This window comes from Symphalangus syndactylus, chromosome 8, assembly GCF_028878055.3.
Source record: "Symphalangus syndactylus isolate Jambi chromosome 8, NHGRI_mSymSyn1-v2.1_pri, whole genome shotgun sequence".
Lineage (NCBI taxonomy): Eukaryota > Metazoa > Chordata > Mammalia > Primates > Hylobatidae > Symphalangus > Symphalangus syndactylus.
Window position 1 is genome coordinate 52,586,523 of NC_072430.2, and position 60,948 is coordinate 52,647,470.

The 60,948-nt window shown below is 42.9% G+C and overlaps 2 protein-coding genes across 4 annotated transcripts; both read right to left on the bottom strand.

Moving 5' to 3' along the window:
- Positions 1–7,179: 7,179 nt before the first annotated feature.
- PPP1R36 (protein phosphatase 1 regulatory subunit 36) lies at positions 7,180–44,699 on the bottom strand. Of its 3 annotated transcripts, none has more exons than XM_055289109.2 (12): positions 44,565–44,699; positions 43,628–43,692; positions 41,441–41,488; positions 34,244–34,330; positions 33,627–33,724; positions 33,379–33,445; positions 30,639–30,737; positions 23,981–24,115; positions 9,737–9,779; positions 9,244–9,422; positions 8,327–8,518; positions 7,180–7,478 (listed from the first exon to the last, which is right to left on the bottom strand). In XM_055289109.2, the coding sequence occupies exons 1-12, from the start codon at positions 44,631–44,633 to the stop codon at positions 7,292–7,294; spliced, it is 1,269 nt and encodes a 422-aa protein (XP_055145084.1). In that variant the 5' UTR covers positions 44,634–44,699; the 3' UTR covers positions 7,180–7,291. The 3 variants fall into 3 exon arrangements, with proteins under 3 accessions (XP_055145084.1, XP_063500600.1, XP_063500601.1); XM_063644530.1 differs by lacking the exon at positions 44,565–44,699 and adding an exon at positions 44,325–44,435; XM_063644531.1 differs by lacking the exons at positions 33,379–33,445; positions 33,627–33,724; positions 34,244–34,330.
- Positions 44,700–51,392: 6,693 nt separating this feature from the next.
- Positions 51,393–55,122, bottom strand: HSPA2 (heat shock protein family A (Hsp70) member 2). Its single transcript, XM_055289110.2, has one exon. The coding sequence runs from the start codon at positions 53,789–53,791 to the stop codon at positions 51,872–51,874; it is 1,920 nt and encodes a 639-aa protein (XP_055145085.1). The 5' UTR covers positions 53,792–55,122; the 3' UTR covers positions 51,393–51,871.
- Positions 55,123–60,948: the final 5,826 nt, after the last annotated feature.

The window sequence follows — 60,948 nt, forward strand, 5'->3', positions numbered from 1 at the left end:
TTCACAAAAGGAGAGGCACAAATGGCCAATGTGAGGAGGTATTCAGCCTTACTGTTAATTGGAAACGTAAATTAAAACAAACATATGATTCCATTTTTTACTATTATAGACTTGGCAAGGATTCCAAGAAATCATAATGCCCAGAGTTTGCAAGTGGCGAGAAAGTGAGCATTCTCATACACAGATGCAGGTAATATGCTTTGGAGCTAGCATTTTGGGAGAAAATTTGACACTAGCAAGTCCTTGAGAATGAATCTGCCCTTTGATGCAGCAGTATCACTTGCAGGAGCTCATCCTAAGGAAATGACCAGTAATTTGAGCAGCAACGTGTGTATAAAAGAAAGTAGGGGATTGAAAGCCAGGTGCAGTGGTGCACACTGCAGTCCCAGCTACTCAGGAGGCTTAGGCCAGGGCATCTCCTGAGCCCAAGAGTTCAAGTCCGGCTTGAGAAACATAGCGAGATCCAGTCTCTTTAAAAAACAAAAACAAAAAAAGTAGAGGAGTGGGCAAGTACACTGTGGCATATCATACCATAGAACACTGTGGGGGCAATTAAAATCATGTTTTAAAAGAATATTGGCTGATGTAGGAGAATGTTCACGACGTATTACCATGTGAAAGAGGGAGGTTGCCAAAAGGGTACATGGTATGACCCCATTTTGCTTGTACATATATGCACACAAATGACTGAAAATATTAACAATAAGTTTTTCTGGGTCATGAGATTATGAGTGTTTAATTTTTCTTTGTGCTTTTCTAAGGTTTTTGTGTTTTCTAAGGTTTTTTACACTGAACAAGTATCACTTGTGGGAAGTAGTGGAGAAGATGTCATTAAAAATGGTTTCCAAGAGAAGTACTGGTTGATATGGGGCAACCACAAATAGACTGAAGAATTTGATTCTAAATAGAGCCAATATTCTGACACTGGCCAGTGGAAGTGGGAGAAGTGACATCCCCCAACCAAGGTCTTAGGCTTGGGTTACCACTATTGTACCAGGTTTCAGTGTGACCTGACCTGTCAGGGTGAGGGCCCAGGCCCTCAGCCCTAGAGCATTTTCTTTGTGTTCTGTGTAAGCCTCTGGGTTAGAGGTGGGAGAGGTAAAGGAAATGAGAACAAATTATTCTGCACAAGGAGGAGGGAGACCAAGGTGCAAAGGAAGTGGTCCCAGACACCAAGCCTCTTGGCATGGCTCACCTAGACTGCCTGAGGCATCACCTCACAGGAACAGCCACCAGCATGTCCCCAAACTCAGACACAGAACAACTTTATGAACCTGCTGCCAGGCACAGACTGCTCTAGAGATGAAAGCAGAGAGATGTGCAAATAAAACAAGGAGTGGGAGTCCATCCCATGCTTTCGGTTCCCTGAAACTTCTTTCTGCAACCTGAAACTTGTTCAGAGGGAGGAGAGATGAATGGTAATGGGGCCTGGAGGAGTCCAATTTACTTTTCTTTCTTAATATAGTAAAATAATTACCTAAGAGATCAGAATGCTATATGTCAAGTCTTAAATAGGATGATTTGTATCTGTGATGATATTGAAGCCCCAAACAGATGTGAAGATGGAAATGCTGACATAGTGGGGTAGGCTGAATCTCAGAAGAGGGTGATGGTTCAAGTGTGATAGGAGCCTGGAGTAGACGGCCTTAAAACAAAGAGACTTCTGCAGCCACTGGCAAAAGGTTAAGCAGTAAGACCCTATCTTTCCTATTTAAGGGAGAAGTCCTCACTACCTTCTAACCAACCCCACAGTCCAGCTCCAAAGAACATGGCCACCTGGTTTCAAACCCTGTAAGGACCTCATGAAGCATTCCCTGATCCCCACCCCAACTCTGCCTAGCCAGGCCCCACACATCTTCAAGAGCCAACCTTATGCCCATCCTTCCATCCCCCCTGATAGGCTCTCTCCTTTAAGCCCTAGGCATTGTGTCTCTTTATTTCTGATTTTTGGCCTCCTTTTTGAGTATGTATTTGTCTTATCCTCACCCTTCTGCCCAGAGAGCAACTTGAGTAAAGGACTGCACGTTGTCCTCTACATCCACATACCAGGTGTTATGTAAATATTTGCTGAACATTTTTTAAAGTTAACGTTTTCTTTTAGAATAGTTTTGGATTTACAGAAAAATTGGGAAGATAGTATAGAGAGTTCCTGTATACCCCACATCCAGTTTCCCCTATTCTTAACATCTTATATGAGTACAGTACATCTGCCCAGTTAATGAACCAATATTGAACATTATTATAAACTAAAATTGGCCAGGTGTGGTGGCTCATGCCTATAATCTCAACACTTCGAGAAGCTGAGGCAGGAGGATCACTTGAGCCCAGGAGTTCGAGAATAGCCTGGGCAACATAGGGAGATCTTGTCTCTAAAAATTAAAAAAGTAATAATAACAATAAGTATTATTAACTAAAATCTATACTTTATTAGAATTTTCTTAATTTCTACCTGCCTTTTTCAGAAGCCCATCCAGGATACTGTATTACATTTAGTAATCATTTTGCAGTTTCTCAGACTTTGCTTGTTTGAGATAGAATTCACATACCATAAAATCCACCCTTTTAAAGTGTACAACTCTGTGATTTTTTACTATATTCACGAAGTTGTACAACCAGTAGCATTATCTAATTCTAGGACATTTTCATCTCCCCTAAAAGTAACTCCACCTGTTAGCAGTCACTCCCCATTCCCTCCTCCCAGCAGCTTCTGGCACCACTAATAATACCTTGTCTTTATGGATTTGCCTATGCTGGACATTTCATACAATTGGAATCATACATTATGTGTCCTTTTGTGTCTGGCTTCTTTCACTTAGCATAATATTTTCAAATTTCATTTACCTTGTAGCATGAATTAGTACTTCATTCCTTTTTACAGCTGCATAATGTTTCACTAGATGGATAAACTGCATTTTGTTTATCCATTCATTAACTGAAGGACATTTAGGTTGTTCCATTTTGGGGCTGTTATGAATAATACTGGTATGACATTTGTGGGCAAGTTTTTGCATGAACATAATGTTTTCATTTCTCTTGGACATACTTAAGAGTGGAATTGTTGGGTCATATGGTAACTCTATGCTTAACTTTTGGAGGAAATGCTAGTTTTCCAAGTGGCTGCATCATTTTACATTCCCACCAGCAATGTTAGGAGGGTTCCAATTTTTCCACATCCTCACTGACACTTGCTCTTGTTATTTTGCTTACAGCCATCCTAGTAGGTGTGAAGTGGTATCTCCTTGTAGTTTTGATTTGCACTTTTTAAATGACTACTGATGTTAAGGCATTTTCTCATGAGCTTATTGGTTAGCTATACAACTTCTTTGGATAGATGTCTGTTCAAATCCTTTGCCCATTTAAATATTGTGTCTTTTTTATTGTGAAATCAAAGTTCTTTTTATATTCTGAATACTAGACTCTTCACATATGTGATTTGCAAACATTTTCTCTCATTTTGGGGTTGTGTTTGTACTTTCTTATTTTTCTTTATAATGGCTTTACTGAAATATAATCCACATGCCATGCAATTCACTCATTAAAATGTAACAATTTGGTTGTTTTTAGTATTTTCAGAGTTATACAACCATCACCATCATTTTCTTGATAGTGTCCTTTGAAGCACAGAAGTTATTAATTTTGATGAGGTCCAAGTTACCAATTTTTCTCTGGTTCCTTGTGCTTTTGGTGTTGTATTCAAGAAACTAGTGCCTAACCCAACAACATAAGGATTTACTCCTATGTTTTTTTCTAATAGTGTTCTAGTTTTACCTCTTATATTTAGGTCTATGATCCATGTTGAGTTCAATTTTGCATACGGTGTGAGGTATGGATCCAACTTCATTCTTTTGCTTGTGAATATCTAGTTGTCTCAGAACCATTTGTTGAAAATATTATTTTCCCCATTGAATTGTCTTGGCACCCTTATCAAAAATCAATGGCCCATAATACATGCATTTATTTCTAGACTTTTGATTCTATTTCATTTACCTAAATATTTGTCCTTACGCCAGTACCACATGGTCTTGATTTCTAAAGCTTATAGTAAGTTTGAAATCAGAAAGTGTTAGTCCTCCAACTTGGTTCTTCTTTTTCAAGATTATTTGGGCTATTCTGAATCCCTTAAAATTTCATATGAATGTTAGAATCATCTTGCCAATTTCCGCAAAAGAGTGAGCTAGGGTTTTGGTAGGGATTGCACAGAATATGTAGATTAATGTAGGGATTACTGCCATCATAACAATATTGTCTTCTAATCCACCGACATGTCTTCATATTTATTTAGGTATTTTGCAGTCTTCAGTGAGGTAAATCCCCAACTGAGCCTTTAAATGACTTCACTTTAGCCCTGGTTGCCACTTTAAAGCCTTTTGAGAGACCCTGAGTGAAAGTAGTCAGCTAACTGCCACCATATTCCTGACCTACCAAAACTATGAGACAATAAATGTTGCTGTTTCAAGCCACCATGTTTTGAGGTAATGTTATACAGCAGTAGATAATGAAGACAACCAGGAATATTCCCCTCCTAACTTCCCACCTCTCCAACTCCTATGAGTCATCAGTTCTTAGATTTAAATGTCGATTCCTCAGGGACGACTTTCCCTTTCCCTGACAATCTCCCCCATACCAGCAGGCCTCTGATGATACATTCTAACAGCATCCTCTTCTTCTCTTTTGCAGCACTCATCACCATGGCAATTTGTTCATAATCTGAGTGTTTGTTTCATGCCTGTCTTCCCTCAAGACTGTCAGTTCCATAACTGAGCAGGCTATATTTATTTCATCCACACTGAATTCCCAGCACCTAATGTGGTGCCCAGCAGAGTGGGGATATAGTAATTGTAGAATAAAAAATGTAAACTTAAGAATGAATTAATAAATGAAATACATCTAAGCCTCATAGTTCAGAAAGGGAGAGAAAAGCCTAGTAAAGATAGTTACAAAAGTCTCATAATTCCAAGGTTTTCTTTTTAAAAAATACTTATTAAGCAGGCCAGGTGCAGTGGCTCACGCCTGTAATCCCAGCACTTTGGGAGGCTGAGGCAGGCAGATCACGAGGTCAGGAGATCGAGACCATCTTGGCTAACACGGTGAAACCCCGTCTCTACTAAAAATACAAAAAATTAGCCAGGCATGGTGGCAGGCACCTGTAGTCCCAGCTGCTCGGGAGGCTGAGGCAGAAGAATGGCATAAACCCGGGAGGCGGAGCTTGCAGTGAGCCAAGATGGCGCCACTGCACTCCAGCCTGGGCGACAGAGCGAGACTCCATCTCAAAAAAAAAAAAAAAAAAAAACTTTTTAAACAAAGCAGCCAGGTGCAGTGGCTCACACCTATAATCCCAGCACTTTGGGAGGCTGAGGCAGGCAGATTGCTTGAGCTCAGGAGTTCGAGACCAGCCTGGGAAACGTGGTGAGACTGTCTCTGCAAAAAATACAAAAATTAGCTGGGCGTGGTGGCATGTGCCTGTGGTCCCAGCTACTTGGGGGGCTGAGGTGGGAGGGTCACCTGAGTCCAGGAGGTGGAGGCTACAGGGAGCCATGAATGTGCCACTGTACTCGAGTCTGGGAGCCTGGTTGACAGAGCGAGACCCTGTCTCAAAAAACAAACAAACAAAAAACCATGTCAACATATTCTAGTTAAAAGTTTGTTATAACAGAGTGCATTATAATCTGATTCTCTACTTTAAAAAAAAAGGCCAACCAGGGTTAGCTGATAGTCCAGGAGTTGACGTGGGTAATAAAGGATGAAAAGGTGAAGACAGAGTGCGTGTTTAAAAAGCTGCCCCAATATCAATAGGCTGGAATTGATGTTCCCCGGCCCTGGATATTGAATCTGGGAAAGGTGTCCAGTTTTTCTATGAAGCTGAATGCCAAAAGGAGGATGTTGAAGTCTGAGGATAAACCTGTGGCCTGGCAAATTTAGTCCAGTTGTTTTAGGTGACTAAACTCTATACCCTTACAGGACTTTTAAAATGATAATATTATATAATTAACAGCTCTGTATTCCAGCTAGTGAATTGGTTTTATTAGCGATTCTTTATCTTCACTGCCTATCAGATAATATCCAACTCACTCCTTAGCTGGATGTCCAGGACTCAGCTGACCTTTCAGGCCTGCCCTTCTCTGGCTGCCTGCTGCAGACACCATGCTCTTGGCATTCCGCAGTCACAGGGTCCACTTTCCCATCTCTGTGCCTTTGCAAGCGCTCTTCCGCTGACTGCAAGTTCCCTTTCAGTACCACTGAATCCCTCCAAAGCTAAGTTCAAATCAGAACTCTCCTGCTGCCCTCAGAACTGACTGCTCCATGGCTCTGTCCTCTTAAGGCACTTTGTGTGTTTATCGCTTCTGTGGCCAATAACATATTTAATATTATATAGTGATGATGTATTTTATTTATCTTCTCTGCTACACAGACCTGGAGGATATTGTCTTTGTCTTCATCTTTTTTTCTACATAACCTAGTACACGGCTCTGGATGGAATAGGGGCTTAATATATATTTGTTGTTAAACGAATAAATGAAAGAATGAATGTTAAAAGGCTTCTAAATGAATCTGATCTACTTTATATCCCAATGCCAGTAATAACAATAATAATATAGTCATAGAAAGAGATTAAAGTTAAAAAGTCTTAATTTGCCTTTTTGATTATGAAGTTCTGTTTTCACATGTACCAAAGAAGACATCTAATAAGGCAAAAATGAACTTAGAAATGAATAAACAAGGCTGGGTGCAGTGGCTCACGCCTGTAACCCCAGCACTTTGGGAGGCTGAGGTAGGCGGAACATTTGAGGTCGGGAGTTGGAGACCAGCCTGGCCAACATGGTGAAACCCCATCTCTACTAAAAATACAAAAAAATTAGCCGGGCATGGTGGCGCACGCCTGTAATCACAGCTACTCAGGCTAAAGCAGGAGAATCACTTGACCAAGGTGGAGGTTGTAGTGAGCCAAGATCACATCACTGCTCTCCAGCCTGGGCTACAGAGTAAGACTGTGTCTCCAAATAAAAAAAAATTTGAGAAATGAGTAAACAGAATGTTTCTTCACTAGTACGCTAGAACACTGACTAAATGTTCTAATACATTACTCTTAGTAGTCACATAGAGCTCAAATAAATAAATAAAGCAAACTACTAAAAATAGGAAAATGAGCTTTTCAAGAGCTTTCAGGAATTCTTTGTCTGCTGTTCAACTTTTAACCGGATAATTTGAAAAATTTTAAAAGCTTAATAATAATAACGAATAACCATCTTCTATAAAGTCAAAGTAGTTTACTTGAGATATGGAATGTACCAGGTTACTTAGGGCATGATGTTTGAGAGGACAGTGTTTTCATGACCAAGTCCAGTGTATCCTGAATCCTCATGTTATTTTTTTCCATCAAGGAAGGATGTCTCCCAAATGATTTTGTGTTTTCTTCTGGATCAAGGGGATGAAGCGTATGCGGGTTGAATAGACATCGAGGCTCCCCCAAGATGCCAACTCTGTTAAAAGAATTATTGGGGTAGCTGAAGTGGTGAGGCCAAAGACTGACGTGCAGGGTTGCGACTGTGATTGTGGTTGTGTGTATGTATGTGTGTGTGTATGTACACTAAAGCTAAGATATACTCTCTCCCTCGTTTTAAAAACTTTCCGTTTCCATGAACTACCACTGTAGTCTTATATATGAGTCCAAAAGTAAATCCTTAGCAAGATTTTGTACTAGCACTTCCCACATTTCTCAAAAGTGATTCTACTAATAGAAAAACCTCAGCCTTAAAAAAATTCAGTTACAGGCTGGGCACGGTGGCTCACGCCTGTAATCCCAGCACTTTGGGCGGCTGAGGCAGGCAGATCACCTGAGGTCGGGAGTTCGAGACCAGCCTGACCAACACGGAGAAACCCCGTCTCTACTAAAAATACAAAACTAGCCGGGTGTGGTGGCTCAGGCCTATAATCCCAGCTACTCAGGAGGGTGAGGCAGGAGAATCACTTGAACTCGGGAGGCAGAGGTTGAAGTGAGCCGAGGTTGTGCCATTGCACTCCAGCATGGGCAACAAGAGAGGGACTCCGTCTCAAAAAAAAAAAAAAAATCAGTTACTCATTCCTCCAAACTAGAACTATTTGGAGTCTAGCACCACTTTCTAGCAATTGTTTTTCTGGTCTAGATGGGTGTACCTCAAGATTATCTAGAAAGGAAACTAGGAGGGGAGCAGGGCAGAAGTAAGAAAATGGGGGCTGTCATCATGGCTCGATTCCCTGGCAGAGGCTTGGTGCCTGGGCCCCTGCCCCTTCCAGCCCCATCTGGGATGCCACCTCAAGGCACTCATGCTTCTCTTGCCAAGCCACTTACACTGGCATGGGCACAGAGTCCAGAGTTCCCACATGCTTTTGCTTCTTGGCTGGGAATCTGACGTCTACTTGATGATACTTTTTCTCAAAGACGTTTTGAGCTTTTTCTCTGAGAGATGGCAGCAGAGTAGACATGACTGGAGAACGCATGTTGATAGCTTTTTTAATTGCTGGGCGTTTTGCCATCATTCTCCTGTCGGGGAGGAAGGTGACATTTAGGTCATATCATCCTGTTTTCTAGAAATGTTCTTGAGGCCAGATGCAGTGGCTCATGCCTGTAATCCCAACCCTTTAGGAGATCAAGGCGGGAGGATCACTTGAGCCCAAGAGTTCAAGACCAGCCTGGGCAACATAGCAAGACCCCTGTCTCTACAAAAAATTTTAAAAAGTAGCCAGGCGAGACAGCATGCCTGCAGTCCCAGCTACAGAAGGATCACTTGAGCCTGGGAGGTTGAGGCTGCAGTGAGCTGTGATCATGCCACTGCCTTTCAGCCTGGGTGACGGAATGAGATCCTGTCTGAAAAAAAAAAGAGGAGGCCAGGCGCGGTGGCTCACGCCTGTAATCCTAGCACTTTGGGAGGCTGAGGCGTGTGAATCACCTGAGGTTAGGAGTTCGAGACCAGCTTGACCAACATGGTGAAATTCCGTCTCTACTAAAAATACAAAAGATTAGCCAGGCGTGGTGGCCACTCCATGTCTGTAATCCCAGCTACTTGGTAGGCTGAGACAGGAGAATTGCTTGAACCCAGGAGTTGGACGTTGCAGTGAGCCAAGCTCGTGCCACTGTACTCCAGCCTCAGCAACAGAGCAAGACTCTGTCTCAAAAAAAAAAAAAAAAAAAAAAAAAGGAGAAAAAAGAAAAGAAAGGAAAGGAAGAAAAAAAATATCCCTGAGCATAGGAAAGTCAAAAGGTCATACCTGAACTGAACAAAAGTCATGCGTTTCTTTTCCCCTCCTGATTCCTCATCTTCACGCCTCCTGCGAGGAATGTTGAACATATTGGTACGAAAGAGTCTCCCTACTTCTTCTTCAATCTCTGTCAAGTGTTGACGTCGGAAGACAATCCAAGCCACATATGTACAGAAAGTGTAAAAGGACTACAACAAAAAATAGACAAGAATCACAATCCTTAGCTGTGAAATGGAAAACTCCCACCTGTCTGTATAACACAGCTAAGCAGACACAAACCCAGATGACCCAATTGCCCAATATTCCTGAAACAATGAAAAATTATACACATACTCACTTTTGCATGAGGAAAATCAGACCAACAATTTAAGGTACAGCATATAGCTTGTTAGCACCGTTTTTTAGAAAGGATATTCGCTAAAAATAAGTGCCTGACAAATGGCCATTGGTTGTTGGTATACATTGTTTCATATCAAAAAGCACCAAAACATAAGTGACTCACCTCAAAGAACTTCCAGTCTTTCTGTGTATCTGATATTTTCTCCCTGTAATATAACAAGTCACAACTATAGGTTGAGAGGGAAGTTCAATCTTTCAGGGACCTAGTCCTTATCTTTCTCTAAAGTTAGGTCATTATCTTGGCCCCAAGATTATTTTCAGCTACACAAATGCTATCAAAAGGCATTGATAAAGAGTCTCAATACTTTCTTCTTCAACTTCCTACGTTACCCAGATCAAAACTCCTAGAATGGTAAAAAGTTAATCAATATAAATTTGGGGTAAACAAACCAGTGAGGAAATGTATTCTTCCAAAGGCTTCTGGTAATTTGAGTGTTGGGGAGGTAAGGAGAGTGGAAAGGTGGTAAAGAGGAAGCAGAGAACTAGAAGGTAAGTCTGCAATAAAGAAAAGGAAAAGAATTAGCAAACAATAGTTATGGCTATTGGGTACAAAAAGAAACAGAAACAAAATCCACAAAGATCTATGCCAAAACAACCAATAGACTGAGAACAGCACTGTGCTCCTCCTTCTGATGGGCATGGGCAAACCTGAGTCTTCTCTCTTCCCAGGAGTCCTTGCAACACAAATTCAATGTTAAGAATACTATACTTGGCCAGGCGCAGTGGCTCACGCCTATAATCTCAGCACTTTGGGAGGCCGAGGTGCGCCGATCACTTGCAGCCAGGAGTTTCAGACCAGCCTGGCCAACATGGTGACGCCTTGTCTCTACTAAAAATACAAAAATTAGTTGGGTGTGGTGGCGGGCGCCTCTAATCCCAGCTACTCGGGAGGCTGGGGCAGGAGAATTGCTTGAACCCGGGAGGCAGAAGTTGCAGTAAGCCGAGATTGTGCCACTGCACTCCAGCCTAGGCAACAGAGCAAGACTCCATCTCAAAAAGAAAAAAAAAAGAATACTATACTGGCATGGGCACAATTAGTGAACACAGCCTCCCCTCCTAACAATTCTGATTCTGACTCCCAGCCTTAGGAAACCAGGTCTGGTCTGGGGAGCCCTTGAGAGTTGACTGAGGGGGCTATGCACCTGCAGTCACTTGATCAGTCACAGCGGCCAAGGCCAGACCCTGGACACTTCAAGGCTGATCCTGGTTTTGCTTCTTTTTTAAGACAGAGCTGGAGTGCAGTAGTGTGATCATAGCTCACTACAGCCTCAACCTTCCGGGCTCAAGCAATCCTCCCACCAGACTGTGGGAGTTCAGGATGGTTCTGGAGAGCCTGGTACCCACCTCAGCCTCACGAGAAGCTGGGGCCGCAACTATACACCACCACACTGGCTAATTTTTTTTTTTTTTTTTTTGAGGCAGGGTCTCACTCTGTCACCCAGGCTGGAGCACAGTAGCATGATCATGGCTCACTGCAGCCCTGACCTCCCCAGGCTTAGGTGATCCTCCCACCTCAGCCTCCCAAGTAGCTGGGACTTCAGGCACACGCCACCATGACCAGCTAATTTTTGTATTTTTTGTAGAGATGGAGTTTCACCATGTTGGCCAGGCTGGTCTCGAACTCCTGAGCTCAAGTGATCCGCCCACCTCACCCTCCCAAAGTGCTGGGATGACAGGTGTGAGCCAAGGTCCCCAGCCTGCTTCTGCTTTTGTTGGGGACTTCCTTGGAGGAACTGTGACTCTGAGGATTGGCCTTGGTACCAAGCTCTCCAGAACCATCCTGAGCTCCCACAGTCTGGGAAAGATGACCCAAACCTCACAGGACCTTCGGCCTTCTCACAGGGACTTCCTGGTCTGAATGGGCCCAAACTAGCCCTCCATTTGGGGGATGAGGCCGAAGAGGTGGTTACTGGGGCCTGCCCCTCCCCTCCTACAGACTCTCTTCATTATATATTGGTTTCTTCATGTGCAAGTCTTCAATAAAGAACTACAGCAATAACAATTACAGTGAACATGGACTAAGTATGGACTATGTGCCAGGTACCACGCTAAGCCCTTTACATGTATTATCATATCTAGTCTTCATAACATCCCGCACCATGCTAAGCCCTTTACATGTATTATCATATCTGGTCTTCATAACATCCCTATGGTATAGTCAACATTATTATTCCCACTTCTCAACTGAGGAAATTGAAGTTGAGACTTAAGTCCAAAGACATGCATCTAATTAGGGGCAGATCCTGTACTAAAACTCAGGCCGGTCAGATACCCACATCTGTCCTCATAACTGGACTGTGAGGAGAATAAGCTTTTTTCTTTAAAATAGTTTGCAGATAAACGTATTGAACCACAGAGCTCAGCGGAAACTTTTCGGAGCAAGCCTCGGCATTTCTTCTTTGTGCCACCTGAGGCCTCCACCTGAGGGGTGTGCTGATGTGAGATTTCCACCATTTCAAAGCTCCTCTTCTGTAACCAACTGTAAATCTTCTGCTAGCTGAAACCAGAGACCACGAACACCTGCCAAGCTGAAGCAAGAAAACTAGCCAAAGTCTGTTTTGGGAATAAAGTCAGCTTGTATTCTGGGAGATCTAGAGTAGAGCTCACATCAGCACAAGGCAAACCAGCACCATCTTAGCATGGTTTTGAAATGAGAGTGATTGCCCAGGAAACACACTTTCTTTCCTTTTCTTTCTGGATTCTTTTTTTAGACATTAGAAGAGAAGGTAAGGCTGGGCGCAGTGGCTCACACCTGTAATCCCAGCACTTTGGGAGGCTAAGGCAGGCAGATCACCTGAGGTCAGGAGTTCGAGACCAGCCTGGCCAACGTGGCGAAACCCCATCTCTACTAAAAATACAAAAATTAGCCGGGCATGGTGGCAGGTGCTTGTAATCCCAGCTACTCAGGAGGCTGAGTCAGGGAGAATTGCTTGAACCCAGGAGGCGGAGGTTGCAGTGAGCCAAGATCACGTCACTGCACTCCAGCCTGGGTGACAGAGCAAGATTCCATCTCAAAAAAAAAAAAAAAAAAAAAAGAGGAGGTAACATGAACCTCTTTCCACTTTCCCTCAAGTTGCCATACACACTGGAACTCTTTCTCTCTTTTTTTTTTTTTTTTTTTGAGATGGAGTTTCACTCTTGTTGTCCAGGCTGGAGTGCAATGGCACGATCTTAGCTCACTGCAACCTCCGCCTCCCAGGTTCAAACGATTCTCCTGCCTCAGCCTCCCGAGTAGCTGGATTACAGACGTGCCACCACGCCCGGCTAATTTTGTATTTTTAGTAGAGATGGGGTTTCTCCATGTTGGTCATGGCTGGTCTCAAACTCCTGACCTCAAGTGATCCGCCTGTCTCAGCCTCCTAAAGTGCTGGGGTTACAGGCATGAGCCACAGTGCCCGGCCTAACTCTTTCTCTCTTAATGCCCAAAGCAAACTGATGTAACCCATACTGCAAAAATTAAGTACAGAATGTCGTGGGTTTCTTCTTGCCATTCTGATTTAGCCCTGCATATGAAATAGAAATGCGTCCAGGAAATGGGTGCATACAATGAATACACTTGAGCACTTCATAGTTAAAAGCTCTACAAATTTATTTCTGACTGGTATATTTTGAGTCGTTTTCCTGTCTATTTTGGTATTTTATAATTTTTATATTAAGTACATATACTTAAATTGATTATAAATTTAAAAATTTATTGATTATAAAATAACAAAATTGGCCTGGCGTGGTGGCTTACACCTGTAATTCTAGCGCTTTGGGGGGCCAAGGCAGGCAGATCGCTTGAGCTCAGGAGTTCAAGACCAGCCTGGGCAAGATGGCAAAACCCAATCTCTACAAAAAATACAAAAAAAAAAAAAAAATAGCTGGGAGTGGTGGCACATGCCTTGTAGTCCCATCTACTTATGGGGCCAGGTGGGAGGATCGTTTGAGAACAGGAAGTTGAGGCTGCAGTGAGACAAGATAGTGCCACTGCACTCTAGTCCGGGTGACAAAGTGAGACCCTATCTCAAAAAAACAAAAAATAAAAATAAATTAAATTTTAAAAAATTAAAATAACAAAATTTAAGCCTCCCAAAATCGTCTGCAAATAGAAATGGGGTTTAAACAATACAATCCGTGGACATATAATGCAAGCCATAAATGTAATTTTAAATTTTCTAGTAGCCACAGTGAAGAGAAACAAGTGAAGCTAATTTTAATAATATATTTTATCCAAATCCCCCAAAATATTATCATTTCAATATAGAAGCAATATTTCTAAAGTATTGAGATGTTTTATTCATATTTAGACTTCTGCGTACAGTGCTTATTTTTCACTTATAGTATGTTTCAATTTGGACTATCTACATTTCAAAGTGCTCAACAGCCACGTGTGGCAAGTGGCCACCATGCTGGTCAGCACAGACACCGTGCATTCCATGTTTGAGGACACAACCCAAGGAAAGAGGAGAAAGCCAGCCTGGTAGTAAATCTAGAGATTTTTAGTGGCCTGTTATGATGCTTTCTCATTCCTTCTTGCTACCTTAGACTCTTGGCTCCAAATCAAAATGAGGAAAGTATATTTTATGATTTGTCATTCCTAAAGGGAAACAAAGTCTAGACCCAGGGTTCTGGGCTGGGGAGAAAAAAAGGTTTTGCTCCCCCACTTGCCCCCTGCTGCTGTAGGTGAAATCAGGTTTAAAAGGTCAAGGCCTGCTCTAAACAAGAGAGTGTCAAAGAGATGTATTTTAGGGGAGGGGAAACAGGCTTTGGTGCATGTGACTGGGGGTAAGGGTAGAGGAATAGGGCTTAGGGATAATTTATACACCCGAGTTTCAAAAAGACTCCCTTTTTCCCCCGTCAGCCCCACCGCTAGCCTCTCTGGTCACCCATCAAGTGACAGCTGCACTGAGAACAGTGGAAGAAGGTATAAATACTAGCGTAGAGGTGGGGGTGGAGCCAGCATTGGCCATCACCAAAGAGATCTAACTATAGCATGTGCCTACCACCAAGGAGGTTTTCATATCTAACTTGGAAAACACAGAGAACTTTTACTGAACATGTTCATCAAAATTTTGCCAAAACTTTTGGGATGTCAGGGTTCCTCAGACATTTAAAGGCACATCCTTCTACTTCTCAAGAGACATGAAAGCACTAAATTAACAGCACCCAAACTGCTGGTTCTACTAAAATCTTTAATCATAGAGATACACAGCATAATGTGTTGTAGTCCATTATTAAGTGTGCATATGAGACAAAACAGGGATGACCCCCCCCACACTTAGGGACCTGCCACCCCACCCCCACCCCCAAACATGGAAATAAAGGAAAGCCTTGAGTTCCTGTAAGGGAAATTCCAGGCACCTAGCTAGCCCTGAGAAGTAAATGAGCAACTTTATAAGAAGATAACAGTAGCTTAAAAGACGGCCAAGGAAGTTAGAGTCACAAGATGTTTGGTTCCCTATATAAAGTAAAAATAACATTTTAACATATGTCCCTTCGTTGTTTTTCAGAAACTCAGACCCCCACCAAATGGGTCCACCGGCATGTAGACCTCAGATAAGGGGAGACTGAGGACTGAACTCTAACTGCATTCATTGTTCTAAAGTTCTTCCTGAGAGGCCTAGAAGTCATGTACACGAGCCAGACCTAACACATCTTTCTGCAGACCCCAAGTTTTTTAAACAAAGCTGCTCTACCTTAACCAAATCAGAAAATCTTGGAATCTGCTTATGACCTGTAAAGCCCCGCTTCAAAATATCCTGCCTTTTTAGTCCAAACCAATATATAACCTCTATGTATTGATTTACAACTTTGCCTATAACTTCTGCTTTCCTGAAATGTACTCCTGCCTTTAAAAACCCTTGCTCACAAGCCATCAGAGAGGTCAGGTCTTAAGCAAGAGATGCCTGATTCTACTTGCTTGGCAACCTGCAAATAAATGCCCTTCTTTCTCCTGATATTACAAACCATGTTTCACCTGACTGCATCAGGCAAGCAGACCCCAGTTCACTTCGGTAACACATATATGAAAGAGAAAAGTCAGAAAATACACATGAAAATATTAGCTTACTGAAATTGGATAGAAGTGAAATGTTAAAATGAGTTAATCACTTATAACTGGCAAAAACATTGTCCTCATCTTCTCCTACATAAAAGCCACGAAAAGAACAATATAAACTTCTGAATCATGGCAAAAACCTGTTCCAGTCTGTCTTTTATGGCCTTTGTTCAGCGTTTGACCTGTATGGAATTTGTTACGTGGGTGGTGAGATCTGCGCTCATTCTTCTATAAACTGCTATCCAGCAGGCAGAGGAAACATGGGTTATGTCGCATACAGTGGGAAAATGACCAGCACCATCTGGAAATGAGCTAGTACTAACCAGAGGCCATCATCTACTTTCAAACATATGTGTTCCTTTAAAGGTTTGTGTAAAAATTGCCTTGGAAAAAGTATAATTACTTCAGTGGAGGCTCTATGCCGAGAACTAAAAAATATTATAAATTCTCTAATTATGGTATAATTGTTTATAGTTTGCTTTTTATCCCAACATTGGTTTGCAATGTATATGTGTTTTTAAAGATTAAACATTAAGTATGAGAAATTTAAAAAAAATTTTTTTTGAGGCAGGGTGTTGTTCTGTCACCCAGGTTGGAGTGCAGTAGCGCAATCATGACACATTGCAGCCTCAACCTCCCTGGCTCAAGCAGTTCTCCCACCTCAGCCTCCCAGGTGGCTGGAACTACAGGCATGCACCACCATGCCCAGCTAATTTTTAAATTTTTTTCTGGAGAGAGGGTCTCACTGTGTTGCCCGGGCTGGTCTCGAACTCCTGGGCTCAAGTGATTTTCCTGCCTCAGTCTCCCAAAGTGCTGGGATTACAGGCGTGAGCCACTGTGCCAGGCCAAAATCATTTCTTAAGAGCATGTTTTTGTTTTTTTTGTTTGTTTTTTGAGACGGAGTCTCGCTCTGTCACCCAGGCTGGAGTGCAGTGGCGCGCGATCTCGGCTCACTGCAAGCTGCGCCTCCCAAGTTCACGCCATTCTCCTGCCTCAGCTTCCCTAGTAGCTGGGACTACAGGCGCCCGCCACCACGCCCGGCTAACTTTTTGCATTTTTAGTAGAGATGGGGTTTTGCCATGTTAGCCAGGATGGTCTCAATCTCCTGACCTCGTGATCCGCTCACCTCGGCCTCCCAAAGTGCTGGGATTGTAGGCGTGAGCCACCGCACCCGGCCCAAGAGCAGGTTTTTTAACCTTGAATCCTAGTTTTCTAACTAGAAGTGACACTTTAAAGACAAAAGAAATTAGTGTCAATATTAATAGTGATGTTATAAATGATTGAGTAGGAAACTGTAAAGATGACTGTAATTTTATCATAATGCTTTTCCTAAAAACTTTGTCAAGAGAAAACACTACTTTTTTCTAAACAATGAAGTCTATAGCAAGCTGAACCTCCACCAACAGCCCTAGACACCTGTAAAAGCTTCCTGTCTTGGGATCACAGGAAGGTATTTTTGATGCTGAAACATCCCCAACTTTTAAGGATCTCTATATTAAATCTACTACTATACCTCACTCATCAGAGAGATTAAATGTAATAATTCCATTAGTTTATATATGCTCTTGTCCTTTTGGGTTTCTTTTTTCTTTTAATTTTTATTTTAGGTTTGGGGGTACAGGTGAAGGCTTGTTAAATAGATAAAGACGAGTCACGGGGGTTTGTTGTACATATTATCACATCGCTCAGGTATTAAGCTCAGTAGACAATACTTATCTTTTCTGCTCCTCTCCCTCCTCCTACCATTCCCACCTCAAGTGGACCCCAGTGTCTGTTGCTTCTTACTGTGTGTTCATAAGTTCTTATCATTTAGCTCTGACTTATAAATAAAGGAGAACATGCAGTATTTCGTTTTCTGCTCCTGTGCTAGTTTGCTAAGGATAATAGCCTCCAGCTCTATCCATGTTCTTATAGAAGGCACGATCTCATTCTTTTTTATAGCTGCAGAGTATTCCAAGGTGTAAACGTACCACCTTTTCTTTATCCGGTGTGTCACTGTTGGGCATTTAGGTTGCTTCCATGTCTTTGCTATTGTGAACAGTGCTGCAGTGAACATTCGCATGCATGTGTCTTTATGGCAGAATGCTTCACATTCCTCTGGGTATATACCCAGTAATGGGAATGCTGGTTCAAATGGTAGTTCTGCTTTTAGCTCTTTGAGGAATCACCATACTGCTTTCCACAATGGTTGAACTAAGTTACACTCCCACCAACAGCGTATAAGGGTTCCCTTTTCTCTGCAACCTAGCCAGCATCTGTTATTTTTTGACTTTTTAATAATGGCCATTCTGACTGATGTGAAATAGTATCTCATTGTGGCTTTTATTTTTTACTGTAACCCACAGAAAGAAATATATTTAATAGAGTCCCCAGTACACACTGAAACAAGTCTCCTAAAACAATACATACTTTTACTTTTTATGACATACTCTGATTTTTAAAGTTCTAGTCTACTCTCTTCAAGACTTACTAAATTGATTTCAAGATCCATTAATGTGTTGTACTTTGAAAAACACTGGTTTAGGAGCATTACTGTAAGAAAGAACAACAGGCTGTAGAAAGCTGAATGCATAAAAGATGAGGACTGACTGTACTTTTAAAAGACACAAAAAGTGCCAAGCATGGTGACGCATACCTGTAATCCCAGCACTTTGGGAGGCTGAGGCAGGTGGATCACCTGAGGTCAGGAATTCAAGACCAGCCTGACTAACATGGTGAAACCCCGTCTCTACTAAATACAAAAAATTAGCCAGGCGTGGTAGCAGAGGTTGCAGTGAGCCGAGATCGTGCCATTGCACTCCAGCCTGGGCAACGAGAGTCAAACTCCATCTCAAAAAAAAAAGGCCAGGCACAGTGGTTCACGCCTGTAATCCCAGCACTTTGGGAGGCCAAGGCAGGCAGATCATGAGGTCAGGAGATCGAGACCATCCTGGCTAACATGGTGAAACCCCGTCTCTACTAAAAATACAAAAAATTAGCCGGGCGTGATGGCGGGCGCCTGTAGACCCAGCTACTCGGGAGGCTGAGGCAGGAGAATGGCGTGAACCTGGGAGGCGGAGCTTGCAGTGAGCTGAGATCGCATCACTGCACTCCAGCCTGGGCGACAGAGTGAGATTCCGTCACAAAAAAAAAAAAAAAAGTAATCATGGCAGCAAAGCTTAAAAATGCTATGATGTTGGATATGTTATCAGAAGCAGACACCAAGACAGGACTAGACATGAGATTTATTGGAGAAAGACAAGATTTATTGGAGAAAATGATGGTGACAGAAAATAAGAGAACTGGAGAAGGCAAGGAGTGCCGTCACAGCTCAATGCATGTCTGACCCTGTGAGAGAGGAAAGGCAGGAGAGTCTGGGTAGGAAGGAACTCAGACAGCGGCACAGCTCTAGGAAAGTTTTGACCAGGCCAAAGGGTAGTCCTCAAGCTGAAGCTGTCAGTCAGAGAAGTCCCGCAACTGGGGGGAATGGGCTTGCTGCACCCAGACACTGGCAGGAGGCAGCCTGTGGGAAGCATGGTGCAATGAGCTGAATGTTTGTGTTCCCCCAAAATTCATATGTTGAAATCCCAACTCCCAGTGTGATGGTATAAGGATGTGAGGCCTTTGGAAGTAATTAAGTCATGAACATAGAGCCCGTTATGTATGAATTAGTGTTCTAGAAAAGAGACCCCAGAAAGCTCTGTCATCCTCTTTCTGCCATGTTGAGGATACAATGAGAAGCTGGCAGTCTGCAACCTAGAAGAGGGCCCTCACCAGAGCCTGACCATGCTGGTATACTGATCTTAGACCTACAGCCTGTAGAACTCTGAGAAATACATTTCTGTTGCTTATAAGCCACCCTGTCTATGGTACTTGGCTATAGCAACCCAAACAGGCTAAAACATGTGGCCTCCGTGCAGACCTGGTGGTGGATTCAGGTGTAACAGCTGGGGCCACTGCTCAGTTATGCTCCCTGAATGCCACATTTTCATTGTCCCATGCTGGAAAGCAGAACCAAACTTTGTCAACTCCATAAAAGAATGGCAGCAGCAAAAACTTGAAAGCTGCAGAACAGATGTAGTAGAATAAAGAAGCGGTGTTGTCAGGGATACATATTAAGAGTGTATTCCCAAATCATGAAAAATCACACACACATGGTGAATCGAATCACAGAGATGCTGGACCACAGAAGTGGATTGAGGACATCCACCACTATAGAAACAGGGGTGCAAGAGAAGAGAAATGGCCAACAATGCCAAGATACAACCAAAAAACAAAGAAAGTGAGCCTGAACTGAAAGTATATCGATGCAAACATCAATAAATATCAAGTTCCATCTGAGAGAAACTTCATATGTATATCTGTTTTTTAACTTTATAAACTAATATATGATCCTTATGAATAGCCAAGAAGAAATTAGAGAACATATGCCTGTGCCCCTCAGACCCTGGGTAACTTGGAAAAAATCTACCCAACTAAAGAATGAATTAGGGCAGAGTGCCGTGGCTCATGCCCGTAATCCCAGCACTTTGGGAGGCTGAGGTGGGTGGATCACCTGAGGTCAGGAGTTTGAGACCAGCCTGACCAATATGGTGAAACCCCGTCTCTACTAAAAATACAAAAATTAGCCAGGCATGGTGGTGTGTGCCTGTAATCTCAGCTACTCGGGAGGCCGAGACAGGAGAATTGCTTGAACCCAGGAGGCAGAGGCTGCAGCGAGCAGAGATCGTGCCACTGTACTTCAGCCTGGGCGAAAGAGCGAGACTCCGTCTCAAAAAAAAAAAAAAAAAAAGACTGAATTAGCCAAATACAGTCTCTGTCCTGCCTTTTCTTTTTGTAGGTAGGCGGAAAAGATTGGAACATCCAGAAAAAGTGAAAAAAGAAAAAAAATTGCAACCACATCTCGTATTTGTAAAGTTCATTATATGGGAGGGTAGGAATTTACGCTCAAATGAAAGATATTAAAACACGGACAAAGTAAAACTTTCAGTAAGAGTTGGGTAATAAGAAGAAAAAAATAAACTGGAAAAATAGGGTAAGAACAGCAAAATATAAACACAGAATTTCATTAAGCAATTAAGCATTTTCAATTACCAAGACTAACCCAAAAAAGGGGGCAAATCATAGAGCCTCAAATTATGTTTTTCCATTTATCTTTTGTCATAGAAATATGTGTTCTTGAATAAGACTCTTAAAATTTACACATGATGTATCACATTTAAATGTGCATACTATTTGACTCAGGAATTCTAGTTTAAGGAATTTATCTTTAGGACAAACTAGCAACTTCTCTCAAATAGGCAAAATGGCCAGATATAACATTTCTGAAGGTAATAGGAGTAAACTTTTGTTATCAGATGTTAAGTCACACCCTTTCCTACCTGGCTCCTACCTATGCTCCTCAGTCAAGTGTCCCTGAGGGACACCCCTCACTCTCCTGCTATGGGTGCCCATTCTCTGTCGATACCTCTATTGTACTGATCAGCAATCTTTGCTTTCCTTACTTGATGACTCCCCCATTAGACTGTACACACTCCTTGAAGACTGTATTTTCTTTGCACCCTAGCACTTGGCTCCATAACTACCACATAGCAGGCACTCAACATGAGTTGAATAAATCAAAGAAAAATATAAACTATATAGTCCTTTATTTAAAACAGAAAAACTGATAAATAAAACTCAATAGGAATTCCCCAAATTGGGTTAAAATATTAGAAAAATTCAACATCTAATAAATAAGAAATGTTACAGTTGAAACTAAAATCACTAAGTATTAGAAAGTTGGATATTAGTAAAGACAAAATATCTTAGATTCATAACTCTTCTTATATGTTGTAACAAATCTCAAATGGATCAAAAATCAGCATTTTTTTAAAACCTTATTTTTTAAAACTAGGAAAGAAAGGTAAATAGTTTAACCTAGGAATGGCAAGAACTTGCATGACTCTGGAGTAGCATCAGAAACAAGGTAAACATATTCAAATAAATAAAAATGTGAAACATTTTCCTAATATGTAAAAACATAAATACCAAAAAGAAAGCAACAAACTAGAAAAGAAAATGACCAATCCTTGCTATAGGATACATACTTTAAAATTATACAAATTCTCAGCTGAGCACGGTGGCTCATGCCATACTTTGGGAGGCCAAGGCAGGCAGATCGCTTGAGCCCAGAAGTTTGAAACCAGCCTGGGCAGCATGGAGAAACCCCATCTCTACTAAAAGTAGAAAAATTAGCCAGGCATGGTGGTGCACATCTATAGTCCCAGCTACTTGGGAGGCTGAGGTGAGAGGATCACCTGAGCCCAGGATGCAGAGGTTGCAGTGAGCTGAGATCACACCTTGTCACTGCACTCCACCCTGGGCCACAAAGCAAGACCTGTCTCAAAAAAAAATAAAATAAAATAAAATAAATAAAAATAATAAAAATTTATACAAATTCCCAGTTTCCATTTACTAGATGGTTAAAACTAAATGGACACGCAGGCAGCAAATTATTTTACAAAGACCACAGCCTCCACCATCATAAAAGATACTCAGTCAAGGCCAGGTGCGGTGGCTCATGCTTGTAATCCTAAAACTTTGGGAGGCCAAGGTGGGTGGATCACCTGAGGTCAGGAGTTCGAGACCAGCCTGACCAACATGGTGAAACCCCATCTCCACTAAAAATACAAAAATTAGCTGGGCGTGGTGGCAAGCACCTGTAATCCCAGCTACTCGGGAGGCTGAGGCAGGAGACTCGCTTGAACCCGGGAGGCAGAGGTTGCAGTGAGCTGAGATCGCACCACTGCACTCCAGCCTATGGGGACAAGAGCGAGACTTCGTCAAAAAAAAAAAAAAAAAAACTCAGTCAAATAAAACATCTTTAAGCTTTTTATACACCTTTAAACTATCAAAAATATTAAAGTAATAAAACCCAACGCAACCAGATATACTTACTGCTGATGGTAATACAAAATGTCTTAACCTAGGCCGGGCACGGTGGCTCACGCCTATAATCCCAGCACTTTGGGAGGCTGAGGCGGGTGGATCACAGGGTCAGGAGATCTAGACCATCCTGTCTAACATGGTGAAACCCTGTCTTTACTAAAAATACAAAAAATTAGCTGGGCGTGGTGGCGGGCACCTGTAGTCCCAGCTACTTGGGAGGCTGAGGCAGGAGAATGGCGTGAACCCAGGAGGCGGAGCTTGCAGTGAGCCAAGATCGCGCCACTGCACTCTAGCCTGGGCGACAGAGCAAGACTACGTCTCAAAAAAAAAAAAAAAACAAAATGTCTTAACCTTTTTAGAGAACAATCTAGCAGTATGTATCAAGAGCTACAAAACTGTGGCCTTCTAGGTAAATATACTGTGGAAAATAAGCCATAAGGAAATAGTCCAAATGAACAAAGAATTTTCAATGCAGAAATATTGTAACACACAAAAACTAAAATTATGCAAATGTATACAAAAAGAATGGTTAAGCAAATATGTATGTTACATAACAGAATCCTATTCAAAGTGGTAAGTGAAATCATATAATCAGAATAATAAGAGAAAGTACCCAGGAAAGACAGAATACAAAAATGTATATACCAACAACTGTGTAAGTATGCTCATTGACAAAGCTGGTCTTTGAAAATGTGGAGAATGTAGAAAGAGACACATCATCTACTAGGTTCTTTTCCTATGGGGGGAATAATTATTTTCCTATGGGGGAAAAAAACGTTCTGGCTATGACTATGGTGTAGATCTGGGGCCTGTTGTGAAACTCAGAGAAGGAGATTCTGAGTTAAGGGCTGATGCTTTCGACCTTGTGATCCCAAACCTGTGATGAGACTCCTCTTTAAGTTTTAATTACAGTGGTATAAAAATAGTCATCCTAAGGTAAAAATGATCTTCCCACAAAGAACCATCTTAGAATCCACACCTCAGCAGCTCCTACTCACAATTGTTACTGCTGCAAAATAAGTAGTGAAAGGATAGGGAGACACCTAATCCCTCCGCACTACCGGCCCCACCAGGCCTCCTGCCCAAGGGAGCCAAGTCTGGCAACAAGAGCCCTTCCTGGTTGAGAGCAAGATTTCACTGAGAGACCATGTCATTCAATCTCAAGCAGTGGAAAGTTTTAAAAATATCAGCTGAGATTCTGAGATTTCTTCCACATGCACTTCGCTCTCTCAAAGGAGACATTACAAGGGTTCGGGACAGATTCTCACCTGAGCCCAATTACTCTGGACAACATAAAAAGGAACATTTTCTCAAGGTAACAAAAGTCAAACAGAAGCATATTAAGGATGTGGGTCTACAATGGAGTGATGATCTAATGAAGTGTAAGTGTCTGCTTACTTTCCACAGCACATGTGATGCTTATCCGGCATGGCCAAGCCCAGCACAAGGATACAGTACTTCTGCGCCAAGTACCTCTGTGCTGCTTCTAATTCACTTAAAACCAATTCCATTTCTTTTTTCTCTACAAGGCCTCTGATGGGGAGAACAAAAAAAAGAGAATTTGGGTTAATTGTCATAAATGCCTATATTAACTAGCAAAAAGTCAGAATTATAAACTTTTCTTCTTTTCTTTAAGACAGGGTCTTGCTCTGCTACCTAGGCTGGAGTGCAGTGGTGCGATCACAGCTCACTGCAGCCTCAACCTCCAGGGCTCAAGCAATCCTCCTGCCTCACAGGCGCATGCCACCATGCCTGGCTAATCTTTTTTTTATTTTGTGTAGAGGCAGGGTCTCACTATGTTGTCCAGGCTGTTCTTGAACTCCTGGACTCAAGTGATCCTCCCCTTGGCCTCCCAAAGTGTTGCGATGGCAGGCGTGAGCCAGTGTGCCCAGCCATAAACTATTTTGAAAGAAATACAAGTGAGTCAACAGACTTCACTTACCAATGAGTTTACTTAAGCAGTGGTATAGGAAAATCCTTAAAGTCCCTTCATATTTAATCATTGGAATCAGCATCTCAAGTTTACGGTGTATTTTTGCTTTTTTTTTTTTTTTTTTGAGACGGAGTCTCACTGTATCACCCAAGCTGGAGTGCAGTGGCATGAACTCAGCTCACTGCAACCTCCACCTCCCAGGTTCAAGGAATTCTCCTGCCTCAGCCTCCCGAGTAACTGGGATTACAGGTGCCTGCCACCATACCTGGCTAATTTTTGTATTTTTAGTAGAGATGGGGTTTCACCATGTTGGCCAGGCTGGTCTTGAACTCCCGACCTCAAGTGATCCACCCACCTTGGCCTCCCAAAGTGCTGGGATTACAGGCATGAACCACCATGCCTGGCCTATTTTCGCTTTTTTAATAGATTATACTTTACGTTATGTATCCTCAATTTTATATGCAGGTAGTCCTAATTTATATAGAACAGCTCAATTAACAAATTATCTATACTGGTTGCTGAGGCAGTTAGCAGCCTACTTTCCTGCTATTTTCCTAAAACAACCGTGGAGGCTACGTACCTCAGCTTCCCCTGCGTTCCCTGTGTCACTACTGAGCTTGGGGGCTCAACATGTGAACAAGGACCAACTCTCAGTTCTGAGTGTAGCTGTGTTTGCTAAGAAGGCATCTGTGGACTACTACTCTGGGAACTTTGGCATCAATTACAATAACACTGCTTCCCTGTGAAACCAGCCGCAGTTCCAATTGAATTGCAAATGAACTTTTACAAAGACAAACTGTTCTTAGGTTACAGCATGTCTGAAGCCAAATTTTAAGTTTCTGCTGTACAATACAGTAGGAAATATTGCTGATGATACATTCCAATGTACTGTTATTGAAAAGTGAGGTGTCACTAGACACCAAATGATATTTACCCTAAACAGGGACAAATGACTGCCCCTTCTGATATAACCATTGGACTGGCTCCATGAAGTCAGCAAGAACAGTTATTATTATCCTAATACAAAGACAAACTGTATTATCCTTAATACACCCCCTTCCCCTCATGGCATGGAGGATATAACCCAAACACACCCCTCCAGACGCACCCCAGTGGCCACACCCCTGTGCCTGTTTCCTTCAGCAGCCCCACCCTCACTGGTCACCCTACTCTGCCAGAGCTGCCAGTAGCTAATATTCTTTTGCTGTAGAAAACAACCAAATCAAACTACAACCACCAAGGAATGCCTTGAAGCTTTTAGGCCAATGCTTCTCAAGTTTTAATAAACCTATGAATTATGAAAGAATCACTGGGGATACTTGCTAAAAGTGCAAATTCCCAGTGCAACCCTCTCTCCAAGATTCTAGCTCAGGAGTCTGGGTCTAGCCCAGGAAATTTAAAACAATCTTCCCAAATGATTCCAAGGTAAGTGGTCCCTAGACCCCATATGCACATATACATAAAGAACTGATGTGTTGAAATGGAAAAAAAAGGAAAAAGCTATGAAAAAAAATACTCAAGAGAAGCCAACCTATATACAAAACTTCAGGCAGAGGTGGCCTGTTTGCACCACATTTCTGTGCCTGGAAACCATTCCCCCATACTGTTTTCATCTAATTTTGTAAAACTGCCTTAAATACAAACCCAGTTAGTGGTTCATTTTAAAGCACATTCTTTAAAAGTGCAAACAATAATTCTGACAAAATTTTGTTGAAACGGATGTGCTTATGCATTGCTTGTAACAGAAAATTGGCATAATCCTTTGGGGAAAAAACTGAAAATAATTTCAAGAGCCACAGAAATTATCATAAATTTTGATCCAATATCATCTCTCCTGGAAATTTATTCTTTTATTTTATTTTATTTTTTTTTTTTTTTGAGACGGAGTCTCGCTCTGTCGCCCAGGCTGGATGCAGTGGCACGATCTCGGCTCACTGCAAGCCCCGCCTCCCGGGTTCATGCCATTCTCCTGCCTCAGCCTCTCCGAGTAGCTGGGACTACAGGCGCCCGCCACCACGCCCGGCTAATTTTTTCTATTTTTAGTAGAGACGGGGTTTCACCGTGGTCTCGATCTCCTGACCTCGTGATCCGCCCGCCTCGGCCTCCCAAAGTGCTGGGATTACAAGCGTGAGCCACCGCGCCCGGCCGAAAATTTATTCTTTTAAAAAAATCATCCAAAATTAGGAGGAAATTTTTATGCATGAGGACATTCAATGCAATCATTATTTATATATCAGAAAAATTAGAAACTGCCAAAATATATAAAATAGAAGGTGATATGGTTTGGCTGTGTCCCCACCCAAATCTCATCTTAAATTGTAGCTCCCATATGTGTCATGGGAGGGACCCAATGGGAGGTAACTGAATCATCATGGCGGGTCTTTCCCATGCTGTTCTCATGATAGTGAGTAAGTCTCATGAGATCTGATGGTTTTATAAGAGGTGTTCCCCTGCACATGCTTTCTTGCCTGCCACCATGTAAGATGTGCCATTGCTCCTCATTTGCCTTCCAGCATGATTGTGATGCCTCCCCAGCCATGTGGAATTGTGAGTCCATTAAGCCTCTTTCCTTTATAAATTACCCAGTTGGGTATGTCTTTATTAGAAGCATGAGAACAGACTAATAAAGAAGGATAAAAGGAGCAGCAATACAGTCAGGTATTGTTTAAGGACCTGATGCTTATTAACCTAACTTATGAGTGAGTCTTCCACGAGATGCAACCCAGGCATCAAAATCTGTACCCTTAACCACTATAATATACTGCCTCTTAGTAGGTAAGTCAATTCACACACATTGGCTTGATGGAAAACTATGCTACCATTAAAAATTACAATTATGAAGATTATAATAACTTGAAAGTACATATGATATTATGTTTAAAAGTACATACAGGCTGGGCACGGTGGCTCAGGCCTATAATTCCAGCACTTTGGGAGGCGGATCACCTGAGGTCAGGAGTTCAAGGTCAGCCTGGCCAACATGGTGAAACTCTTTCCCTACCAAAAATATAAAAAATTAGCCAGGCAAGGTAGCACATGCCTGTAGTGTCAGCTACTCGGGAGGCTGAGGCAGGAGAATCACTTGAACCTGGGAGACAGAGGTTGCAGTGAGCCGAGATTGTGCCACTGCACTCCAGGTTGGTTCATAGAGCAAGACTCCGTTTCAAACAAACAAACAGTACATACATAATTGTTCAGAAGCTAAAAATTCTAATTATGGACAGATAAACTCTGGAAAACAGTGCAGTTGACTGGTGGAAGTGCTGGGCATGTTGTACAGTGGTTAAGGCACAAGCCTTGGAGTTAAACAGACCTGGGTTCTAATATCAGTTCCACCTAGGAACTGTAATGTCATCTCCTAGGTATGGTACATAATCCCCAACAAACTATTTAACCTCTGTGAGCCTTAATTTCTTCACCTGTAAAATAGGGATAAGGCTTCTTCTTCTGGAAGTAGGGTTTTAATCACCTGACATCATCTAAGTGTACCTTTGCCATCCATCTTCACCCTTTTCTGCTTTCCTCTCATGGCTGTAGGCTTTCCTCCCAAGTGCCATGCACTGGGTTAAGATACACTGTCTCATATACTTCTGTATAATAACTCTGTGAATTAAATGCTATTACTATCCCTATGCTCTATCTTGGTATTTGAAATCAATTTTTTTCTTCTGTGCAGATACCTCAATGCAATCAATATTTAATTCTATTATAGTAAGTAAACCAACTGACCACAGAAGCCTGAAAATAAAAAGTTGTAATTTTTATTTTTAGAATCACATCATAAAGTCCATACTTTTTTTTTTTAAGGTGGAGTCTCGCTCTGTCACCCAGGCTGGAGTGCAATGGTGCCACCTCGGCTCACTGCAACCTCTGACTCCCGGGTTCAAGCGATTCTCTTGTCTCAGCCTCCTGAGGAGCTGGGATTACAGGCGTGTGCCACCATGCCCGACTAATTTTTGTATTTTTAGTAGAGACGGGGTTTCACCATGTTGGTCAGGCTGGTCTTGAACTCCTGACCTCATGATCCACCCACCTTGGCCTCCCAAAGTGTTGGGATTACAGGCATAAGCCACCGCGCCCAGCCAAAATCCATACTTTTAAGGCTTCGATTGGTTTGTTTTTGTCAATCTGAGTAACTGATTCCTTCTAAGGAACAGTCTACCTTATACCACTGTGTTCTAGTATGTTTAGTGCATCTTTAACTAGAAAACCTGTCTTATAATCTGTTCTTATCAATTAAGAAAGTAGGCCAGGCACGGTGGCTCACACCTGTAATCCTAGCACTTTGGGAGGCTGGGGCAGGCAGATCACCTGAGGTCAGGAGTTCGAGATGAGACTGGCCAACATGGTGAAACCCCATCACTACTAAAAATACAAAAATTAGCTGGGCATAGTTGTGGGCGCCTGCAATTCCAGCTACTCAGGAGGCTGAGGTGGGAAAATCACTTGAACCTGGGCGGTGGAGGTTGCAGTGAGCCGAGATTGCACCACTGCACCCCAGCCTGGGTGACAGAGCCAGACTCCAACTCAAAAAAAAAAGAAAAGAAAAAAGAAATTAGGCTGGGCGCTGTGGCTCACGCTTGTAATCCCAGCACTTTGGGAGGCTGAGGCGGGCGGATCACGAGGTCAGGAGATCGAGACCACGGTGAAACCCCGTCTCTACTAAAAATACAAAAAAAAATTAGCCGGGCGTGGTGGCGGGCGCCTGTAGTCCCAGCTACTCGGAGAGGCTGAGGCAGGAGAATGGCGTGAACCTGGGAGGCGGAGCTTGCAGTGAGCCGAGATTGTGCCACTGCACTCCAGCCTGGGCGACAGAACAAGACTCTGTCTCAAAAAAAAAAAAGAAAAAAGAAATTAAACAAATCTTTTTGCCAGATTAGCAATAAGCCTCAGAAGAGGAAATACCATAAAAAAATGTAATAAGCCAAAGTGCCAAAAATGTCTAATAAGTTTCATTTGGAAATAGTAAGAATCTTCAAACCTTCTAAGTCCACAGCTGGCTTTAAACCCTTTTGCTTGCTACCATAGAAACATTTCATGCTCTGGCTGCCCTGTTGTGAAATACAGTCCCAAAATAACACTGATGTTGTATATTATGATGGCTTTACAGGAACAGGAGTTTTTAAATTATTTATTTGGTTCTTTACAAAACTGCTATCCAGATACATTTATTCTATCCATAAGATGTTTTTCCAACTGCTTGATTGTATACAGGGTTTTGCATTTTGAAAACATCCTGCAGCAACAAGTTAATTACTCTACCCAGCATTCCTAACAGCTAAATCATTGGGTTGTTTCCACACGTACTGGGGAGGGCAGTCTGGCACGTGGAAAGTTCCATGGCTTGCGAAAGGTCACCAAGGCTGAGAGGCATTGTTCTGCTCTGTACTCTGAGTTCCCAGATTCTTGCCCTGGTGTACACCTCTGTGCCACTTCTGCCTAAAGCTAAAGCATTTAAATTCTTTATAAGTAGCCTAAGAAACCTTGGATTTTTTCCTGTGATGTGGAATGCCACTTTGGCCGAATATATTAATTTTTTTAATTCTTAGATTTTTTTAATTGGATGTTTACAAGACCTTTAGCAAGAACTTTGTAAGCATAAAAAGCACACAAACAACAACTATATCTGCACCATTCAAGATGGTTGCCACTAGCCACATGTGGCTACTGACAATGTGTCTAGTATGAATTGAGATATATTATAGGTATAAAATAGATACCAGACTTACTACAAAAAAGTAACATATCTCATTAATAACTTGCTAATATCAACTACTGTTGCAATGATAATATTTTTTGCATTATTGGGTTAAATAAAATTAATTTCACGTGTATCTTTTTACATTTTTAAGATATGTTTACCAGAAATTTAAAATTACATACACAGCTTTCATTATTTCATTATTGTGCAATGCCAGTCTGTATCAGTTGGAATATTTTGTTGCTGGACTACACATATAAATTATCCAGTGAGCTTTAAAAACTGACACACTCTTCCCATGTAAAATGTCTTAGTACATCTCAAAGATTTAAAAATTTCCATCATCTCTTTATCCTAGACAAAAGTTACTTTTAATACTGGCAGTGATAAAACTCTAAAGCACACTATAAAATCTTACTTACACCATATAGCTTTTGGGTTTCTTTTCCAGTGAGTTTTTTTCCAAATAATGAGATAAGTAGTACAATAATGCCATGAGGAAATTATCAAGATTCTTATTCCTATGGGAAGATTAGAAACAACAAAAAAAGAGTCAATGCTAACCTATTTCAAATGTAAGATTTCTCATAAAAATATATGAGCACACAAGAATAAGTAGAAAACCATGTTATCATGCCTATCAAAGAACTAATTTACCACTTAAAATTATATCTACTATATACTTAAAAATTTAAGAAATCTGGTTTTTGTAAGTAAAACTTTTGGAGAGATCAAACACTAAATTCTTATAGTTGTGCTTACTAATTAATTTTCATTTTTAAAAAGTTATTATACAATATATTTCCATTGTTTAAAAAAGGTAGAGAAATGTATCAAGTAAAAAGTTCTGTCCTCCTACCTCTGTCACCATCCTACTCCCTAGTGATAACCACTGTTAAGAGTTTGGTATGGGCCAGGCACAGTAGCTCAGCACTTTGGGAGGCCAAGGCGGGTGGATTACTTGAGGTCAGGAGTTCGAGACCAGCCTCGAGAAACCCCATCTCTACTAAAAATTACAAAAATTAGCTGGGCGTGGTGGTGCATCCCTGTAATCCCAGCTAGTTGGGAGGCTGAGGCAGGAGAATCACCTGAACCCACGAGGTGGAGGTTGCAGTGAGCTGAGATTGTGCCACTGCACTCCAGCCTGGGCAAAAGAGCGAGACTCCATCTCAAAAAAAGAAAAAAAAGAGTTTGGTATGAATCCTTTCTAAACTTTCTAAAACATAGACAATCACATGTAACATCCTCCTCCACCAACATATATACATGTACATGAATATATGCCTTCAAAATGTTTTTTGGTAATAAGCGGGGTAATACTATATATACAATTCTTTGCAACTTGCTTTTGTCAATTTTCTGTGTAGCATAGACCTCTTTCTATGACATTATATGTAGATTTCCTTCTTTCTTTTAAAGAGCTGAATAGAATATTCTATACCTCATATTTAACTAGTCTTCTATTGTGGGTATTTAGTTGTTTTTTTTTTAATATTATAGACAAAAGTGAAATTGCTACCGCAGAGTGTATGTGCCTTGCTCTCTGAAAAGGCTGCACTGATTTACAATGCTCTCTCATTTGTTTTTAACTAGAAGTCACTGTTTTCTTTCTAAATATTTTTCAAGACTTTTGCTGCCTTCTTTGTGGCCCCAAATGGAAATTCTTTCTCTGGCATTGCTTTATTGAACTATACCTAAAGAGCAGGATGAGGGTGAGCATTACAGATTTTCTTTTCAAGTTATTAATAACTCCCTGGCTCAGGTTGGGTTCCCCCAGCAACAGACACTGGACCAAATTCTTGAAAGTGAACAGTTTAGTTGGGAGTGATCTCAGGAAACATCAGTAGGAAAGTGGGGAAATGAGACAGGAAAGGAAAGGAAGCCAACCAAGAGGGTGTTAACAAGTAAGCGGAGTTCAGTCCTGCGGTGACTCTGGGAGACAGTGTAAAAAACATCTCAAGAGTTTACCCATCAACTCCTCCACCAGCAGGGCATTGAATGAGGGCTGCTTCTAGGGCACTGATTCCCTAGCTCCAAACTTGCTCTGCAGGCAGACTGAGCGTGTGCCTGTGGTGGAATGAGGCCTTCAGGCCGAGTCTCAGGCAGTTGCCACAAGCAGCCTGTATGTGTGTGCAGAGGGAATGGGGAGGGGCGCAAATGGCATCGGGCACCCAACTCTCACTGAGTGTTCGCGGTGCAGGGGCCACATGAGGCACAGCCACGCATAGCCATACAAAGGGGACACAATTACACAATTACTTCCCAATTTTGTAGCTGAGGAGATTGAGGCTTACAAAGGTCAAGAAACTTACCCAGAGTCACACACCACACACCTAGCACATCCTGGGGCTGCCAAACATAACTAGTAGAGAAAAGTGATCTCAGTAAATGGGTATATCTTTTTTTTTTTTTTTTTGAGGCGGAGTCTTGTTCTGTCACCCAGGCTGAAGTGCAATGGCACGATCTTGGCTCATTGCAACCTCTGCCTCCCAGGTTCAAGAGATTCTCCTGCCTCAGCCTCCAAAGTATCTGGGATTACAGGTGTCTGCCATCATGCCTGGCTAATGTTTGTATTTTTTTTTTGTCTGAGACAGAGTCTTGCTCTGTCACCCAGGCTGGAGTGCATTGGTGCAATCTCAGCTCACTGTAACCTCCGCCACCCAGGTTCAAGTAATTCTCCTGCCTCAGCCTCCCAAGTAGCTGGGATTACAGGTGCCCACCAGCACGCCCAGCTAATTTTTGTATTTTTAGTAGAGATGGGGTTTCACCACGTTGGCCAATCTGGTCTCAAACTCCTGACCTTGTGATCCGCCTGCCTCAGCCTCCCAAAATGTTGGGATTACAGACGTGAGCCACCGCACCCGGCCAGTAAATGGGTATATCCTTCAACTATTATATAAAAATAGCACAGTCCATGTGAGACTCTGACAGCATGCTCTCCATACTACGTGCCCTGGGATTTTATTTGGGGTTCCCATGACTTCTGGCTTCCTCTCCCTGACTCTTTGGTCGCAGTCTTTGTGACTAGGTCCTGAGACGATGGCTTGCATAGAACCAGCCTCACGCTCTTCCTCTAAAAATCAGATTTGTCATCACTTACCAGATGAGGTTACTGAAAAATAAAGGATAAAAGATCTAAAATGCCTCATAAGCAATAGCTACCTCATAAATGTTGTAAAAGAACAGATCCGCTGCATCTCAGTATCTTGTAGCAAAAGCAAGGCAACAACTGAAAAGAGAAAATGGACAATTGAGAGAGGGACAAAGAGCTGCCTTAGAGAGTCACACAAGATATGTTTATGGATGTTATATATAGATGGGTGGATGTTTATGTATGGATGTATGGATGGATGTTTATGTATGCATGTACAGATGGATGTTTATGTATGGATAAAGAAACAGTTACTCACATTTAACATCATCCAGTGTAATGGTGCCCTGTTGACCTCGTTTCTCTAAAGCTTTAGCTGACTTATCATCTTTCGCAGCAAGTCTTTTATCTGTCAACCTGTTTTGGAATATAACAGTTTCTAGTAGTGTTTTAATATATTTTAGTTGTATTTAATCTATCCTGAGGTGCAGGAAGCATGTATTAAAAAGTAATAAGAGCCTGAGTGTCATACATGGGTTTTGTTTGATGTAAGATCATTTTGGAATGCTTTTTATTAAACATTTTATTTACTATGTTAAGGCAAGAGGGATGTTCACTGCCTGATATAAAATGTAAATACCAATACCATACAAAATAGATCATTTAAATCATCTGTTCTGGTGTACCTATCATTTTCAAATTTTAAAAAACTGTAAAAAGTTGAAGATGTGCTAACAGCCAAGTTAACAGGAAACATTTATCGGGACTATCGTAATTCCCACCATAATTCTGAAACAGCGCATGTTCTTTCTTTGATGGGTATTTGCGTTGCGACCTAGAATAATAGGAATGGCATTTTCGTAGTTTGTAAAGGCTGAAGCCATTCCACTGAGAGATGCTATCAGCAACTCCGGCATGATTGGGAAGTTAATCTACCTGTCTGAAGCTGGACCATCAATTTCTGCAAAGTGAACTGCTTTGCCTTTCTTTCCTTTTTCCTTGCCTTCTACTGCAGGTGTAAAACTGCAATAAAAATGAGATAATTAGGGACTTCACCTTTTCCAGGGGAAAACAAGTCAAATCCTATCATAGCTCATAATCTTTGGACTAGCATATATTATCAGCAGAGGCTGAAGATAATCTGAGACACAGCAGTGTTCAATTCATCTATTTATATATGGAACACTTATCTAGAGAAAAAATTAAAACTTCAGCCTTTACATTCAGCCTCTAACCATCAGCAATCTCCAGAATACCACCACACACAGAATATCTGAAAAATATTGTAGTAACTACATAAGAAACAGAAAGCTCTTGGTAAGTTTGAAAAGATTATTTATTGAGGTACTTGTTATATGACAAGTGCTTTTAGGCACAACCTCATTTAACCCTCATGGAAACTCTAACACAAAATATGATCACCATCTTTACATACAAGAAAAATGGAAACTTAAAAAGAAATTAAGTGACTTGACTAAAATAACAGCAACTGGCAAAGTCACGACTGGTGCCCAGGTTTTTAGCCACAGAGCCAAGTGCTGAGCCACCAGGCAATCCTGCTTCCCAAACAGCAATCTCAGTATTCACTGCTGTGGACTCTTCTAAAGGCCTCAGCCATCGCCATCTCCAGGTAGGTTTCAGGACCTTTTACTTAACTCAGAGTTTCTTAGCATGTTGTACAAGCACTACTAAGCCGTAATGAGTTTGACTAACAAAGGAACCCAATTAAACAACAAACAAATCTATACTGACCATCTACTATGTGTTAGGAATTGCTATGACATTGAAAATAAGATGGTTTCTGATCAGAGCCATTGAATAGACTCTCAGCAAATGCTAACAGAAAAATAGAGAAAAGTGTTTTGAAGACTAACAGGACGAGGTTCCTGCCTTATAAATAGTACATTTTCTGGGAGAACTGTGGTGTCTGCCAAACCCATTGTGGGTTATAACAATGCCACATTGATAACACAATGCAGAAGTTTACCCTCTGCCCAAAGTTATGTGTCCCTCTGTTAAACTGAGGTGCAGATGCAGTAACAGAAGCACTTCCCCTCAACTTTATTCATTCTCTAAATATGGATATCAATCATGAGAACTTTATTATTTCCTTGGTAAATCCCACAAAGAAATTTTGTTAAAGAAATACCTCCCCATGAGAGTAATAAAGTCAGCTTGGTACTTTCTTCTTCTTCCAGGAGTTTCTCCAACTGCCTGGCAATATTCATGTTGTAGGTTAGCTACCAAAAGCATGTACATAATATTACCTCAAGGGAATGATTTTTAAAAATTTTTCCACCGTTGTTCTTTTTTTTTTTTTTTTTTTTTAAGATGACTGGCACCAAGCTGGCCAGTGATGATTTCTAAGCTTTTCATTCTTTCTGGTGCTGCTCTTATCACTGGTCTCCAAGAATTGGGTGTTCATGGGGAAGGGTGTGCTAAAATACTGGGGATGGAGGTGTGCAGGGAAAAAGAAATGGAAAGATACCAAATGTTGATGGGAGGATTGCCTGAGCCCAGAAAATGGAGATTGCAGTGAGGTGAGATCACACCACTGCACTCTAGCCAGCCTGGGTGACAGAGTGAGACCCTGTCTAAAAATAAAATAAAAAAGTGAGGCCGGGCATGGTGGCTCACGCCTGTAATCCCAACACTTTGGGAGGCCGAGGCAGGCGGATCACCTGAGGTCGGGAGTTTGAGACCAGCCTGATCAACATGGAGAAACCCCATCTCTACTAAAAATACAAAACTAGCCAGGCGTAGTGGCCCATGCCTATAATCCCAGCTACCTGGGAGGCTGAGGCAGGAGAATTGCTTGAACCCGGGAGGTGGAGGTTGCAGTGAGCCAAGATCACGCCATTTCACTCCAGCCTCGGCAACAAGAGTGAAACTCCCTCTCAAAAAAAAATAGTAATAAAATAAAATAAAAAATAAAATCATAAAATCACAGAATTTGGGGGTTATTGGAAGTAAAAAATATCATCTAGTATAATGCTGTCATTTTACTGATGGAGAACTAGGGCTTGGAGAGGCTGACCCATGTCCCAGTGTTAGAAACTGGTAGATAGTGCCTGCCCTTAGCCAATAGTCTGGCATTTACTGCTAAGCTTTCAGTCCTTATGCTCTGACCTCTGGACACACCTTCTCTACTTCACACTTGTCTGAGTGGCTTTCACTTCACTGAAGTCATTCTCTAGCTTGGCCGGTGAGACAGGTTCCACTGTGTGAGTGAGTGCTCTGCCATCGCCCTGAAAGCAGCCTATGCTCACAATGCATTTGGAATCACCAACAAGCAACACTAGTAATAACTGAAATTTTTTTTTTTTTTTTGAGACTGAGTCTCACTCTGTCACCTAGGCTGGAGTGGCACGATCTCAGCTCACTGCAACCTCTTCATTCCGGGTTCAAGTGATTCTCCTGCCTCAGCCTCCCAAGTAGCTGGGATTACAGGTGCCTGCCACCACATCCTGCTAATTTTTGTATTTTTAGTAGAGATGGGGTTTCACCATGTTGGCCAGGCTGGTCTCAAACTCCTGACCTCAAGTGATCCATCCACCTCGGCCTCCCAAAGTGCTGGGATTACAGGTGTGGGCCACTGCGCCCAGCCAATAATTGAAAATTGTGCTGTGAATTGAACCTCTGATTGGTGCCCAAACCACAGTCTGGGCTAGCTAGCCTGTACCCTCCTACTATCTCCAGAGTATAAGGTGGATGTAGTTTCCTAATATTACAATATAATCATGTCATTCCCCTTGCCTTGAAGTAAACAAGAAAGAAATTCATATTTTCTCTCTAGAATCCATCACGTAAATGCAGAGGGCTGGACTACTCTTGGCTTCCACACAAGTTAGACCTCTTTGATGGTTCTCAGAGAGTCTTCTCTCAGGCCATGACAAAAGAGTTGGGTTTCCTTGGTTTTATGTCCTCAGGGGAGTCCATGACCTTGGCAAACATTCAGGCAGACTGCTGGTTCTCTCCCAGCTTTGGGATAGGGGCACTTGAAGCAAGAAGGGAAAGGATAGCAGGTACTATGTCAGAGAGAAAAGTCTGCCTCATGGGCCAACCGAGATGATGCCTGTGAGTAAAGGTATTATCTCTTTACCAAATAAGAAATGGGCATGCATGCTGATGAACTATACCAGCACCATCATTTACTTCTCACGAGGCATTATTATTTCATTTTATAGATTAAGGAGCTGAGAATTATTGAGGCTAAGTAACTTGACAACTGATAACCATCTAGTAAGGGGCAGAGCTAGGATGTGAACCCAGGTCACCCTTCAAACCATTCTCCACTGCTCTTCCTTAACTACCTATTAAGAAATAATGGCCTGGCCGGGCGCGGTGGCTCAAGCCTGTAATCCCAGCACTTTGGGAGGCCGAGGCGGGCGGATCACAAGGTCAGGAGATCGAGACCATCCTGGCTAACACGGTGAAACCCCGTCTCTACTAAAAAAATACAAAAAATTAGCCGGGCGCGGTGGCAGGTGCCTGTAGTCCCAGCTACTCGGGAGGCTGAGGCAGGAGAATGGTGTGAACCCGGGAGGCGGAGCTTGCAGTGAGCCGAGATAGCGCCACTGCACTCCAGCCTGGGGGAGAGAGCAAGACTCCGTCTCAAAAAAAAAAAAAAAGAAATAATGGCCACCCTTTCCCTGGCATTTCTTGCATGGAGGTTATGGGTATCCTGTTGTATTCTGATAGTCATCCCCATCAGGGTATAATCTGCAAAAGTAAGGCAAGACTTGCCTATGAGTAGGGAGCTAGGTTGTCTCTGAGGGTAAGATTTCCTGTGTCATTTGACCAGGAGAGAGGTCAGTAAGTTCAAGCTAGGGGAGGGGAAAGGGATCAACTTTTCTTGATCTGAACTTCAGAATACCTAGAAGTCTAGCACTTCTCTTGGCTAGTGGGTATAAAAGTTGACCTACCCCAGGTGGAAGAGGACTAAAACCTCAGAACTTTCAGGGTCTTAAGTTGATGGGATAAAACTTGATGCCCCTGAGATCAAGATGTTACTTTGTGAAACAGATTGTCTGGATTCAGGATACTCCATTTTCCTCCCCTCTCTCTGGCTACAATTTATTGGTCTCCTTCTAAAGCTCCTTTTCTGAGGCATGTTCCTTCCCTAAATGAGGGCCCTCTCAGAGCTCCATATGGTTATTCTTCTCATTCCCTCTGAATAATTCCAACTACTTCGCTAGCACCAATAACACACAAATTTATATTCAAGGCTCAGATCTCTTTGCAGACTTATAAAGTGACACATCAGTCTATTGAACACTGTCAATCAGCTGTCTTAGAAGCATCTCAAACTCAGTCTGTCCAAAATAAACACACTCCCCCTTTACCGTGTATTCCCACCTCCTGTTTCCCCCATCTCAGTAAATACGCACCACCTTCAAACCAGGTGCTCACGCCGGAAAATGGTGTCTTCCTTGATTCCTCCATCACCCTCACCCCTCATGGCTCACTAATCACTAAATTCTTTAATATCTTTTTAAGCTACTTCCCTCTCTTTCCACTGCCACCATCCTAATTTTAGCCATCTGTCAACTGAGTTTCTGCAACTGCTTCTTAACTGATCTCCTTGCCTCCAGTCTTATCTCCCCCCAAACAATTTTCCATCTTTTAGCCACTTTTCTTTCTTTTTTTTTTTCTTGAGATAGGGTCTCACTGTTGCTTAGGCTGGAGTGCAGTGGTGCCATCATGGTCACTACAGCCTCAACCTCCAGGGCCCAGATGATTCTCCCACTTCAGCTGCGTTTTCTAGGATTTGAAATTTTCAGCGATAGACAATTACTATATTTTGTAAATGGAAATACCACTAAAAACCGAATGCTATTAACAGAATGTCTTTTGTTTCCTAAGTCAATATACTAGAATGATGAGAAAATAATAAGGAAAGCGAGATATTTCGTTGCAAAGTTATCTCGGGGTAAACGCTGTAGCTGCAAGCGCCACTGGCGAGTATTCTCTAGGCAAACAAGAAAACGGTTAAATAGTATGATTTTAAATAATATATTTCATAATTTTTTAAAGTATTTCCTAGGGTTCTGGCCTCAGTCATTCCACTTCCCACTCTAATTTTGCACTTGCCTTTCTCCTAAGGGCCAAACTCCTGCCAACTGGATTCTTAACCTGGGGGTCCTACAGGCAGGCACCTCGAATAGTATGCATTTAAAAAAATAAGCTTGTTGCCCTTTACCCATTCCACATGCTTACTGGCTTTCCCCACCCCTGCTTATCTCTGCATTCTCCTGCCAGAGCTCATCTGGGTCCTAGTCACCTCCCTCTTGGATTGCTGCATAACTGTCTTGTCTGCCCAGTTCTAATCTCGCCCTGCTAGGTATGACAGCAGTCACTGAACACGCCTGCTACCTCTGCAGCTTCCATCCCTACCACTGTCTACTCTCAGCCACCTCGGCCTCAGCCTTGCCCCTTCACCACCAACTGGAGTAACATAAGTCTCCAGTAGCACTGTCTCTGACAGAAAAAGCATGTTCCAGCTCAAGAGTCCTCTCTGACTTCAAACCTATCTGTTAAAATTTGTGATGAAGCCAGGTGCGGTGGCTCACACCTGTAATCCCAGCACTTTGGGAGGCCAAGGCGGGTGGATCACCTGAGGTCAAGAGATAGAGACCAGCCTGACCAACATGGAGAAACCCCGTCTCTACTAAAAATATAAAATTGACTGGGTGTGGTGGTGCATGCCAGTAATCCCAGCCACTCGGGAGGCTGAGGCAAGAGAATCGCTTGAACCCGGGAGGGGGAGGTTGCCGTGAGCCAGGACCGCGCCACTGCACTCCAGCCTGGGCAACAAGAGAAGGACTCCGTCTCAAAAAAAAAAAAAAAAATTGTGATGGGATATGCTCAGACTTTAACAGGGAACCAATACCTATATTTCCAATGAATCCAAACACCAACTCTGACCTAAAATATACAAGGGTCTGCCTTCCTCTACCTGAGCAGGTAGATGCTCAAGGTAATCCTGATACTATAAGGCTCACCACATTGAGTTACTTAAACACAAAGCAGCTCTACCAAAAACGGGCTGGCTCACCCCCATCTGTTCTTCATAATAATTCCTTTTCCACCTCCCTTAATGGCCTCCCAGTTTGTGTACTCCACACAGTCCGGGTTTGGAGTTTTTTTTTTTTTTTTTAGTTATAACTTACATGTAGTAAGGTGCATAAATTTTAAAGTGTGCAGCTTGATGAATTTTTTAATATGTATATACCCACAAAGCTACCATCCAGATCAACATATAGACCATTTCTACCACCTCCAAAGTTTTCCTTATACTGTCTCCCACTGCTACCAGTTGATAACCCCCTAAAGGTGACCACTATTTTTTATTTACTTTTATCATTAAAGTTATTTTTTGCCTATTTGTTAAAACTTTTATACAAATGTAATCATGCAGTATTTACATTTTTGTGTCTGGCCTCTTTTGCTCATGTTTTTGTATTATGTCATATAACCTACATTTTAAGTCATACCATCACATAGCTATTCTCCAAAATTAGTGGAAATCGAATCAAGCCACAATTTAAGAACAATTTGGGAACAAACAAAAAGAAACTTTAGTTTATGAATATGAATATTTCATGAATATGAAAGATGATATGAAACTGATAGCTGCGAACTTATTAGTAGGCTCAAATATGAAATAGCACCATTTGGGGTGGGTTGTTAGATTAGCACTGAAAATTAGTTTTAAAAATACTGTCAGCCAGGTGCAGTGGCTCACACCTGTAGTCCCAGCACTTTGGGAGGCTTAGGAGGGTGGATCACTTGGGCCCAGGAGTTCAAGACTAGCCTGGGCAACATGGTGAAAACCTGTCTCTACTAAAAATACAAAAAACAAGCCGGGCATGGTGGTGTGAGTACTAGGCTGAGATGGGAGAATCACCTAAGCCTGGGAAGTCGAGGCTGTAGTGAGCCAAGATCATGCCACTGTCCACCAGCCTGGGCAACAGGAGTGAGACGCTATCTCAAAAAAAAAAAAAAAAAAAAAAAAAAAAAATTGGCACTTAATATTTGTACACACATTCTCTTGTGCTTTAACATGTATTTTGACTCCTGTAACTGTCTTGTGTGTCTAATCCCAAAGCTATCTGTCTATCTCACACTCACTGAGGGTGATGTTTCAGGAGCCACTGGACAGAATCTTCTGCAGCAAATCTGAGAAAGAAAACTGAAATTACTGCTTTGAAGTGACGGGTTACTCAGAAATACTGAAATACATATTTTTTTTTTTTTTTTTTGAGATGGAGTCTCGCTCTGTCGCCCAGGCTGGAGTGCAGTGGCGCAATCTCGGCTCACTGCAAGCTCCGCCTCCCGGGTTCAGGCCATTCTCCTGCCTCAGCCTCTCTGAGTAGCTGGGACTACAGGTGCCTGCCACCATGCCCGGCTAATTTTTTTGTATTTTTAGTAGAGACGGGGTTTCACTGTGGTCTCGATCTCCTGACCTCGTGACCCGCCCGCCTCGGCCTCCCAAAGTGCTGGGATTACAAGCGTGAGCCACTGTGCCCGGCCTGAAATACATATTCTATAAAATGTAAACTTTTGATTTTGACTCTCATAAAATGTTAAGCCTTTGAATTATTTGTTTAATTAACATGAAACATGTCATTATATTTATAATGTAACTATAAACATCCAGTGTAACTATATATGTCTGCTTAGCCAACTCCTTTCCTGACCTCCAGCCCCATTTGTCCAACAGCCCAAGAGGTATTAATGTGAACAAGTCATAGCAACCTGAAACACATGGCCAATCTTGTCATGTTATTTATTTATTTTTGAGATGAAGTCTCTCTCTGTCGCCCAGGCTGGAGTGCAGTGGCTCAATCTTGGCTCACTGCAACCTCTGCTTCCCAGGTTCCAGCAATTCTCCTGTCTCAGCCTCCCAAGTAGCCGGGATTACAGGTGCCCGCCATCATGCCTGGCTAATTTTTGTATTTTTAGTAGAGATGGGATTTCACCATGTTGGCCAGGCTGGTTTCAAACTCCCGACCTCAGGTGATCTGCCCACCTCAGCCTCCCAAAGTGCTGGGATTACAGGCTTGAGCCACCACACCCGGCTGCCAGTTTTGTCACTTTAATGCTGTATATGGGTGAAGGGCAATCCCAGCCACCTGATCGCCCAAGTCAGACACCTAGGAGCCAATCTAAACAACTGCTTTTCCCTCTCCCTTCACATCCAATCCCCACATCCTATCAATCCTATCCAAACATCCTGTCAATCCTATCTCTTAAGTATTTCTTAGTCCTTTGCCTTTCCATTTTTACCAACCTGGAGTTAATTCTAACTCTCGCTATTGCTTACTTGTATAATTATCTGTAATCCTACAACTAGTCTTCTAATGGATCACCTGCATCTATTCTTCCTCTGCTTGAATCTAGCAGATTCTTTGAATATGCTCAATAAATATTTGTTGAGTACCTACTTAAGAAGTTCTGTAGCTGGCTCCAGAGACCTGAAGATGAATAAGATAGTTCCTGCCACTAAGGAGCTTACTGTCTAGTTGAGGGAGACAGTGAGTACATGAAAAGGGCTTTGGCATTAGACAAATCTTGGTTCAAACTATCAGTTCTGCTACTTACTGGCTATATGACTTTGGTTCAGTTGCTTAATCTCCCTAAGCCTTGTTTCTTCATCTATAAAATGAGGACATTAATGTTCACTTTGCACAGTTGTTTTAAGAATTGGAAAAATATGCAAATATCTGGCACACAATCAGTGCACAACAGATAGTGTCTAGTACTATTAGTTTAGCTATACACTTGTAAGAGTCAGTGTCTTCTTTAATAGAGATTAGAATCAGTTTTTTCTAATTTAGTAATTTTATCTTGTGAGATTCACCATCTATTGCAGCAGGTATAATATGGTCCCATTAATGTAAAACTATATTTCTCTAACTCAAAAAGGCAATTTTATAAAGTAATTAAAAACATGGACTCTGTAAATCAAACAGACCTACATTTAAATAATCTTAGTCACCTCTGAGCTGTGTGATTGGGCTAAGTCACTTAATTTTCCTCAAGTCGCTGAACCCTTTGAAGACTCAGTTTCTTCATCTGTAAATTGGTTAACATGCAGCTGTTTCAAAGAGTTGGTGAACTGATTAACACAGTGTCTGGTCCATATGAAGCAGCTGGTAAGGGTTCAGAGAAAGGCTGTTCACTGAAATGATTGTCCCCTTCCAAATGTCGAAGTTTCAGTGGGTATTTATTCTTTATACTCTTCTGTTGCTTTTTTTTTCCCCCAGGCACATGTAATTTTTATAAAAACTCTAATAAAGTGTTGTTAAAATTTACCTTCTGAACTCAAGAGTTCTGGTTTCATCTTTCCAGTACCACATCCCTAATCGTAATCCCAACTGCTGTAAAACGAAATGATTGCAGCAAAAATAATTAAAAGCTCAATTTACAATCCACATGCCACAATAAACCTTTAACGGTAATTCCTACTTACTAACACACCTTTTAAGTAATAAAAAGGAAACAAAAAACAATAGTTCCTACTAGTCCCTCTTTACACTTTCAATAAGAGTGCAGAATCCTAAAGTGTTAAACTTGAAGCTAGGATTTTATCGCTTTGATTGATTTTAGGTGTGGTTTCAGTAGAACGGCAGGAAGGAGGGAGAGGGAGAAAGGAAGGGAGGAAAGCAGGAAAAGAGGAAAGAAGAGTAGGAAGGGAAGGGCGAAAGGAAGGAAGGAAATTGAGACTACATATAGCTCATCATAGCAATCTACCAATTAATTGAAATTCAGACAATAAACTGATGCCCAGGGCAGCCTCAGCTGTCTGGTTCTGGAGCCTTCCGGGCTCCAACACTGAGACTGCCCTTTACAGGCAGTGGCAAAAAGTTAAGTACACCCTTTTCACCGTGGAAGCTAGCACCCCCCCAGCCTTTCTACCCAGAGCGGGGCTGCTTCCCCCGCAGTAGGTCTCCTTATTTTGCAACCAACCAATTAGAGGTGGTGAGGTGGCATTTCGTAAATATCTAACTACCTGCGCAGGGAGCCAGAATTCAATTCTGACCATCTGTCAAATACACCAGAGGTTTTTTTTTCTAGCCAAATATGGCCAGGTGTCTTAGAGAACCGCCAGCCCGGGGCGAAGGCGACGACCCGCCTCTGGAGGAGGGCGAGGGGAGCGGCGCTGGGAAAGGCGGCGCCGAAAGCCGGTTGGGGGCAGCAGGGCCCGCCTTGCGCCCAACCCGGGTATGGGGGCGACCAAGGCTGCACTTACATCCATCAAGTAAGGGGTCTGCCCACCTAACCGCTTCCTCCTCGCATAAATCTCGGGCACCCGGTACATGGCCTCGCCCTGGCCGCCACACGGCGTCGCCGAGGATACCGCCCGCAGGCGCCTGCACACGGCGGCCCGGGGCGCGGAGCGGGGCGGGGCGTCGCTTCCGTCCTGGGCCGCGCGGGCTGCGGCCGCACCCAGGCTTCTCCCGCGATTTCCAAAGCCCAGCCTGGTGCCCCCTTCCCCAGTCTTAAAAGCCATGGCGACGTATTGGCCTATCCATTGTAAAGCCGCCCAGGGCATAATTCTTCATGGCATTCCAACTGTGAACTTCATAAAGTTACTCACTTTACTGTTTTAATTGGAGTAACTACATTCAGTCCCATAGGGAAGAAAGATCCGTTTCTTCCAAACTTTCATGATTAGCACTATTATTAAGTTCAAATCCAGGATGGACCTAGGTTGATGGGGAGAGCAGGGTTGAGGTGGGGAAGCAGGGTAGCCTCGTGGAAGAGAACATGGGTACGGAAATAAGGTTTTCACAACAGTTGTGCTGCTTAACAAGCTGTGGAATCTAGGACAAGACTACTCTGATCTTGTTTCTGAAAACACCAAATCAGGGGTTATGTGGATTTTTGGAGTGGTGTGTGTAAAGCACCAGTCTTAAGTACTCAAAATTAGTGTTGCTCAAAAACAAAGAACCTTGCTTAGTGTCAATGGGTATTCAATTGACATTTTTACATTTACACTTTTCAGATCATATGTCTTGTAATTCCTTCTTGCAACTGAGTTGATAATGCTGATTCTAGCTGATTTTTTTTCCTTCCAGCTTTAAGTGAGCAATGCTAGATGATGCAACATAATTGAGAATGCCTAGTATATTCTTTTGTATCACCACATCGTAATTGGCATGAGAGGCTAATAAGTAGTGGATATATATTCCCATAAACTTTTAAGTTATGTCAGTAGGCATCCCACTGTTTCTTCTATTCCCACCCTCCCCGTCTCACTACTTGATAATACACAATCACTGGCTACAGTGATTAAATAGTAATCATCTAGATTCATGTTCTGCTCACTTGAGTCCATTCTGGCAGCTGTTCAGTTGGTCCAGGTATATGGAAACCCACCTATATGCTGGCTGCAGACAAGGCTTTCTTACTACAAGATGACATGCTTGAAAAGGAGAATATCCTATATGCCAAGAGCTTTTCACCAAATAGCGAACATAACTTGGGGTGGACAGGACAGGGAAATAATGAGGTAAAGCTCCAGAAAAGATGAAGACAGACCAAGGAATCTGGGTGGCATCCAATCACTACATAATCATTACCGGGAAGACCACACTAGTGGTCAGTAAACCTCTTCAGTTCATCCCAATAATGTGTGGAGAAGTGCTGATAGAAAACTTAAGATCTATATATCTTGTCACAGAATAAACTTAGGCTGTCTAATGTACAAAACTTAGGTAAAAATAAAAGTTGAGAGCCCAAAACAATATCTACTTAAAAATTAAAGGAGAAATTATTTCGCATGTGATAGAGGGGCATAATATTTAAAGGAAAGTTTCATTAACTCTGAAGGGACAATCTTATACTTCTCTATCACCTTACCCCAAACAAAAGGAGGCAGAAAAGATTGTTTTTACATCTCTTAATCATTACAGTACTTATTTTTTAAAGTGACCCACTCATTTCCTAAGGTACATTTTTCACCAATTAGGTTTCTTTTTAAATGACACATTAGAAACTCACAACCAAAACTGGAAATATGATTTTCCCTGTAAAGCAAAATAAATACAATTGATGATATTTAAAGTAAGGATGAAGGTACCTTCTAAATATTTGATAACTCCAAGTGTCCTGTGAGGGAATTTTTTTTTTCCTAATTAAGAGAAACTTAAGGTCATATAACTATCTAAGAGCATATAATATATAACTAAATTGCTGGTCCCAAATTTTAGGTCCAAGATATCAACTGAATATAATTCATGCTAATTCTATAAAAAATATAATGGACAGGTTTTTTTTTTTTTGAGACGGAGTCTCGCTCTGTCGCCCAGGCTGGAGTGCAGTGGCATGATCTCGGCTCACTGCAAACTCCGCCTCCCGAGTTCACACCATTCTCCTGCCTCAGTCTCCTGAGTAGCTGGGACTACAAGAGCCCCCACCACGCCCGGCTAATTTTTTGTATTTTTTAGTACAGACGGGGTTTCACGTTAGCCAGGATGGTCTCGATATCCTGACCTCGTGATCCGCCTACCTTGGCCTCCCAAAGTGCTGGGATTACAGGCATGAGCTACCGCGCCCGGCCAATGAACAGGTTTTTATAGTGTTATAATTCTACCTTAAAAAATTAACTTTCCACAGAAGAAAGCAGCAATGCAAAATTTTGAATTAGCAACTCCACTTTTAAAAAATTATTTTTTTTTTCTGACACTGTACATCTGGAGATGGCAGCTCCTGTTTTGTTTGTTCGTTTGTTTTGTTTTGAGACAGGGTCTCACTCTGTCGCCCCGGCTGGAATACGGTAGCGCAATCTCCGCTCACTGCAATCTCCGCCTCCCGGGCTCAGGTGATTCTCCCGCCTCAGCCTCTTGAGTAGCTGGGACTACAGGGGCACGCCACCACGCCTGGCTGATTTATGCATTTTTAGTAGAGACAGGGTTTCACCATGTTGGCCAGGCTGGTCTCGAACTCCTGACTTCAAGTGATCTGCCCGTTTTGGCCTCCCAAAGTGCTGGGATTATAGGCGTGAGCCACAGCGCCAGCAGCTCCATTTTTGATTGCTTATTTACTAAACCTTAATTCACAGACAACCTAATCTACACTGAAAGAGGGGGAAGAAAGGGCATATGACATCTTAGTATGTTCTAAGGGAAAGACATTTTAACATTAAGCATCACCCTATTAAATTTCAGAAATGCATATACCCTAAAATATTTCCATTTCTAAAGCTATATCAAGGCCAGGTGCAGTGGCTCAGGCCTGTAATCCCAGCACTTTGGGAGGCTGAGGCGGGCTGATGACCTGAGGTCAAGAATTCAAGACCAGCCTGGCCAACATGGTGAAACCCCGTCTCTACTAACAATACAAAAATTAGCCAGGTGTGGTGGTGGGTGCCTGTAATTCCAGCAACTCCGGAGGCTGAGGCAGGAGAATTGCTTGAACCCAGGAGGCGGAGGTTGCAGTAAACCGAGATTGCTCCATTGCACTCCAGCCTGGGCGACAGAAGGAGACTCCAACTCAAAAAAAAAGAGCTATATCAAGAATAAACACTGGGGCCAGGCATGGTGGGTCAGGCCTGTAATCCCGGTACTTTGGGAAGCCAAGGCGGGCAGATCACTTGAGGTCAGGAGTTCAGACCAGCCTGGTCAAAATGGTGAAACCCTGTCTCTACTACATAGTCCCAGCTATTCGGGAGGCTGAGGTGGGAGAATCACTTGAACCCAGGAGACAGAGGTTGCAGCGAGCCATCGTGCCATTGCACTCCAGCCTGGGCAACAGAGCAAGACTCTGTCTCAAAAAAAAGAATAAATACTGGGCTTTTGCCAGGCGCAGTGGCTCACGCCTGAAATCCTAGCACTTTGGGAGGCCGAGGCGGACAGATCAGCTAAGGTTAGGAGTTCGAGTCCAGCCTGGCCAACACGGTGAAACCCTCTCTACTAAAAATACAAAAATTAGCCGGGTGTGGTGGCGTGCACCTGTAATCCCAGCTACTCAGAAGCCTGAGGCAGGAGAATTGCAGGGAGGAGGTTGCAGGGAGGCGAAGAGGCCCCACTGCACTCTACCCTGAGCAACAGAGTGAGACTCTATCTCAAAAAACAAAACAAAACAAAACAAAACTGGGCTTTTTCTAAAGATCCAAAATTTTCCTCAAGGAATTAAATTCTGCTCCTAATTCTGTAACTAATTCAGAAGTTTATTCACACCTATTTATACATTACACAATTGAATATTCCTGCTTCTAAATCCAAACATATATATTCCCTTAACAATTATGACATATGGATGTGAGATATTTTTAAACTTCAATTTAAATCGTGTTCAAAAGCAAGAGGAGCATGCCTCACAGCACAACCTTTATAAACTACATTCAGTTAAAACTAAGAATATGTTATAATTCCACCACTGGAAAATCATAAAAATAGATTTTCTGATTTCATCTAGATAGCCAGGTTGTATTCCTGTTTAAGATTATACATAAAAAAGAAATACTCATTAAGTCTCCATTACATATTGAATGGGTAACATAATAAATATTACATTATACATGTTAAATTTACAGGTGTAAATTGCACTAAGATCTCCTAATGTACAAGTTTTAATGCATTTTCATTATACATATCAAATTAATACTATAAAAAATTTAAAGTGAGTTTGTTTTGAAATTTCACACATCTCAAATACTGTAAACAACCAGTTATGTCTTCGTTTGACAGGTGTCTATATTTGTTCCCTCAAAACAGGGACAACTATGTTAATCAAGCATTCAGATAAGAATTTCAGGTAAGTGGGCTGGCATGTGGCTCACGCCTGTAATTCCAGCACCTGGGGAGGCCAAGGCGGGCGGATCACCTGAGGTCGGGAGTTCGAGACCAGCCTGACAAACATGGAGAAACCCCATCTCTACTAAAAATACAAAATTAGCCGGGTGTGGTGGTGCATGCCTGTAATCCCAGCTACTCGGTAGGCTGAGGCAGGAGAATCGCTTGAACCCAGGAGGCGGAGGCCGAAGTGAGCCAAGATCGAGCCATTGCACTCCAGCCTGGGCAACAAGAGTGAAATTCCATCTCAAAAAAAAAAAAAAAAAGAATTTCAGATAAGTGCCTGTCGGAGAATCCTTAAACTGAAATTTAGCCCCATCCTAACATCAAGTACTTTTTCCACTGTTATTTGACTATGGCTGATCTAACATCTGCTAAGGAGTTCCTAGGCGTTATCAGGTTACAAGTTTCAACTGACCCCTGGAAAGTGAATGGCTACTTTGGTGGCTTTATCTTGGTAATATGCAAATCTCGGTAAATTTGAAAAGAGAGAATTAAATAAGAAACCCTCTCAAGAATGCTAGGAGTTTTACAAATTACTTTTCAAAATAGAAAATGAAGTATCTGCCCAGATTGATGTTAGTATTATAGCAAGTTACCGGAGGTCAGGCCATAGGATCAAAAACTACCAATGGTCATTTTCTGATACTTTAGAAACTAATCTCTTAAGTGAGGTCTAAAATGAATCATACCAAACTGCATTTACAGAAGGACTCCATTATATTTTGAAGTCAGAGCAAGGAATGAACACTTTCAACAAATAAAGGACTAATAAAAGGGTAACAGAATGGGTATTATCTTGGTAAAACTCACAGTAAATGTCACTCTAAAGCTACTATTAACCTGATTTTGTAGTACCATAGTAGTTTGTCACATATTTATGCCTGTAGTCCATGAAACACCCTTAAATGCTCATTGCTGAAAAATTTCCACCAATGTTACACCAGCACTGATAAATTGGAGTTATCTTTAGCTTTTCAGAGTATAAAAGCAGTTTCCTTTAAAAAAAAGGTTAAGTTTATTTTGAAGCAATTTCACTGTTGGCTATTTATCTTCCTCCCCCCTACCCAAATGAGGCTTGCTAAAAAGGAAAAAACAACAACAACAACAAAAAATACCTTATATGTACTTAGGAGTCAACTCTTGTATGAAAGGGTCATTACTAAAGGCCAGTATTCTTAGGCTAACTTCTTACCCAGTTTTAAAATTATTACTCATTCCATTATTCATAAAATTAATCTCTCTGAATGACATAGATGGGGGTCCACTACTAAATTGAAGATAAAGCTTTCATAACTATTGTCTTATGAGCAACATGAAGCAAACCTGTATCATGTGGAAAGATATCAAAATGTCTATGTGCAGTAAAAACATTAGGTTAACTATGCATTTTCCTATTGGTTTTACTGAATTTCTCCCAAGTTCTCCTTACAGAGAGTAAGAAAAGAGTAGTCATGTCATTTCACTAAAAATTAAAAATGAATTCCTTTCTCTGAAGGATGTGAATTTTAAAGATTAAGTCCAGGATAGTGGATCACCAAAGGGTTGCAATATTCCTATCTATAACAATCTCATATTGGATATGGAGGAAAATGGACAAGTTGTATATTAACAAAATACAAGACTATCTAGTACAGTTAGCCTTTTAAAAAAGAAATCTATTGTAGTGATTTAAGGCAAGTATTGCAAAAGCATTATGATCCCCAAACCAGAAAAAAAAAATAATAATTATGTTTCCCTACCCAAGTAATTCTAACTGCGGGAAACATGTTATTAGAATTTGCCATAAGCTCAGAAGTTGAGCTGTTTTACTAGAAAATTAAACAAGTTTGACTAAATTTATACTCACTATTAAGTCACTTGAAAGCTTGCCTGCTGTCTCTTGTTTCAGGCTCCTGTATGTCACAAAATTAATTTGTTTCCATACTTCCTTTGGCAATTACAAGACAACTTCTGCCCAGCTTTTGTTAAAGGCTCATTTTACACTTAACCCCAGAATATAGCTCATATTTTCCTGGAATATTCAGGTGAATTTTCATTTGGACACTTAAGCTGTATGAGTTTGAGTACACTAGGAAGACCCCCAGTCAGGTTTCTGTATTTAAGGGTGGGTGAAGTTTACCCAGATTCTTCTCCCCTTAAGTTGTTGGAATTCAAGGCAGCACCCTCATCTGGGAATTAAACAAGTTTGGTTAGATAAATTTCACATCATACTAACATCTTAAAAGACTAATATGGGTAAAATATAAAGGAAGGAAAATTGAAAACTCCAAGACAGTAACTTTGAGATCAATTTCAGCTTTACTTTACATTTGCCTTTATGAATTTGTTTGCAAAAAGTATACCTGTCCTTAACATTACTGCAATGTTCAGTTTAGTTTTAAAGTAGTACATAAAAATAAACAATTTTAAGCTCCTATATATTTTATTGTTTCCAAGCTTCTATAGAACAGGTGTGCAAACTTCAGGTTTCTCATCTCAAACAAATCTCCATGCACGAACTAATCAAAAATGCTCAAGTCAGCAAACACGCAAAATGCATTAAAGAGAAACCTCAAATGTTTTTTAAAAACAAACTTTGGAACTAACCTTTTATAATTAAACTAAGTTGTTGCACCTCTCCTTTCATTTGCATATGCCAAAGACTTCCAACAATAGATCTCGTACTTGGCACAAGGACATTTCAAAGAAACAAACAAACAAACAAACAAACAAAAAGCGAGAGAGAAAGGCAAAGAGGTTTACGCTGACGAGTGCAAGCTTAGTCCACTTCTTCGATGGTGGGTCCCCCGGAGGCTCCTGAACCGCCGCCGCCGCTACCGCCGCCAGGACCGCCTTGGTAAAGTTTGCTGATGATGGGGTTGCAAACTCTTTCGAGCTCTTTCTGCTTGTGTTCATACTCATCTTTCTCTGCCATCTGGTTTCGGTCGAGCCAGTTGATCACCTCCTGACACTTGTCGAGGATCTTGTTTTTGTCCTGCTCGCTAATCTTGCCCCTCAGTTTCTCGTCTTCCACCGTCTGCTTGATGTTGTAGGTATAGGACTCCAGGGCGTTTTTGGCCGCGACTCGGTCGCGATTCGCCTCATCTTCCGATTTGTACCGCTCCGCCTCCTGCACCATCCGGTCAATGTCGTCCTTGCTCAGACGACCTTTGTCGTTGGTGATGGTGATTTTGTTTTCCTTACCGGTGCTCTTGTCGGCGGCAGTAACGTTAAGGATGCCATTGGCGTCAATGTCGAAGGTAACCTCGATCTGGGGGACCCCGCGAGGCGCAGGGGGAATCCCGGTCAGGTCGAACTTGCCCAGCAGGTTATTGTCCTTGGTCATGGCCCGTTCGCCCTCGTATACCTGCACCAGCACGCTGCTCTGGTTGTCCGAGTAGGTGGTGAAGGTCTGCGTCTGCTTGGTGGGGATCGTGGTGTTCCTCTTGATGAGTGGGGTCATGACACCGCCAGCTGTCTCGATGCCCAGCGACAACGGGGTCACGTCTAGCAGCAGCAGGTCCTGCACATTCTCCGATTTGTCGCCGATGAGGATGGCCGCCTGCACCGCGGCGCCATAGGCCACCGCCTCGTCGGGGTTGATGCTCTTGTTCAGCTCCTTGCCGTTGAAGAAATCCTGCAGCAGCTTCTGGATCTTGGGGATACGAGTGGAGCCGCCCACCAGCACGATCTCCTGGATCTGGCCCTTGTCCAGCTTGGCGTCGCGCAGCGCCTTCTCCACCGGCTCCAGGGTCCCGCGAAAGAGGTCGGCATTGAGCTCCTCGAAGCGGGCGCGGGTGATGGACGTATAGAAGTCCACGCCCTCGTAGAGCGAGTCGATCTCGATGCTCGCCTGCGTGGACGAGCTCAGGGTGCGCTTGGCACGCTCGCAGGCGGTGCGCAGCCGCCTCACGGCGCGCTTATTGGGCCCAATGTCCTTCTTGTGCTTGCGCTTGAACTCCTCCGCCAGGTGGCTCACCATGCGGTTGTCGAAGTCCTCACCGCCCAGGTGGGTGTCGCCGGCAGTGGACTTCACCTCGAAGATGCCATCCTCGATGGTCAGGATGGACACGTCGAAAGTGCCACCGCCCAGGTCAAAGATGAGCACGTTCTTCTCGCCGCCTGCGCAGCCCTTCTTGTCCAGGCCGTAGGCGATGGCCGCCGCCGTGGGCTCGTTGATGATGCGCAGCACATTGAGCCCCGTGATGGTGCCCGCGTCCTTGGTGGCCTGGCGCTGCGAGTCGTTGAAATAGGCCGGGACCGTTATGACCGCGCTGTGTACCTTGCCCCCCAGGTAGGCTTCCGCGATCTCCTTCATCTTCGTGAGAACCATGGAGGATATCTCCTCCGGGAAGAAGGTCTTGGTCTCCCCCTTGTACTCCACTTGCACTTTGGGCTTGCCTCCCTCGCTCACCACCCGGAACGGCCAGTGTTTCATGTCCGACTGCACTGTGGCATCCTCGAACTTCCGTCCAATCAGCCTCTTGGCGTCGAAGATGGTGTTGGTGGGGTTCATGGCCACCTGGTTCTTGGCTGCGTCGCCGATGAGGCGCTCGGTGTCTGTGAAGGCCACGTAGCTGGGGGTGGTGCGGTTGCCCTGGTCGTTGGCGATGATCTCCACCTTGCCATGTTGGAAGACCCCCACGCACGAGTAGGTGGTGCCCAGGTCGATGCCGATAGCCGGGCCACGGGCAGACATCTTGACTGAAAGGCGAGCGACGTTAGGACGCGAAAACCAGGGAGATGAACTTCGTGGAGTCAACTAACGGTCACCTCGCACCAACCACCACGGGCACTACCAGCAACTCAGCTCCCCGCGCCCAGTTCCCAGCTCTTATAGCCGCCTCTGGGAACTCCCAGACCCAATCCGCTCCTGGGACCGCCCTCACAAACTCTTCCAGCTCCACCACAGGCTTGCCTAGGTCGGAGTGACTGGCCCATGGCCCAACAGATTTCAAGTTGGGCGAGGGGCGGGACTCCGGTCCCTGCCAGGAGACAGAGGGGCGGCCGTTATGTAAATAAGGTTCCTCCCTGACTCTCGGCAGCCGGGCCGTGGCGCCTCGCGCGCCTCCTGCTGCTGGCTGGCGTTAGGCGCGCGCTCCCAGAGCCAGGTGTACGCGCTTTTTCGCGGTCTTTGCCCTAGCCGATGTGCATCGGATTGGCAGCGCACGCGGCCAATGAGCAGCGCGGACTGAGGCGTGGCACGGGGAGGAGGCGTGGAAGGGGAACCTGGTGAGGAGAGCCACCGGGAGAGTTCGCTCAATTCCTGAGGTTTTAAATGCAGTTCAGTGCTAGGGTGCCGACTCACTGAGCACGCAGGGGCGGAGGAATTCATTCTGAGTTGGTTGCATCGAAGAAATACGGCTCGAGCAGCTTGTTTTCCCCCGCGCCGTCCAAGGGGAGGGAATAGGGAGTTGGCGTGGCTGGGGTGGGGGGTGAGGGCGGATCCCTTGGTCTGGGATTCAAGAAAAGAAAAAGTCTGAACCAGCGGTCGGCCTCCCGGGATTTTATGGTGCGTGCTTCGCTGCGTCTCAGTGGTTGTGAACGCTCGATTAAAACTGCCTGGCTGGGGCCGGGCGCAGTGGCCAACGCCTGTAATCCCAACACTTTGGGAGGCCGAGGCGGCGGGATCACGAGGTTAAGACCGCGAGACCATGCCGGCCAACATGGTGAAAGCCCGTCTCTACTAAAGATACAAAAATTAGCTGGGTGTGGTGGGGTGTGCCTGTAGTCTCAGCTGCTCGGGAAGCTGAGGCAGGAGAATCGCTTGAACCCGGGAGGCAGAGGTTGCAGTGAGCCGAGATCGCGCCACTGCACTCCAGCCTGGGCGACTGAGCGAGACTCCGTCTCAAAAAAAACAAAACCAAAAAAAACCCCACTGCCTGGCGGGCGGAGAGAACCCGAGCCCAGGGCGAGGCCCACCGTTTTCTCGCGCCGCGTGAGAGCGGCTGGCGGGACGGCAGACGAGTGTGGCGGCGACTCGTCCTCCGAGGAGCCTGCATTTAAACCCTTCCTGCCTCACTCTTCCTTTTTCCTGTTCGTCCTGCCGCTTTAAGCTCTGGTTTCGCCTTCCTGTTCATTCCATTGCTTATTTTAGGTCGCAAGTGCTTTATCCACTGCTTTGAGTTTCTGACTGGAAAACCCATAATATAATCAGTCAAAACCCACACGTTGAAACACCATAAAGTCACTCAGTCTCGGTCACCCTGGCACACACGGGGTTGTGATCGTGACCTAGTCATGTTTCTGACTCCGCTCAATGGAATGGAATGATTTTCTTTGGCTGTGCTGAGGTTAATATTGGAGGCATAAACCCTCCGAGAAGGTAGATGAAAAGGAGCGCGATTCACTTCCTCCTGTTTAACAAAAATGTGAGGACAGATCTGGAAAATACCCTGGCACCAGGTGATAATCTGTAGAAGCAGGCTCCCATATAAATGGGCTCCTGGACGGGTGCGGAGGCTCATGCCTGTAGTTTCCGCACTTTGAAAGGCCGCGGTAGGTGGATCACTTGCTGTCAGGATCTCCAGCGAAACCCCGTCTCTACTAAAAATACAAAAATTAGCCGGGCGTGGTGGCGTGCGCCTGTAGTCCCAGCTTCTCGGGAGGCAGAGGTTGCAGTCAGTCGAGATTGCACCACTGCACTCCAGCCTGGGCGACAGAACAAGCCTCCGTCTCAAAAAAATAAAATAAAATAAATGGTCTCCAGGAGGAAGCAAAGACAGCGATCACTTTACATAATATGTGTTGGGAGGCTGGGGACGTCCTTCCAACAAGCTTGAACAGGTACCTACTACGTGGCAGTAAAAAGCCAAATGAAATGGCCTGGTCTTCAGAGGTGGAGAGTCTAATAAAGCGGTAAACATAATTTGGGAGAAGCGCTGAAAGCAAAGCGCCATGGGAACACAGAGGGTCACACCCAGGCTGATGGAGAAGTGCGTTGCTGAGGGCTACCTGGAAGAGGTGGCATGCCTGAGCCGGGAGCTGAAGTTCGCCAGCAAAGAGTAGGAAAGCCATTCTTTACATGGATTGTGTATGGGCGAAGATGAGAGCACTGTTTGCTGGGGAACTAGGATTTCTGTACAGAAGATTAGTGTCACTAGAAGGGAGGGATACAGGCAAGCAATAGGCTCTTCAGGTGGTCCTTAGGATACATCTCAGAGCTTTTTGGGCCATGGTGTTTTTCCTGAGGCTTTGGGCTGGGAGCACCGTCCTTTAAAGCAGGCTAGTGATGTGCTGCCATGTAAAAGCTGTATGAAATGGCGCTGGAGAAAAGCTTTTGTCAACCCAGAAGTTATCTGTGACCAAAAAGTAATGTTGGCAGAATTCTATAAAGTCAGTCAATGAACATTTAAGATTATTTTATCTAGTGGTGTATATCATTTCCAGTTTTTAAGAACATAATTTGCTGTTAATCGGTTAATGTCATCAGTACTAGTTTTAACCATAATTCCTATCCTCTTCCATGAATTTGAAAAAATTTTGAAAAAGGAGATGTTTTAAAAAAAATATTAGAAAGGCCGGGCGCGGTGGCTCATGCTTGTAATCCCAGCACTTTGGGAGGCCGAGCGGGTGAATCACAAGGTCAGGAGTTCAAGACCAGCCTGGCCAAGATGGTGAAACCCTGTCTCTACTAAAAATACAAAAATTAGCCGGGCCTGGTGGTGGGCGCCTGTAATCCCAACTACTTGGGAGGCTGAGGCAGAGAATTGCTTGAACCCGGGAGGCAGAGGTTGCAGTGAGCTGAGATCACACCACTGCACTCCTGCCTGGGCAACAGAGCAAGACTCTGTCTCAAAAAAAAAAAGAAAAGAAAAAAAAAAAGAAAATATTAGGAAAACAAGGATAAAACCCAGACTTTTCTAATTGAAACTGTCATGAATTGTGAGTACAGATCTCTTGATTTTATTCTTGGAAATTAGTGTCTTTTGTGTAGTTTGGGGGTGGGGGGGGTATTTGTTTGTTTGTTTTTTGAGACAGAGTCTTGTTCTGTCGCCCAGGCTGGAGTGCAGTGGCTCACTGCAACCTCCGCCTCCTGGGTCGAAGAGATTCTCATGCCTCAGCCTGCCAGATAGCTGGGTTACTTATGTGCACCAGCACGTCCGTCTAATTTTTGTATTTTTGGTAGAGACAGGGTTTCACCATGTTTGCCAGGCTGGTCTCGAACCCCTGACTTTAAATTGTCTGCCTATCTTGGCCTCCCAACATGCTGGGATTACAGGCCTGAGTTTTTCTTTTCTCTTTTCTTTTTCCCTTTCTTTCTTTTTCTTTCTTTCTTTCTTTTCTTTCTTTTCTTTCTTTTTTTAGAAAAGTGGGAATTAGTGGGCTGGAAGCAATGCATATTCTTTGTAGAACTGATAATATATGACTTAGAGATACAGTCTCAGCTACAACTGAAACAAAGAATGTGAGAAACACAAATTCTTTAGATGTATTGCATTCAGTCAGCCCTCACACACCTCAAGCAAATCAAGATTGCAAAAGAGCACGCAGGCCAGAGTTCTCACATAGAAACACTAAAATTAGAGCTTCAGAGAAATAGTTTCTTTTGCACAGTAACTGTGCTACCTCTGTGCCCAGATACTACAAACACATCTTGCAATCTGACCACCACATTCATCTTTAACACAGCTTTCTGAAACCACAGCAGCAATTATACCCACATTTTCATTAGCCATGTGTATTTTTTTCTGCTCTAACTTGTGTTTCATATGTTCCATAGTTTAAGTGGCATCCTAAGCTTTTCCCAAAAAAGACACTGTATTTGTATTTTGGGTTTTTTATAATTTGTTTGTTTAAGAGACAGGGACTTGCTCTGTCACCCAGGCTGGAATGCAGTGGCAGGCTCACAGCTTGCACAAGCGATCCTCCCACTTCAGCCTCCGGAGTAGTTAGGACTACAGGCATGCACCACCACGCCCAGCTAATTTTTGTATTTTTGTAGAGATGGGGTTTTGCCATGTTGGTCAGGCTGGTCTCGAACTCCTGAGCTCAAGCACTCCACCAGCCTCAGCCTCCCAAAGTGCTGGGATTACAGTAGTGAGCCACCGCACCTGGCCAATATTTTTCTTTTTCTTTTAAGACGGAGTCTCGCTCTGTCACCCAGGCTGGAGTGCAGTGGCGCAATCTCGGCTCACTGCAAGCTCCGCCTCCCGGGTTCACGCCATTCTCCTGCCTCAGCCGCCCGAGTAGCTGGGACTACAGGCGCCCGCCACCACGCCCGGCTAATTTTTTGTATTTTTTGGTAGAGACGGGGTTTCACAGTGTTAGTGAGGATGGTCTTGATCTCCTGACCTCGTGATCTGCCCGCCTCGGCCTCCCAAAGTGCTGGGATTACAAGCTTGAGCCACCGCGCCCGGCCTTTTTCTTTACATTAAATATGATCATGCCTTTTATTTAGCATTACTCATCATGGGATTTATTCTAAGGAAATAATAGAAAATGCAGAGTATTATTTATGTTAATGATAATAGAAAGGAAATGGTTTAAATATCCAAAAATAAGAGGTTACCTAAATTATAGTACATGCATATGATGAATTCTTATGCAGCCATAAAAATGGTTTACAAGATTTTTAATGACACAGAAAAATGTTCTTAGTATAATTAAGTGAACAAAATATATGAAACTTATATCTTCTTATATGTAGGATAATCTTATATAGATTTAAAATGCATCAAAATTGATTATCTAGAAGGTAGAATTATCAGTAATTTTTCTAAGTTTCCTTACTGTGCTTTTACAATTGATTTTGAGAACTTGACTATTAACAGCTATATTAGTCCATTTTCACGCTGCTGATAAAGACACCCGAGACTGGGTAATCTATAAGGGAAAAAGAGGTTTAGTGGACCCACAGTTCCATATGGCTGGGGAGGCCTCACAATCATGGCAGAAGGCGAAAGGCACATGGCAGCAGGGAAGAGAGAATGAGAACCAAGCAAAAGGGGTTTCCCCTTATAAAACCATCAGATCTTGCCCCTGGACTCCCCCAAGGGCTACGGTACTGTCCTGCTCTCTGGTACTTGCAAGGGCCGAAAGGTGTACCAGCATTTCAGCAAGGCCTGGGAACCCCGCACAGCCACACCAAACCCTATGTCTGCTCCAAGGGCTGGAAGTTCGAGTGCATCAGAGGCCGACAGGCCAGCCAAGGCTACAAAAACTAACCTTGGATCCTACCCTCTTATTAAAAAGATTTTGGATGCTGAAAAAAAAATCAGATCTTACTCACTACCACCAGTTACATGGCAGCAGGCAAGAGAGAATGAGAACCAAGCAAAAGGGGTTTCCCCTTGTAAAATCATCAGCTCTTACTACCATGAGAATAGTATGGGAGAAACCGCCCCCATGATTCAATTATCTTTCACCAGGTCCCTCCCACAACATACGGGAATTATGGGAGCTACAATTCAAGGTGAGATTTGGGTGGGGACACAGCCAAGCCATATCAACAGTTGAAACAAAGTTTATTAGTCTTACATAGAAATTATTGCTGATTTTCAACAAGTGAACTCTCTCTTTAACAGATTATAAATACTAGGGTGTTTCAAAGTATTTTTAAAATCCAAAGACTAAGGCTCCACAGATTAAATGGTGGAAAAAACAAGAGCTTTAACATATGTCAAATCCTGTGTAATTAATTCCTAGCACCCAGAAGAGTGCCTGGAAAGCAGTAGTAAATCACTAGCTTAGTATTTATTAAAAGTGACCTGAGACACATTATTTAACAAAAAAACAGAATAATTTCATTTTTTTCTTTGTAGTAGGAAGATACACTGCCTGCCTCTTACATTTCTGTGCTAAATGACACTGCAGAGACCAAAAGTTGAAACAAATTCATATCTGAAAATATTTGTACTAGAGATACAAAGGTGAATAAGATATGGCCTAAAACTATGTGCCTGGGTATTAAACCTGCCCTAAGGAGACTGAGCAATAATAAATTTTTGCAGAATTACTGGGGAAAAAAACCCCAAACTCGTGAATTTTCCTAAAATCTTCTCAGTCTCTACCCAGGCACAACCTTCACAAGGGTTGTAGATTATCTTGAGGAGATAATGTTGGCCTGAAGAAAAGATGGAATAACAGCCTCTAATTTGAGGGCTCTTGAGCAAACTGAAATTCAACTAATTACTATCTTTAAGATCTCTATAAATACTGCCATTTTATAATTCTTACAAAGTGCTGTGTCCTAAAATATTTCTTCACCTATCACTACAGGAAAAAACTTGCCATTTGTTTCTTTGAGTCTTAAAAAATTCAGTCTTGAAGTTACACTTAAGCTGTAGATACACAGTAGGCTGGGGTAAGACACTTCCATGCCTGGTATGGAAGGGTAAGAGACCTGAACCTGGAAGGCTTTTTCCAAAAGAGAAGTTAATCTATGACAATAGCAGACAAATTATACCTACTTCAACTTTTAGTGCTAACCTTATAGACCCTTGTGGAATAGACTGAAATAATCTGGAAGAAGTGAGGCTGTCCTATACTTGGAGAATCAGATTCAATATGCAATTATTGTTAATACTTAATTCTTAAACTGAAAAAAAAACAAAATGAATTATACTGGCAAAGAAGTTATTTCTCTGAACAGTAAATTGTGTTCGTTATTTGAAAAATGAATTAAGCCTCTGAAAGAGCTAAACACTTTATCAATGGATATTTATAAATAATTATTTCTTTGTGTATTAAGAAGGAAACCCAGGCCAGATGCAATGGCTCATACCTGTAATCCCAGCACTTGGGAGACCAAGGCAGGAGGATCACTTGAGCCCAGGAGTTCAAGACAAACCTGGGCAACACAGGGAGACCCCATCTCTACAAAAAATTTTAAAAATTAGCAGGCATCGTGGTGGG

Excerpts from the sequence above, each read along its gene's own strand:
- PPP1R36 (XM_055289109.2), bottom strand. The coding sequence starts at position 44,633 with ATGTACCGGGTGCCCGAGATTTATGCGAGGAGGAAGCGGTTAGGTGGG. Across the intron at positions 34,331-41,440 it reads CTCCTGAAACATCACCCTCA|TTTTACACCTGCAGTAGAAG; the intron begins GTGAGTGTGAGA and ends TTTTTATTGCAG. Across the intron at positions 7,479-8,326 it reads GACTCTGTGCCCATGCCAGT|AGTTGGCATCTTGGGGGAGC; the intron begins GTAAGTGGCTTG and ends TTCTTTTAACAG.
- HSPA2 (XM_055289110.2), bottom strand. The coding sequence starts at position 53,791 with ATGTCTGCCCGTGGCCCGGCTATCGGCATCGACCTGGGCACCACCTAC.